This window comes from Mus caroli, unplaced genomic scaffold (assembly GCF_978045245.1).
Source record: "Mus caroli unplaced genomic scaffold, Mus_caroli_1 scaffold_10, whole genome shotgun sequence".
NCBI lineage: Eukaryota > Metazoa > Chordata > Mammalia > Rodentia > Muridae > Mus > Mus caroli.
Genome location: NW_028227265.1, coordinates 96,955,306 through 97,027,394, shown reverse-complemented (window position 1 = coordinate 97,027,394; position 72,089 = coordinate 96,955,306).

Here is a 72,089-nt window from a genome sequence, read left to right as displayed (position 1 = left end):
ACACTGACTTTCTTTTCTCCTGAGACACTGTCTCCATTCATTCTCAAACAACTCGCATTCCCAGCTACATTGTGTGCTACATGAATGTGTCTTGTAAATGAGTTCTTATTGTCCTCAGTTGGCTGAGCACAGTCAAGGATGTGTGGGGTCAGTTTTGAGAAGAAGCTTATGAGTGTTTCACATCTGGAATGGTGATGTATGGAACCCACGGGTGGGCACCAGCGAGCTGTAAGTGGGAAAGTCCACTCTTAAATACATGTGTAAACTCTTTGAAAATTATCCTAAGAGCATAAAGGAGCATGTTTCGTGTGTGTGTGTGTGTGTGTGTGTGTGTGTGTGTGTGTGTGTGTGTGTGTGTATGGAGGGACTGGGGAACAGAGATCCACCCTTTCTGGAGAGATACTGATACCTTAAGTGTGTGAGTGTGTGTATGTATATATGTATACATATGTGCATGTGTGTGTATATATGTGTGTGTGTGTGTGTGTGTGTGTGTGTGTGTGTGTGTATGGAGGGACTGGGGAACAGAGATCCACCCTTCTGGAGAAATACTGATACCTTAAGTGTGTGAGTGTGTGTATGCATATGTGTATACATATGTGCATGTGTGTGTGTGTGTGTGTGTGTGTGTGTGTGTGGTATATAGACACATAAATATATCCTTTTAAAACTCTATCATGCCTTAGTAAGAACTATGAGAGTCTGAAGCACTTGAACCTGGGCTCACTCCATCATTCCCTGTGCACTACTTTAGCTTAATAAAGTTTATTGGGGCAACTACAGCCAAAAGGACAAAGATCCATTCTCCCTGGGTGCTCAGCAAAGGAGCCCAATGTCCCTGGGAGGAGAGGCCACCAGCTTCCTTCCCATCATCTCCTGCCCTGAGTTATACTGCTTAAACTCCCAGAGAGTACACTAAAGAAGCCAGGGGCTCCCTCCCTTCACCCATCTCTAGCTCATACTCACAGAGATGGAAATTTGGAAATAGTTGGTCCCTGGTCACTCTCAGCCTTGATCTTTCATAGGGAGGAAGCAAGCAATACAGAACAGAGGCTCCCTCCCTTATGGGCACTCTTAAGGCATGGGTGTCTCTCCAGAAGGATGGTTCTCTATTCCCCAGTCCCATCTCAGCAACAGCTTGGAAAGACAATCTCCAGGAACAGAGATCTTGAATGCTGCCTCCTCTGTGGCTCACTTTATTGAAAGGGAAATGCCTATCAGAACTCTCAAAATCAGAAGAAATTTTAGTGGTAAACAATTCAGAGAAGACAAAAAGCTGCATGAGGGCAGAAAACAAAGCTTAGTTTGTCAGACATTACCAAAAGATTTGCAGCTAATGCAAAGCCACCAGGAAAACAGCATACTTCCAGATCTGGCCTCAAAAAGTCATCCCAATGGGGGGTGGGGCGGAGGAATGGAGACTTAGCTCAGTGATAGCATAACCCAGTGTGGAGCTCCATCCCCAGCAAGGGAAGAAAACTGAAACAACAAACCAAACCAACCAACCAAACAAACAAAACCACACACGCGTATCCCAACACAAATTTTAATTGAATCAGATTGTAAACCAAGTTATAGTCCCCCAGGGCGTTATCTAAAATGATAGAAAATCAGCCATCTACTAGAAGAGCTTAAATCTGGGTTTGATATTACCACAGGCAGACAAATTAATAGAAAAATCAGAATAAAAGGCAAAATTCCTTGAGCACTCTCCCCCCCCAAAAAATAGATTATGAAAAAAAAGGAAAATAAAAGAAAGCAGGAGTATAGGAAAAATAATGAGACAAAAGGAACAGAGAAAAAAGATATTCTTCTAATTAAAAAAAAAAAATGGACCAGTAGAGTAAGTAGGGGCAGGGCTGAGAAAACACCAAACCCTTTGTACACTGCAAAGAAAAATAGAGAAATGGATACTTTGGAGAGTACATTGTTAGCTCTCAAGCATAATTCTTCTACTGTAATATTTGTTCCACGGTGTTCAGAGGAGTTTTATTATTGTTGACTAAAAGCTGAAAACAATACACCAGCTACCGTTGCTGTCATCAACAAGTGACTGTTTCTGTAAACTATGATGTGTATGCACAGTAGGAGGCTACTAAACAATTTTTTAAGAAAGAATGATGAATGCAATAGATTGATAAACCACAAAATCATTGCCCTGAGTTACAGAAATCATGCCAAAGGTGTACACATATTATGGTTCAACTTATATAAAATTCTAATCACTCAAACAATTCTATACTGATAGAGATATGATAGTGGGAGGAGACATGTATTACAAAGGGTCAAGGACAGTCTGAGATATGATGCAATTGTTTTATTATTTTGGTGGTTTCTCTACATCATCCAATGTAATAGAGTTAAGTTGGAGATGCATCTACTGGGCTGTAGAAATCAGAGTGTGCTGGCAAATTTAAACACCATTGACCACAGGTTAGAGCAACCCTGATTTGTAGTGTTTTCCAGTTTCCATGCAGTTAACTGTTGGCAGGGTGGCCCATTTCAAGCTACCAATGCAGTTCTATCCTTTAACACAGAAGAGGAAGTGATGGTCCCAGTATTCTTTCTCTGCAAACTACATTTCCAAGCCAACTTGCAAGTAACATCTATGTGACTTATTTGTTTAATTCTTCCTTGAAATGGGAAGAATGTTGGTGTATGCAGGGATATACCTATACCTATACCTATACCTATACCTATACCTATACCTATACCTATACCTATACCTATACCTATACCTATACCTATACCTACTGGCTCAAATCCAATAGAAAGTCTTTATTAACTGGATGGCAACTACACTAGGTGTTCAAGGCCCGAGTACATTCCAAAACCTTCCTTGGGACCTTCCTTGGGATGGTTGGGGGGGGGGGGCATTTAAACAAAAGGAACTTGCTCCTCTTTTGTTCTTTTTTATTGCTTTTCATTGCTATTTTTGTTGTTACTTTTTGAAGTCCATACTAAATTAAATTATAAATGCCTTAACAAACTCATCTACTTCTTACTTATTTTATACTCCAACGGTAGCATAAAATGTATTGATCCATTAGTAGACATGAAGTCAGAAATTAAGAACCATACAAATCAACACAAACCTAACTTCAGAGACTCTTTTGTTGGGATGGGATTTTTAAGAACAAAAACCACATCCTGGGTTGACACCCCTCAAGTTAGCAAGAACAGTTAGCCAGAAGCAGAACTACAAAAGCCAGAAGCCAAGGTTAGTACATTTAGGGACTTGCCAGAACTTTGGACTTTGATGGATTAGGTCATTGTTCTTGTTTTTGGCATGTGTTGCTGCCTGTGTGCTGGGCTCCAAGGCCTGAATGGTATTTCCATCATGATATCACTTGTGCTAAGGTCTAGGGGCTGGTTACAAACTCGTTCTGTATAACTTCTTAGCTTCACTTCCTTTCTTGTTGTTGTTAGTGTTAGAGCCAAAATGGGCCCCTGAGATGACAGTTCTGTTCACACAATGTCCCAAATGACAATCTGGGCTTAGCTCAGACTAGACTCTGATGGGCTAAACAGAGGATTGCTAGTGGATTAACAAAAGCCTAACATCATCACTCCCCAGAGACCTTGAGAAGCAGGTTTCTGTATGTCCGAATGGGACATCTGACTTCTTGTTAACTCAAAGAAGCCCTGCAACTGCTCAAAGTCCTCCCATTAGCTCCCAGGCTGTCCTGTCCCATGTGCCCACTCCCACTGCACTAGCTCCAGGCTGTCCTGATGCACGCGCCCATGCCTGCTACACTACCATACTCCCAGGCTGTTGGAGCTTGACGGTTCTCTCACATCGCAACCTGTCTCTTCAAAACTAGGGACACAAGTGATGCCATTTTGATCTTGATCGCATCCATGTTTCTTTCATAATACCTTTGCCCATGTCTACCTATATACCTCAGTTTAAGTCAAATGCTTTCTTAGCTACAGAATGCACCATACACACGTGCATAGCTGGTTACTTCTGTCTTCTGAAGTCCCATAGCAGTTTCTGTTTCTCTTTGAACAGTTTTCGATGTTTTGCTTCATAGTTTAAGACTTAGTTTATGGTATCTGCTTTAGCGAAGCTGAAGTGAGTCTTGCTACAGTTGATACAGCCTGATGCCTTTTCTTGCAATAAGTACCCTTTATCTATCACTAACTTAAGGGGGGCGGGTCGTGTGGAATCACCTTCATCGTTGCCCAACTACAATTCTAGTTTTCTCTACTTGGGCAGGAGTCTGCTTGGTAAGTTGACACATTCCCACAAAAATTGGAATTTCAGAGATTCTGCCAGATTATTATAACATTAAAGGAACAGAACTTATATCAAATTGGAGACATTTGGCAAACACATTAGTGAGGTTTCAGATATGGAAATGATCTCCACTACTGAAAGAATTCTTACCAGAGGCTGAATTTTAATAGATCTTATCACTCCTAACATTCCTGATTTGTTTTCACTGACAGAGTAAAACCTTTCAACTCTCCTAAGTCTTTGATCTCTGGACTTTGTCCTTTTTTTTCTCTTAGTTTCCAAATCAGCCACTTTTCTTCCTAAACTCATCTGTCTTGCGGTATCTTACCAAGGACAACCAATAGCAGCCAACATGCACTCCCAACACGCTGCCTTCCAGCCTTGCATCCTGCACCTATGGACTCAATAAGCATAAAACTGAGTTCAATTTTCCTCAGGTTAGCGGCTCTACCAAAATGTTTGTCCCTGACCTGAATACCCTCTCCCTGAGACTTGCTGTCATTGTACCATGCAAGCATCCGAAGAAGAGAGGCAGGCAGAGTCCTATCCAGCTCTGACACCTAGGACACACAATGACCATAATGGAATGTCAACTAAGGGTGGTGAAGTGGTACTCTTACCTCAGTGGTAACTAATAGCTCTCTTCACAAGATGGAAATTATGCCTGGTATTGACACCGAGCCAGTTACCAGGAACTGGCTGGGTCATGGGTCTTAAAGAAGAATCTATAGCCAACACTTTACTAAGCAACATAACCCCGAATGACATTCTAAATCTGTATTCCTATATGCACAGATAAGCGAGGTCCTCACTCATCATAGAAGAGGTTTCTTTGGGACCCACCTCAGGTCCTTCAGGCTTCCTTTTATAAAGTTACTAATGCTGTCATGGGGGCTTCAACGTTATAGCTTCATCTAATCCTAATTACCTGTCAAAAGGCCTTTTTTCTCCAAATACGATTGACATATGAATTAGAATACAAAACCTTTCAGTGAGCATAATCACACCTTAACAAACAGCTACCATCACTTCTGAGGTATAAATTTCTGTGACATAATAAAGCATGTGACATTGCTTAAGCAGTGGAGTTGGGAGACAACTGATACTACAGGTGGGTGTCTTTGCAGTGGACAGAGGGCATTACAGATATCCACAACCAGTCAAAATGCAAGGGAAAAAGGCTGTGTGGTCTCTAGTCCAACCTGATAACACAATTCAATTCCTGCATGTGAGGCTCAGGCATCATTGTGGATGAGTGAGGGATAAGGGAGCAGAAAGATTGTAAGAGCCAGAGGAATGAGAGGGTTGCTGTGTGACTGTCTCCTAGAAATGGCAGAGATACTACATCCATGAAGTCTCAATAGCATAATTGCCTAGACAAGACCTGGCCAGAGATGATACCAACAGCCATAGACATGGCAGCATGGAAGAGGGAAGATCATAAGGCTTCAAGCCTAAACAAAGAGCTACAGGCAAGGAACAAAAGCTGACAGCTAGAGAAATAGCCATCATCCCCAGGGAGAGCACACCAGTTAGTCATCTAATATCAAGTGCTCAGCCCTGGAATTACATGTTCAAGGAACAGTACACAGATGGAGCAGTTGGTATTTATATACTTAGGAGTGTGTGGGGTGTGTGTGTGTGTGTGTGTCTGTGTCTGTATGTCTGTGTGTGTATGTGTGTCTGTGTGTATCTCTGTATGTGTGTCTCTGTGTGTCTGTGTGTGTGTATGTGTGTCTGTGTGTGTCTCTATATGTGTGTCTCTGTGTGTCTCTGTGTGTGTATGTGTGTGTGTCTGTGTGTATGTGTGTGTGTGTGTGTGTGTGTGTGTAAAGCATATACATGGTAATGTATATAAGGGTATAAACATATACATCCAAAAACACATGTGTAAAATGTGTGTGTGTGTGTGTGTGCAAAAACAAAAATAGAAGCTATGAAATTTTTTTTTTTTTAAATATTTTTATTACATATTTTCCTCAATTACATTTCCAATACTATCCCAAAAGTCCCCCATAGCGCCCCCCACTTCCCTACCCACCCATTCCCATTCTTTTGGCCCTGGCATTCCCCTATATTGGGGCATATAAAGTTTGCAAGTCCAATGGGCCTCTCTTTCCAGTGATGGCCGACTAGGCCATCTTTCGATACATATGCAGCTAGAGACAAGAGCTCCAGGGTTCTGGTTAGTACATCATGTTGTTCCAACAATAGGGTTGCAGATCCCTTTAGCTCCTTGGGTACTTTCTCTAGCTTCTCCATTGGGAGCCCTGTGATACATCCAATAGCTGACTGTGAACATCCACTCCTGTGTTTGCTAGGCCCCGGCATCGTCTCACAAGAGACAGCTATATTTGGGTCCTTTCAGCAAGATCTTACTAGTGTATGCAATGGTGCCAGCGTTTAGAAGCTGATTATGGGACGGATCCCTGGATACAGCAGTCTCTAAATGGTCCATCCTTTCATCACAGCTATGAACTTTGTCTCTGTAACTCCTTCCCTGGGTGTTTTGTTCCCAATTCTAAGAAGGTGCACAATGTCCACACTTTGGTCTTCATTCTTCTTGAGTTTCATGCGTTTATCAAATTGTATCTTATATCTTGGGTATCCTAAGTTTTGGGCTAATATCCACTTATCAATGAATACATATTGTGTGAGATCTTTTGTGATTGTGTTACTTCACTCAAGATGATGCCCTCCAGGTCCATCCATTTGGCTAGGAATTTCATAAATTCATTCTTTTTAATAGCTGAGTAGTACTCCATTGTGTAAATGTACCATAATTTCTGTATCCATTCCTCTGTTGAGGGACATCTGGGTTCTTTCCAGCTTCTGGCTATTATAAATAGGGCTGCTATGAACATAGTGGAGCATGTGTCCTTTTTACCGGTTGGGACATCTTCTGGATATATGCCCAGGAGAGGTATTGCTGGATCCTCCGGTAGTACTATGTCCAATTTTCTGAGGAACCGCCAGACTGATTTCCAGAGTGGTTGTACAAGCTTGCAATCCCACCAACAATGGAGGAGTGTTCCACTTTCTCCACATCCTCGCCAGCATCTGCTGTCACCTGAATTTTTGATCTTAGCCATTCTGACTGGTGTGAGGTGGAATCTCAGGGTTGTTTTGATTTGCATTTCCCTGATGATTAAGGATGTTGAACATTTTTTCAGGTGCTTCTCTGCCATTCGGTATTCCTCAGGTGAGAATTCTTTGTTCAGTTCTGAGCCCCATTTTTTAATGGGGTTATTTGACTTTCTGGAGTCCACCTTCTTGAGTTCTTTATATATATTGGATATTAGTCCCTTATCTGATTTAGGATAGGTGAAGATCCTTTCCCAATCTGTTGGTGGTTTTTTTGTCTTATTGATGGTGTCTTTAGCCTTGCAGAAGCTTTGTAGTTTCATGAGGTCCCACTTGTCAATTCTCGATCTTACAGCACAAGCCATTACTGTTCTATTCAGAAATTTTTCCCCTGTGCCCATATCTTCAAGGCTTTTCCCCACTTTCTCCTCTATAAGTTTCAGTGTCTCTGGTTTTATGTGAAGTTCCTTGATCCACTTAGACTTGACCTTAGTACAAGGAGATAGGAATGGATTGATTCGCATTCTTCTACATGTTAACAACCAGTTGTGCCAGCACCATTTGTTGAAAATGCTGTCTTTCTTCCACTGGATGTTTTTAGCTCCCTTGTCGAAGATCAAGTGACCATAGGTGTGTGGATTCATTTCTGGGTCTTCAATTCTATTCCATTGGTCTATTTGTCTGTCACTATACCAGTACCATGCAGTTTTTATCACAATTGCTCTGTAGTAGAGCTTTAGGTCCGGCATGGTGATTCCACCAGAGGTTCTTTTATCCTTGAGGAGAGTTTTTGCTATCCTAGGTTTTTTGTTATTCCAGATGAATTTGCAGATTGCACTTTCTAATTCGTTGAAGAATTGATTTGGAATTTTGATGGGGATTGCATTGAATCTGTAGATTGCTTTTGGCAAGATAGCCATTTTTACAATGTTGATCCTGCCAATCCATGAGCATGGGAGATCTTTCCATCTTCTGAGATCTTCTATAATTTCTTTCTTCAGAGACTTGAAGTTTTTATTATACAGATCTTTCACTTCCTTAGTTAGAGTCACGCCAAGATATTTTATATTATTTGTGACTATTGAGAAGGGTGTTGTTTCCCTAATTTCTTTCTCAGCCTGTTTATTCTTTGTGTAGAGAAAGGCCATTGATTTGTTTGAGTTAATTTTATATCCAGCTACTTCACCGAAGTTGTTTATCAGGCTTAGGAGTTCTCTGGTGGAATTTTTAGGGTCACTTATATATACTATCATATCATCTGCAAAAAGTGATATTTTGACTTCATCTTTTCCAATTTGTATCCCTTTGATCTCCTTTTGTTGTCGAACTGCTCTGGCTAGGACTTCAAGTACAATGTTGAATAGGTATGGAGAAAGTGGACAGCCTTGTCTAGTCCCTGATTTTAGAGGGATTGCTTCAAGCTTCTCACCATTTACTTTGATGTTGGCTACTGGTTTGCTGTAGATTGCTTTTATCATGTTTAGGTATGGGCCTTGAATTCCTGATCTTTCCAAGACTTTTATCATGAATGGGTGTTGGATCTTGTCAAATGCTTTTTCCGCATCTAAGGAGATGACCATGTGGTTTTTGTCTTTGAGTTTGTTTATATACTGGATTACGTTGATGGATTTCCGTATATTGAACCATCCCTGCATCCCTGGGATGAAACCTACTTGGTCAGGATGGATGATTGTTTTGATGTGTTCTTGGATTCGGTTAGCAAGAACTTTATTGAGGATTTTTGCATCAATATTCATAAGGGATATTGGTCTGAAGTTTTCTATCTTTGTTGGGTCTTTTTGTGGTTTAGGTATCAGAGTAATTGTGGCTTCATAGAATGAGTTGGGTAGAGTACCTTCTGTTTCTATTTTGTGGAATAGTTTGTGAATAACTGGGATTAGATCTTCTTTGAAGGTCTGATAGAACTCTGCACTAAACCCATCTGGTCCTGGGCTTTTTTTAGTTGGGAGACTATTAATGACTGCTTCTATTTCTTTGGGGGATATAGGGCTATTTAGATCATTAACCTGATCTTGATTCAGCTTTGGTACCTGGTATCTGTCTAGGAACTTGTCCATTTCATCCAGGTTCTCCAGTTTTGTTGAGTATAGCCTTTGGTAGAAGGATCTGATGGTGTTTTGGATGTCTTCAGGATCTGTTGTTATGTCTCCTTTTTCATTTCTGATTTTGTTAATTAGGATGCTTTCCCTGTGCCCTCTAGTGAGTCTGGCTAAGGGTTTATCTATCTTGTTGATTTTCTCAAAGAACCAGCTCCTTGATTGGTTGATTCTTTGAATAGTTTTTCTTGTTTCCACTTGGTTGATTTCACCCCTGAGTTTGATTATTTCCTGCCATCTACTCCTCTTGGGTGAATTTGCTTCCTTTTGTTCTAGTGCTTTTAGGTGTGTTGTCAAGCTGCTAATGTGTGCTCTCTCTAGTTTCCTTTTGGAGGCACTCAGAGCTATGAGTTTTCCTCTTAAAAATGCTTTCATTGCGTCCCATAAGTTTGGGTATGTTGTGGCTTCATTTTCATTGAACTCTAAAAAGTCCTTAATTTCTTTCTTTATTCCTTCCTTGACCAAGGTATCATTGAGAAGAGTGTTGTTCAGTTTCCACGTGAAGGTTGGCTTTCTATTATTTATTTTGTTATTGAAGATCAGCCTTAGTCCATGGTGATCTGATAGGATGCATGGGACAATTTCAATATTTTTATATCTGTTGAGGCCTGTTTTGTGACCAATTATGTGGTCAATTTTGGAGAAGGTACCATGAGGTGCTGAGAAGAAGGTATATCCTTTTGTTTTAGGATAGAATGTTCTGTAGATATCTGCCAGATCCATTTGATTCATAATTTCTGTTAGTTTCATTGTGTCCCTGTTTAGTTTCTGTTTCCATGATCTGTCCATTGGTGAAAGTGGTGTGTTGAAGTCTCCCACTATTATTGTATGAGGTGCAATGTGTGCTTTGAGATTTACTAAAGTTTCTTTAATGAATGTGGCTGCCTTTGTATTTGGAGCATAGATATTCAGGATTGATAGTTCCTCTTGGAGGATTTTACCTTTGATGAGTATGAAGTGTCCCTCCCTGTCTTTTTTAATGACTTTGGGTTGGAAGTCAATCTTATCAGATATTAGAATGGCTACTCCAGCTTGTTTCTTCATGCCATTTGCTTGGAAAATTGTTTTCCAGCCTTTCATTCTGAGGTAGTGTCTATCTTTTTCTCTGAGATGAGTTTCCTGTAAGCAGCAAAATGTTGGGTCTTGTTTGTGTAGCCAGTTTGTTAGTCTATGTCTTTTTATCGGGGAGTTGAGTCCATTGATATTAAGAGATATTAAGGAAAAGTAATTGTTGTTTCCTGTTATTTTTGATGTTAAAGTTGGCATTTTGTTCTTGTGGCTGTCTTCTTTTAGGTTTGTTGAGGGATTACCTTCTTGTTGTTTCTAGGGCGTGGTTCCTGTCCTTGTATTGGTTTTTTTCTGTTATTATCCTTTGAAGGGCTGGATTCGTGGAGAGATAATGTGTGAATTTGGTTTTGTCGTGGAATACTTTGGTTTCTCCATCTATGTTAATTGAGAGTTTGGCTGGGTATAGTAGCCTGGGCTGGAATTTGTGTTCTTTTAGTGTCTGTATAACATCCGTCCAGGATCTTCTGGCTTTCATAGTCTCTGGTGAAAAGTCTGGTGTAATTCTGATAGGCTTTCCTTTATATGTTACTTGGCCTTTTTCTCTTACTGCTTTTAGTATTCTATCTTTATTTAGAGCATTTGTTGCTCTGATTATTATGTGTCGGGAGGTATTTCTTTTCTGGTCCAGTCTATTTGGAGTTCTGTAGGCTTCTTGTATGTTCATGGGCATCTCTTTCTTTAGATTTGGGAAGTTTTCTTCTATAATTTTGTTGAAGATGTTTGCTGGTCCTTTGAGTTGAAAATCTTCATTCTCATCCACTCCTATTATCCGTAGGTTTGGTCTTCTCATTATGTCCTGTATTTCTTGGATGTTTTGAGTTAGGATCTTTTTGCATTTTACATTTTCCTTGATTGTTGTGCCGATGTTCTCTATGGAATCTTCTGCACCTGAGATTCTCTCTTCCATCTCTTGTATTCTGTTGCTGATGCTCGTATCTATGGTTCCAGATTTCTTTCCTAGGGTTTCTATCTCCAGTGTTGCCTCATTTTGGGTTTTCTTTATTGTGTCTACTTCCCTTTTTAGGTCTAGTATGGTTTTGTTCATTTCCATCATCTGTTTGGATGTGTTTTCCTGTTTTTCTGTAAGGACTTCTACCTGTTTGATTATGTTATCATGTTTTTCTTTAAGGATTTGTAACTCTTTAGCAGTGTTCTCCTGCAATTCTTTAAGGGATTTTTGTGCTTCCTCTTTATTGTCTTCTGCCTTTTTATCAGTGTTCTCCTGCATTTCTTTAAGTGTGTTATTAAAGTCCTTCTTGAAGTCCTCTATCATCATCAGGAGATATGCTTTTAAATCCGTGTCTAGCTTTTCCGGTGTGTTGGGGTGCCCTGGACTGGGCGAAGTGGGGGTGCTGGGTTCTGATGATGGTGAGTGGTCTTGGTTCCTGTTAGTAAGATTATTACGTTTACCTTTCGCCATCTGGTAATCTCTGGGGTTAGTTGTTATCGTTGTCACTATTTAAAGATTGGAGCAGAAGCTGTGTTCCACTCACCAGCAGTCTCTAAATCCTGCGGCGGGGGTGGTGGGTAGCTGATGGTACCCCGGTGCTGGTCCAGCCGGAAGAGGCCTGTGGTCCTACTCAGGCCGTTTTTCTGCTTCCCTAACTAATGTAGTCTCTGGTCCCGCGTGCAATTGGATTGGAGCAGAAGCTGTGTTCCACTCTCCAGAAGTCTTAAGATCCTGTGGTGGGTGTTGTGGGTAGCTGGTGAGTGTCAGCTGACCCTGCGCCCCATCTGCCCAGGTGCTTTTCTGACCGGAAGAGGATTGTGGCCCTATGTAGACCGGATTTCTCTCTCCCAAACCAGAGCAGTCTCAGGTCCCGCGTGATTGGTCTGGAGCAGAAGCTGTGTTGCACTCACCAGCAGTCCCAAAATCCTGCGGCGGGGGTCTTGGGTAGCTGGCGGGTGTCAGGCAACCCTGTGCTCCCGCTACCCTGGTGCTGATCCGGCCGGGTGAGGCCTGTGGCCCTACTCAGGCCGGTTTCTGCTTCCCTAACTAATGCAGTCTCAGGTCCCGCGCAATTGGACTGGAGCAGAAGCTGTGTTCCACTCACCAGCAGTCCCAAAATCCTGCGGCGGGGGTCGTGGGTAGCTGGCGGGTGTCAGGCAACCCTGCGCTCCCGCTACCCTGGCTCTGATCCGGCCGGGTGAGGCCTGTGGCCCTACTCAGGCCGGTTTCTGCTTCCCTAACTAATGCAGTCTCAGGTCCCGCGCAATTGGACTGGAGCAGAAGCTGTGTTCCACTCACCAGCAGTCCCAAAATCCTGTGGCGGGGGTCGTGGGTAGCTGGCGGGTGTCAGGCAACCCTGCGCTCCCGCTACCCAGGCGCTGATCCAGCCGGATGAGGCCTGTGGTCCTACTCAGGCCGGTTTCTGCTTCCCTAACTAATGCAGTCTCAGGTCCCGCGCAATTGGATTGGAGCAGAAGCTGTGTTCCACTCAGCAGCAGTCCCAAAATCCTGCGGCGGGGGTCGTGGGTAGCTGGCGGGTGTCAGGCAACCCTGCGCTCCCGCTACCCTGGCTCTGATCCGGCCGGGTGAGGCCTGTGGCCCTACTCAGGCCGGTTTCTGCTTCCCTAACTAATGCAGTCTCAGGTCCCGCGCAATTGGACTGGAGCAGAAGCTGTGTTCCACTCACCAGCAGTCCCAAAATCCTGCGGCGGGGGTCGTGGGTAGCTGGCGGGTGTCAGGCAACCCTGCGCTCCCGCTACCCTGGCGCTGATCCGGCCGGGTGAGGCCTGTGGCCCTACTCAGGCCGGTTTCTGCTTCCCTAACTAATGCAGTCTCAGGTCCCGCGCAATTGGATTGGAGCAGAAGCTGTGCTCCACTCACCAGAAGTCTTAAGATCCTGTGGCGGGTGTTGTGGGTAGCTGGCGAGTGTCAGCAGACCCTGCGCCCCAGCTGCCCAGGTGCTTTTCTGAAGCTATGAAATTTGAGAGAGAATAAGAGAATACCTGGGAAGGGTGGGAGAGAGGCAAAGGAAGGGGGAAATTATGTCATTTTATTATCATTTTAAAAACTTTAAAAAATTATTATTTAAAAAAAAGAATAAGCCAAACTAGCATACCTACTCTGTCTCACCACGTAACACTCTCTGTCATGCTACAGTGAATAGAGAGGCCAAAGGAGGCTCTGGCTCATCATTGTCTTGGACTTCTCTGTCAGCACAACCTTGAGAAAAAAACAAACATTTGTACCTTACAAACAGCAACAGAAAAACAAACTAAGACAATTTTCTAACCTATTGTCTTAGTCAGGGTTTCTATTCCTGCACAAACATCATGACCAAGAAGCAAGTTGGGGAGGAAAAGATTTATTCAGCTTACACTTCCACATTGCTGTTCATCAACAAAGGAAGTCAGGACTGGAACTCAAGCAGGTCACGAAGTAGGAGCTGATACAGAGGCCATGGAGGGATGTTCTTTACTGGCTTGCCTCCCCTGGCTTGCTCAACCTGCTCTCTTATAGACTCCAAGACTACCAGCCCAGAGATGGCACCACCCACAAGGGTCCCTCCCCCTTGATCACTAATTGAGAAAATGCCTTATAGCTGGATCTCATGGAGGCATTTCCTCAACTGAAGCTCCTTTCTCTGTGATAACTGCAGTCTGTGTCAAGTTGACACAAAACCAGCCAGTACACCTATACATTCCAAAACTCACTACACAAAGCTTACTTGTAAACTCACTACACAAAGCTTACTTGTCACAAAAGATGTTGCCAACACAGAATGCTATTCCATTTGATCATTCAGACCTAAGGTGGGCAAATGCTATGCTATCATCTACACACGGCTTACACAACTTCCAAGACTACTTTGAATATTGTCATTCCCTGGAATATGGGTAAGAAAATATAAAAGAAAAAGAAGTTATGAAAAAGAATTTGTGACTCACACCTGATGACCGTATGCTCATTTTCTCTTGTATAGTGTATCAGCCAGCACTTAATTGCCAAGCTGTAAATAACTGCTACCAAGGCTTAGAAACGTAGACTGGCTGTGGTTCAGAAGGAGAAAGAGCCAAATTACAGAATCTTTCACCTTTGTCATTGATATGGTGACTCATAGACTTGTAATAAAATTTATAACTTAGAGATGCAACATCTATTGGAAAGAGTGCAGCCACTGACATCAGCCATCTCCAGGCTTAAGATTTGCTCAGACACTTAGTATAATTTGACCTTGATTAATATTGTTAACCTCTCTTGAAACTAGATTTCCTCATCTGTAAAATGCAGTGGCCACTCCTAGTTCACAGGGGTCTGATGAAAAGTGGAATTATATAGTTAGAGATTTAACAAAGCATCTGACATAATAGAATGCTCCAAAATGCATCTGTTTGTGTCAGGCCTTGTTCCTAAGCCTAAAGACCTCACACGAGGAAACTTAAGGGAGAAAGTGTAATTTGCTTGCAGTTTAAAGAGACAGAGCCTATCATGGCCTGGGGCAGAAGTATGATACCCAGGGTCACGTGATATCCATGGTCATGAATTAGAGGGTGAACATGACATGACACTGGACAGTGCTACCTCAGGTCTTACTACAGTGACTCTTCTTTTAGCAATACCTCACCTTCTCAAGGTTCTACAACCTTCCAGAATAATGACACTAACTAGAGACCAAGGGGTTTTTGTTTGGTTAGTTGGTTTTGGTTTTGGTTTTGTTTTTACTTGTTTACTTATCTCACTCACTGCCTCCATCCCAGTCACCCCCTCCCACAATCCTTCTGTCCATCCACCCCTCCCCTTCTCCTCTGAGCAGGTGGGAACCCCCTAAAAATCCCCCCATTCTGGCACTTCAAATCTCTGCAAAGCTAGGCACTTCCTCTCCCACTGAGACCAGACAAGGTAGCCCAGCTACAGGAACATATGTCAAGTACAGGTAACAGCTTTTGGGATAGACCCTGCTCCAGTTGTTCTGGACCCACATGAAGGCCAAGCTGCATATCCACTACTTATGTGCAGGGAGACCTAGGTCCAGCCCATGTATTTCTTTGGTTGGTGCTTCAGTCTCTGAGAGCCCCAAGGGTCCAGGTTAGTTGACTCTGTTGGTCTACCTGTCAAATTCTTATCCCCTTTGGGGCCACAATTCTTTCTCCTGTTCTTCCATAAGAGTCCCCAAGCTCCATCCACTGTTGGCTGTGGGTGTCTGTATCTGTCTGAGTCAGCTGCTGATGGAGCCTCTCAGAGGACAACTTGTTCCTGTCTGCAAGCATAACAGAGTATCATTAATAGTGTTAGGCACTGGTGCTTGACATGGGATGGGTCTCAAGTTGGGCCGGTTGGTTATTGGTTGGCCATTGTCTCAGTATCTGCTCCATCCCCCGTGCCTGACTTTCTAAGTAGACAGAATAAATTTGGAGTTGAAAGTTTCTGACTGGGTTGGTATAGAGACCAAATTTTTAAATCTCATACCTCTTAAAGATTCTATAACCTTCTAGAAATTGTAGAATACCAAGTGTTTAAACATATGAACCTCTGGGTGACATTTCACATTTAAACTACAGAACAGCAGTGCAACAATGGATCAGGACAACTTACTATCTGTTTCACATATTTAAACAAAAAGGTTTAACTAATATTTGAATATTCCATCATCAGACATTTCCATCTTACTACCAAGAAATGATTAGCCCTTTTAATAAAATCAGTGGAAGATAATTTGAAAAAAAAGTCATATAAATGCAAAACTTGCTTTACAGATGTTCTAAAAATAAAGTGATAAACCCTTAACACAATTCTTGAGAGTTGGATCTTGTAACTTTATAGTGGGTACTACTTAGGCAGGGTTCTCAGTTTCTAGGGCTTAAAACTAAAACCCTCTATCTTCTATTTGCAAATAGAAGAACCATTGCCTATAAGCCAGACAGACCCTAAACATAACACATTCATTGTGACTAAAGTCTCAGGAGTCTTTGTAAATCACAAGGTTCATAGCACAAACAAGGCCATGATGACATACTAATGTGTTCAATCTCTGCATCAATACAATAAGCCAGGAATATCTTACACCTCCATTTGCTTTATCCAATTCAAATCCTTCAGCTGGTTAGAAATAGCTCTGAAAAACTCAAATCCAACAAAACTAGAGTGGGGTATTGGGGTGTCCCAAATAATCAATAGAATATAATATGAATAGTGTGTTGGTATGTTTAAAATTCTTTTGTGTGTTTGTATGTGTTCTTATATATAAGTGTTTGTATATGTGTGTATATTCTGTGTGTTTGTTTCTATTTGTGTGTTTGTATGTATTTATGTATGCTGTCAGGGGTGGGGTGGGTGTAGTAATAAGAAAAGGGCAGTAAGAAAGCTTCTTCCGAAATCCATCCCAATGATTGACTTAGAAGGAAACTCCTTTGAACTATAGAATTATACCCTTGTGTGCATTGGCATTGCTGCTGCATGAATGTTTTGTTCATCTGAGGTTCCAGGAAGCTCATTCTGCAGCTCCCATATTTCTCTTCCCTGCCTGTGGCTCTGGGTCCACACTTAGTTCTTGGTTGTTGCTACATCCTCTCCAGTAGTGACATGTGTGACAGGACTAGAAACCTGGACACAGTCCCAAGGCAAAGAGTTTCACAGAAACTTAGTCTCCTGGAACCGTGGCATCCCGTATAACAAATGCTCCAAACTTGTCCTTGCCAATGGATCTGTGTGCTTTCTTTCAGTATTGTTTTATTATAGGTGCCTCCAAGCAATGACTTGCCAAGTACCTAAGCAAAATCGAACTTTGCTTCCTGGGCTTCACCAATGCCCTAGGTAGTTCTTGAGCCTAGAATTCAGTAAGAATGTTGTCTATTCAGTGACATTCATGATTGCCTCTAGTATTGTTAGAGAGATAGTGAAAGAAATCAGGCATTACTATCTACTACATAGAGTTAGAAATCTCAGGGCAAGCTTAGCAAAGTAAGTTTAGAATTCTTATTATAGTTATGTATGGCAGACTACATTACTTATTAGTAGAAAGTCCCCCCACACTATCACTTAGGATAAAAGCCAAATCGCTCCCATATACAGGAATTTACAATGGTTTAGGAAGTAGATCAGGCTATGGTTTTAGAGTATTGCATTATTCATGAGAAGGTTAGCTACAGCAGAACTCCCTAACTAGAACCATGACTTGGGCCTGAAAGCCCTTGCCCTGGGAGTGTAAAGACCTCATACCTGGCTTCTAAGAATATAGCTGACCTTAGATAGAGCTGACTTTGTCTCAGTTGTTTTACTGCCCAGTTTCTGCCAGTCTTTGTGTTTGCATTCCTCTGTTTTGTGTAAGAGTCATTAAGCATCCGGTAACTTCATTGTACCTTGCTGATGTGTCACCTAACGTCCCTATTTTCTTCTGTATTAAAAGTTTGATGCTCAATTTGACAAATTACATTCAGATACCACACTCCCTTGTGTTTGTGTCTGTTTGTCACCCTTTTTGTTGCCAACTCCTTGCCTGCCTGTAACCACCAGAACCCCGTTTTCCTGCAGATCGAGGCCCCAATTGAGGTCCATCTGCAGTAGGTTGTCTACCCATCTCAGATTCTGGCTTTAGTCCATATGTCTGAAGAAGTCGAGGATACCACCAGGGCCAAGAGGGCAGGCAGTGGGAGGCAGACAACACAATGGATTGCTCTCTCTGTGCTCACAGGTGTTACAGAATCCATGGGTTGCTCTAACAACCAATGAAGATTTAGGTTTCTCATGCCTCCTGGTTCCTTCTCATGGCTGTAAGAAGCACAGTGAAAGAGTTACTCATGAGACTCTACTGACAATGTCTTTGAAATAACCTTAAAACTATGTTATAGTAGAGTAGTGTTGTTCAGGCAACACCAAGCCACAGCATGAAAAGTTTCAAAGGGAACCAAACTGTAAGTAGGAAAATTTGGGCCCACAGTGAAGTGAGCCTCCTTCAGTGCAGAGTCCACATGGCTTAATCTAGTTTTCATAATGAGAATGTCAAGCAAGCTAATGTCTCACTATGGAGATGTGCATGGGAATAGGATTGTGGGGTCTCAGACTTCACATGAGGAGTCCCAGCAAGGAGTTTGAATCAGTCAATGAGTTTGAATGCTGGATTATAGATCTCTGACCTATATAGATCATGACTGGAGAGACAGTCATGATTCCTGTGAGTCTTAACAAAAACCTAGAAATGGAGGTGGAAACTGGGTCTAGGTTATGGGTTGTGGATTACAGATCTCACACAGAGTCAGGCAGAGGACCCAGAAGCCCTGGTAGGATCCTAAATGTGAGTACATGAGTAGGTAACCAAGTTGTAGATTTCTAACCTCACCTCACTCTGGATCAATCAGAGCTTCTGTGGATCGCAGCAGAAGTCTGCACAAAAATGAGGGCCATAAAGAACTGGGAGTAGACATGGGGAATCTCTGACTTCACATTGGATCAGAGTGTCTGTAGGTGCTAGCAATATTTTGAAGACGAGCCAGAAGATAAAGGAACAAATATGTATTTCTGACCTGACCAAGAGTCGATCAGGATCCCTAAGAGTTTTGACAGGAATCTAGAAATGAGTGAGGGACAGGAAACAAGGTCTCGTGCCCAGCTCCAGTGTGGGTGAGTTAGTTTCTGCAGGTCTCAACGGGAGTCTGAAAATGAGCGAAGAGATGGGGAACTGGGTCACAGTCCAACTTCAGTCCAGATCTTTCAGAATTCCCTCAGGTTCTGATAGGAGTCTGGAGATGAGCAAGGGCATCCTCACATTCAGTAAGTACTCAACAGATCGGCAGTAAACTTTTCCCATGGGCACGATGCTTATTTTTATATTTTGCTCCCTCTGGGCCAAGGATAGAGATTTCAGGTTGTGCCAAAGTCAGAGGCCTCCATTTTGCCTTACTCTTTCATAATATATCTTGCCTCACAGATCAGGAAGCCAGTGTGAGTGTTTTACCAAGTACTAAGTCCCACTGCGTACTGGCAGGACCAAGGAACCATCACCCATGTAGGTTCACAGGGTAGATTCATAGTAAGGCAGTTAGTTCGTAGCCAAGGCTTTTACTGAGGTCTTGGAGGCAGCATTGAATCCCCAGGTACCAATGCACAGCAGGCTCTTCATCCAACCATCTTCAACATCTAGCAATTCCCCTCTCCCTGGTGTTTGATCTTTATCCTAGTAACTGTCTATAGTCTGTTTGGAAAAGGATATGGTGGAGTGCTACAGATTATAAAGGATATAAAGAATTACTTCATGACTTGCAAGGCTCTTCCTCGTAGGTCTCATGTTTCTCCTTGAGTCTATAGATGAGGAATCTGAGACCTGACCCCAGATCCAAGAATTGAACAATGAATAAGGACTTTCATTGAGGAGATTGCCCTTAGCATTCTAACCATTCACCTTTAGTTTATTTTGGCTATATGACTTAAGCAGTATCCTTATTAACTGCTTGTCCATCTAGCCCCTAAAAAGATGGTATCTTTTAGTATCTTCATTGCTTTGTAGGTTATAGTCCTGACTACCTCTCTCATTTGGCATTTATCAAAGTAAGTGTTTACCTCCTTCTGATGGTGAAACTGCCTGCTGTGGTCTAATATTTCAGACTCAGACCAGTTCCACGGCTCTATTTCTGACCATCAGTCTGACTGAGAGCATCTAGATTCTATACAGTTGCAGCCCACCATCTACATCCACCTTCCTCATCACCCCATGATTAAACGGTGTGTCTTCTGGAGTCTGCCACAGAACCAGCAATAGCTAATGGGAACCCATGATTACGTTCTGCTTTCCTGAATCATTAAAGCCTTCCTTTATTTTTATTACCATTAGGCAACTGTCTCAATGAAATCAACCTATTCTGACTTCCTTCAGGAATCCTAAAGGCGGGACAGAAGAATAAAGGCACATGCTTGAAAGATAACTTCCTAGAATAAAGGTAAATAGAGTTGAAATCAGAGGGTCTCAACCTTCCTAATGCTGAGACCCTTGAACAGCTCCTCGCCATTGTGGTGACACCCAAACCATAAAATTATTTTGTTGTTACATCATAATTATAATTTTGTTACTTTTACAAATTGTAATGTGAATTTCTGGTAGGCAGGATATTTGATATGTGACCAGGCAGGGGTTGAGACCCATAGGTTGAGACCACCAGTTTAAGATTTCATCTTGTGTTGTCTCTGTAAGCAGAATTCCAGGAAGATGGTTTCAAAACAAACAAGTTGGGGCAAATAAATTGCAAATCTTCAAAACATGGTTGTGCTAGAAATTTTACTAAATAAACTTGTCTTTATTAAAAAATTGTGTCATTACTTATTGAAGGCCACAATGATGACAGAATTCATCTGCCATACAGAAGACAATTATACTCTAATGATCAGGGAATTTATAGACATTCAGCTAATGTTGGAAATTGTCTGGAAACTAAGAAGACTGTAGAATGCCACTTTCAGTCAGCAAAATTCAATAAAACAAGTGGTTTTTTTTAATCCAGAAAACAAAATTCAAGTAATTTATCTCCTTGTCTCTGCTGCTAAAACAAGATCTGGTTTTATTGTCACGATCAGCCTGCTCCACTCTGATGTTTGGCTAGATATTGTCAAGTCAATTTCATTTTTGAACCTACACAAGCTGCCAGTCTGCAATCTGCATAGAGTAATTACCCCGCCGTCAGAGAATGTCCCCGAATTGTAAATGCTTTATTCTACTTTAACAGAGTAGAAAAATAGATTCTCGTGGGAATTCACTTCTGAAAACAGCTTTGGAAACTCTTCCTAAAAACAAGGGTCAACTTTCTGGAAAGTGAGCTAAGAGAAACCTCGGACTCATTGAGCATCCTTGTCCCTGACGAGATCCAAAAACCTTCCAGGTCCATCTTATAGAATGAACTTCAAAGAAAACTATGCCTTCATCCAGGGAATTAATCCGCACATTGAAATGAAAGTGCTCTCCACAAAATTCAGGACTACCTATCTTCAAGCCCATGTACTTTCGTGTTAAAATGGGAACAGGTCTCCAAGGACCTAGTTTGGGGGTGCCTGCCTAGAGTGCTTGCACAAGGCTTGGATTCAATCCCCAGTACCACAGGAAAAAAAAGTGATAAAAATATAAGTTCTGTCTATTTGGTTGGCTTACCAACAATTCAAGCTAGAACTCAGAGATGAACCCTGGAATAATTTCAACATGATTTTGACGAGTCACGTCAGACTAATAAGCCCAAATTTAGGGGAAACATTGGAGAGTCCATCTCAAGTTCTCAGTGTGGATTAAGGAAGGTAACCAGGAAAAGACAGGGCAAACCTTTTTCTCTTGAATTGCCCATTGCTAGACTCTAAGGCTTTGAACCTCAGGAAGGCAAACTACCACACTGCAGAGGACTTCTTTGGCTCCCAAATTACTTATCCCTCCCTTCAGTCTTCAAGAAAATGACATTTCTTACTGCAACTTGATAGGCTAAGGCTGATTGATATCCACGGGAGGCTTCCCCTTTTCTGAAGAAAAATGTAGGAGGAGTGGATGGGGGTGGGAGGGGAGATGGGTGGGAAGGACTGGCAACGTGGGGAGAGGAGAGATGGGCGACTGTGGTCAGGATGTAAAGTTAATTAATTAATTTTTAAACTTTTTAAAAGAAAATGACATTCTTGATTTTGGCAAAGTCTAAGTGGATTCTATTTGGGGTTAGTTTGCAACACTTAAAATGTTTCAGTGCTCACAATGATTGGAAACTATTTCCTCAGTGATGCTACAAGAATATTGTATTCACATGAATACAGTAGTTATCAGATTTGCCAGCACCATGGGGAGACTATAGAAGCTTCTTAGCTTTCTCATATCACTTTCCTTATGGAATAATGATTTGGGGTCTTTCAACTCCTAGGAAAGGAAGTTGTGTCATCACTTTTCTTCCTGAAGTAGAACAACAAAATGAGTCTCTGGAAAGCACAATGTTAAGTAACCGAAGTCCTCAGCTCCATCTGCATCCTAATGACACTCAGATTTATCTTGCCCTCCCTTAAGAAATTAACACAAAAGATGAAAAATGAACATCCCTTGCCAAATGCACAGCCCTTAGAGTTCGCAGAAAATGAGTGTTGGATCTCTGAAATAAGAACTAACCAGAGAAGGAAAACTTGCAAGTTCCCTCTGTTGCCCTCATGCTCACTCAGCTTCTCCTTGGTCCTTTAATCATTTATAGTTTGATACTTGTGCATAGTACCCATGAATGGGAGGTAGGAAGAGAGTTGGTTTCAGGTGACAAAGGGCATTGTCAATCACGCCATGATAACCCAGACCAAGGACAATGATTAAATAAAAGTAAACCAAGGAAAGAAAAAAAATGTCAAATGGAATTATTTCAGCTTTTGGACCAAGAGAAACTTAACAGACATAATCTGTTTTCAGATAACTAACTGCTGATGCATGACCAGCAGCTCAATATCCTGAGCACTGGGGTCCTTAAGGCCATTTTGAACTCCTTAGAGGTTCTAGGTGGCTGTGACAAGTCTAAGCAGTCAAACAGAAAGACAAATCAGTTCTAACATATTTGTAAACTTCGCCAGAAAATACTCTATGTCTAAAATTTCATAGCACAATCGATTATAGCTGCAAGAGAAGCTTCAAAACATGAATATTTCCTTCCTGGCCTTTGTCACAGAAGAGCATAAAAGATGCTATGGCTGGGTGATTGTTTTGTCAGTTAACAGTCTGACGTGTCATTTCCTCTATAGATCAGCCAAGATAAGTATATAAAGTCATTCATACTTCCCAATAATTTTGAGAGGGAAGGAAAAGCCTACTAAGATGATAATAATAGCAAAGAAAAGCTAGTCTAATGAAATCAAGATATACAGTTGTTCTGTGTTTCTATTGTTGTGACAAATGACACAACCAAAAGCTAGAGTATGATTAATGATTGATGTGGGAGGGCCCAGCCCACAGTGGGTGGTTCTAGCCCTGGGCAAGCACTGCTAGTGTATATAGTGCGTTTCTGAATTCAATCTCCAGAACTTCCCATCCTGAAATAACCAAGGTTTTTGTTTTGTTTTATTTTGTTTGTTTGTTTGTTGTTTTGTTTGCCTTGTGAATTTTAACTGCATGAGCTTCTTCATGAGATCAATTTTCCTCCATATCTCAACTATCCATTCAGGTTTGTTGTTTGGTTGTTTACTCTTAGACTTAAGCCTTCTCAGAATTTAGAGCATTTGCCCTTGACTGCACTGTGATTATCTACTTGCTCTAATAGTTCACATTTTCTAGAAAGGTTTCATAGTGCAAAATTACACTTTGGGTACTTCTGCTGTCAGTTCTTCCCAGCCCTAACAGCATAAGCTGAATGGATCTGAAGTGTGTGCTTGGAGCTTGAGCTCTAGCTTCCATTGGAAGATGATCTAGCTCTTCAGTTGATGATGTCTTACTCCCAGCCATTAAGCACCTGACATGATATTGACTTACAATTACACAGCAGAGTTTAGGGAGATCAAGACATACAATTCTGAAGCAATCAATTTGGGCTCAGAATGCTCTTTTAACTGATCAATAGATGTTGGTTTTGTGAAAACTCTGGATTTACTTCCAAATCCTTTCACAGGTGCCATCCAATTGCCAGTAATTGAAAAATGTGATGCAGACCCAAAAGTTTATAGATCTGTTGCTATGAAAACCTATACTTACCCTTAAGAGTGGCAGTTCCCAGAATGTGGTTCCCAGAGCATCAAGAAGCCAATGAACTCTAAGAGGCTTTATGAAAGCACTTTAGAAGAGTTCAAAGGTCAAAACTTGTCTTCTAACACTAAGATATTATTTTCCTATAAAACTGGATTGGCATCTATAGTGAGGGTACAAGAGCAATGGTGGATAAAACCATCAGTGTCTAAGAAAACCAAGTCACCAAGTGTCATCAGACTCCTCCATGTCACATGCTCTTTACCAGCAGGTATGAGTCAGAATGTGGCACCACATGCTTCGCTCTCACTGTATTCTCTACCAGTATGCATTTGTCGGAAACAGAGTTTCAGTTTCACATAGGAATGTCCTTGATGATGCAATGCTTTTAATCTTATTAATTCTCAGCACTTGAGCCCAACTGCGTACAATGTATGCCAAGAGTGGAAGTACACTCAGCACTCTTGGACAGTAATATGTGCCTGGAGAAAAAGCATTGTGCAATGAAGTTGTGACCCCCCAGTAGCTAATTCTTCTTGGACCACTATTTTTAAAACTGGACAAAAATGACTAATGGGCAAACAGTAATTGTTAAGATGAATTCTACAAGGTATTTTCTATAAAAAAGAATAATAAAGTCTTTTCTTTGAACGGACCATTTGTTGATTCAAAAATTTGTTATTTTTAACAAAATGATTATGCAAAACACGCACCCACTAAGATGAGTTTAAACAGTTGCCAATATGTGAAGTTTTTAAAAGAGCAGTGTTTATAATAAATGTGACTTTCTACTACCTTAGAACAAAATGTCATTAAATCAGTATTTCTAAATGATCAAGACATAGTTTTGTAAAGTTCTGTAGTGTTAAAAGAATTACTTAGAGTAAGACAAATTTAGAGTCTACTTTGCAGTTAATCTCTAATAAATATAATTTATCAAATAATTAGATAACATCAAAGAGAAATAGCTACAAGTATGTGAAAAGTATAAACTCTTTTTTGACTTGCAGGCAAAATGATATGTGTCTGTAGTCCCTGTAGAAGGCTGGAACAGAAATATCACTTAACCCTAAAAACTGAGGTCCAAGCCAGACAGGATAGTGAGACACTGTCTCTGAGGGGATGGGTGGAGGCAGAGACAGATAAAGAGAAATAAAACATAAATATGTCAAGTAGTACATATATACATTTGGTCTTTGGTAGTGTCCTGAATTTCTTGAAAGCCACACATTAACTATATAAAGTCACCTTCTTATTAATTTATCTTGTCCTTTTTGGTATGTTCCAGTTCTTTTGCCTTGTCTTCAAACTCGGATATTCAGTCGTCTTCTTGAGGAAGAGTGAAGAGGCATCCTAAAGAATGCTAGAGCTTCCGGTCAGAAAAGCACCGGGGCAGCTGGGGCGCAGGGTCGGCTGACACTCGCCAGCTACCCACAACACCCGCCACAGGATCTTAAGACTTCTGGTGAGTAGAGCACAGCTTCTGCTCCAATCCAATTGCGCAGGACCTGAGACTGCATTAGTTAGGGAAGCAGAAACCAGCCTGAGTAGGGCCACAGGCCTCATCCGGCCGGATCAGCGCCGGGGTAGCGGGAGCACAGGGTTGCCTGACACCCGCCAGCTACCCACGACCCCCACCGCAGGATTTTGGGACTGCTGGTGAGTGGAACACAGCTTCTGCTCCAGTCCAATCACGCGGGACCTGAGACTGCTCTGGCTGGGGAGAGAGAAATCCAGCCTACATAGGGCCACAACCCTCTTCTGGTCAGAAAAGCACCCGGGCAGCTGGGGTGCAGGGTCCGCTGACACTCGCCAGCTACCCACAACACCCGCCACAGGATCTTAAGACTTCTGGTGAGTGGAGCACAGCTTCTGCTCCAATCCAATTGCGCAGGACCTGAGACTGCATTAGTTAGGGAAGCAGAAACCGGCCTGAGTAGGGCCACAGGCCTCATCCGGCCGGATCAGCGCCGGGGTAGCGGGAGCGCAGGGTTGCCTGACACCCGCCAGCTACCCACGACCCCCACCGCAGGATTTTGGGACTGCTGGTGAGTGGAACACAGCTTCTGCTCCAGTCCAATCACGCGGGACCTGAGACTGCTCTGGCTGGGGAGAGAGAAATCCAGCCTACATAGGGCCACAACCCTCTTCTGGTCAGAAAAGCACCCGGGCAGCTGGGGTGCAGGGTCCGCTGACACTCGCCAGCTACCCACAACACCCGCCACAGGATCTTAAGACTTCTGGTGAGTGGAGCACAGCTTCTGCTCCAATCCAATTGAGCGGGACCTGAGACTGCATTAGTTAGGGAAGCAGAAACCGGCCTGAGTAGGGCCACAGGCCTCATCCAGCCCCGGATCAGCGCCGGGGTAGCGAGAGAGCAGGGTTGCCTGACACCCGCCAGCTACCCACGACCCCCGCCATAGGATTTTGGGACTGCTGGTGAGTGGAACACAGCTTCTGCTCCAATCTTTAAACAGTGACAACGATAACAACTAACCCCAGAGATTACCAGATGGCGAAAGGTAAACGTAATAATCTTACTAACAGAAACCAAGACCACTCACCATCATCAGAATCCAGCACCCCGACTTCGCCCAGTCCAGGGCACCCCAACACACTGGAAAAGCTAGACACGGATTTAAAAGCATATCTCCTGATGATGATAGAGGACTTCAAGAAGGACTTTAATAACACACTTAAAGAAATGCAGGAGAACACTGCTAAACAGGCAGAAGACAATAAAGAGGAAGCACAAAAATCCCTTAAAGAATTGCAGGAGAACACTGCTAAAGAGTTACAAATCCTTAAAGAAAAACAGGATAACATAATCAAACAGGTAGAAGTCCTTACAGAAAAACAGGAAAACACATCCAAACAGATGATGGAAATGAACAAAACCATACTAGACCTAAAAAGGGAAGTAGACACAATAAAGAAAACCCAAAATGAGGCAACACTGGAGATAGAAACCCTAGGAAAGAAATCTGGAACCATAGATACGAGCATCAGCAACAGAATACAAGAGATGGAAGAGAGAATCTCAGGTGCAGAAGATTCCATAGAGAACATCGGCACAACAATCAAGGAAAATGTAAAATGCAAAAAGATCCTAACTCAAAACATCCAAGAAATACAGGACACAATGAGAAGACCAAACCTACGGATAATAGGAGTGGATGAGAATGAAGATTTTCAACTCAAAGGACCAGCAAACATCTTCAACAAAATTATAGAAGAAAACTTCCCAAATCTAAAGAAAGAGATGCCCATGAACATACAAGAAGCCTACAGAACTCCAAATAGACTGGACCAGAAAAGAAATACCTCCCGACACATTATAATCAGAACAACAAATGCTCTAAATAAAGATAGAATACTAAAAGCAGTAAGAGAAAAAGGCCAAGTAACATATAAAGGCAAGCCTATCAGAATTACACCAGACTTTTCACCAGAGACTATGAAAGCCAGAAGATCCTGGACGGATGTTATACAGACACTAAAAGAACACAAATTCCAGCCCAGGCTACTATACCCAGCCAAACTCTCAATTAACATAGATGGAGAAACCAAAGTATTCCACGACAAAACCAAATTCACACATTATCTCTCCACGAATCCAGCCCTTCAAAGGATAATAACAGAAAAAAACCAATACAAGGACAGGAACCACGCCCTAGAAACAACAAGAAGGTAATCCCTCAACAAACCTAAAAGAAGACAGCCACAAGAACAAAATGCCAACTTTAACAACAAAAATAACAGGAAACAACAATTACTTTTCCTTAATATCTCTTAATATCAATGGACTCAACTCCCCGATAAAAAGACATAGACTAACAAACTGGCTACACAAACAAGACCCAACATTTTGCTGCTTACAGGAAACTCATCTCAGAGAAAAGGATAGACACTACCTCAGAATGAAAGGCTGGAAAACAATTTTCCAAGCAAATGGCATGAAGAAACAAGCTGGAGTAGCCATGCTAATATCTGATGAGATTGACTTCCAACCCAAAGTCATTAAAAAAGACAGGGAGGGACACTTCATACTCATCAAAGGTAAAATCCTCCAAGAGGAACTATCAATCCTGAATATCTATGCTCCAAATACAAAGGCAGCCACATTCATTAAAGAAACTTTAGTAAATCTCAAAGCACACATTGCACCTCATACAATAATAGTGGGAGACTTCAACACACCACTTTCACCAATGGACAGATCATGGAAACAGAAACTAAACAGGGACACAGTGAAACTAACAGAAATTATGAATCAAATGGATCTGGCAGATATCTACAGAACATTCTATCCTAAAACAAAAGGATATACCTTCTTCTCAGCACCTCATGGTACCTTCTCCAAAATTGACCACATAATTGGTCACAAAGCAGGCCTCAACAGATACAAAAATATTGAAATTGTCCCATGCATCCTATCAGATCACCATGGACTAAGGCTGATCTTCAATAACAAAATAAATAATAGAAAGCCAACCTTCACGTGGAAACTGAACAACACTCTTCTCCATGATACCTTGGTCAAGGAAGGAATAAAGAAAGAAATTAAGGACTTTTTAGAGTTCAATGAAAATGAAGCCACAACATACCCAAACTTATGGGACGCAATGAAAGCATTTCTAAGAGGAAAACTCATAGCTCTGAGTGCCTCCAAAAGGAAACTAGAGAGAGCACACATTAGCAGCTTGACAACACACCTAAAAGCACTAGAACAAAAGGAAGCAAATTCACCCAAGAGGAGTAGATGGCAGGAAATAATCAAACTCAGGGGTGAAATCAACCAAGTGGAAACAAGAAAAACTATTCAAAGAATCAACCAATCAAGGAGCTGGTTCTTTGAGAAAATCAACAAGATAGATAAACCCTTAGCCAGACTCACTAGAGTGCACAGGGAAAGCATCCTAATTAACAAAATCAGAAATGAAAAAGGAGACATAACAACAGATCCTGAAGACATCCAAAACACCATCAGATCCTTCTACCAAAGGCTATACTCAACAAAACTGGAGAACCTGGATGAAATGGAGAAGTTCCTAGACAGATACCAGGTACCAAAGTTGAATCAAGATCAGGTTAATGATCTAAACAGCCCTATATCCCCCAAAGAAATAGAAGCAGTCATTAATAGTCTCCCAACTAAAAAAAGCCCAGGACCAGATGGGTTTAGTGCAGAGTTCTATCAGACCTTCAAAGAAGATCTAATCCCAGTTCTTCACAAACTATTCCACAAAATAGAAACAGAAGGTACTCTACCCAACTCATTCTATGAAGCCACAATTACTCTGATACCTAAACCACAAAAAGACCCAACAAAGATAGAAAACTTCAGACCAATATCCCTTATGAATATTGATGCAAAAATCCTCAATAAAGTTCTTGCTAACCGAATCCAAGAACACATCAAAACAATCATCCATCCTGACCAAGTAGGTTTCATCCCAGGGATGCAGGGATGGTTCAATATACGGAAATCCATCAACGTAATCCAATATATAAACAAACTCAAAGACAAAAACCACATGGTCATCTCCTTAGATGCGGAAAAAGCATTTGACAAGATCCAACACCCATTCATGATAAAAGTCTTGGAAAGATCAGGAATTCAAGGCCCATACCTAAACATGATAAAAGCAATCTACAGCAAACCAGTAGCCAACATCAAAGTAAATGGTGAGAAGCTTGAAGCAATCCCTCTAAAATCAGGGACTAGACAAGGCTGTCCACTTTCTCCATACCTATTCAACATTGTACTTGAAGTCCTAGCCAGAGCAATTCGACAACAAAAGGAGATCAAAGGGATACAAATTGGAAAAGATGAAGTCAAAATATCACTTTTTGCAGATGATATGATAGTATATATAAGTGACCCTAAAAATTCCACCAGAGAACTCCTAAACCTGATAAACAGCTTCGGTGAAGTAGCTGGATATAAAATTAACTCAAACAAATCAATGGCCTTTCTCTACACAAAGAATAAACAGGCTGACAAAGAAATTAGGGAAACAACACCCTTCTCAATAGTCACAAATAATATAAAATATCTTGGCGTGACTCTAACTAAGGAAGTGAAAGATCTGTATAATAAAAACTTCAAGTCTCTGAAGAAAGAAATTATAGAAGATCTCAGAAGATGGAAAGATCTCCCATGCTCATGGATTGGCAGGATCAACATTGTAAAAATGGCTATCTTGCCAAAAGCAATCTACAGATTCAATGCAATCCCCATCAAAATTCCAAATCAATTCTTCAACGAATTAGAAAGTGCAATCTGCAAATTCATCTGGAATAACAAAAAACCTAGGATAGCAAAAACTCTCCTCAAGGATAAAAGAACCTCTGGTGGAATCACCATGCCGGACCTAAAGTTTTACTACAGAGCAATTGTGATAAAAACTGCATGGTACTGGTATAGTGACAGACAAATAGACCAATGGAATAGAATTGAAGACCCAGAAATGAACCCACACACCTACCGTCACTTGATCTTCGACAAGGGAGCTAAAAACATCCAGTGGAAGAAAGACAGCATTTTCAACAAATGGTGCTGGCACAACTGGTTGTTAACATGTAGAAGAATGCGAATCGATCCATTCCTATCTCCTTGTACTAAGGTCAAGTCTAAGTGGATCAAGGAACTTCACATAAAACCAGAGACACTGAAACTTATAGAGGAGAAAGTGGGGAAAAGCCTTGAAGATATGGGCACAGGGGAAAAATTCTTGAATAGAACAGTAATGGCTTGTGCTGTAAGATCGAGAATTGATAAGTGGGACCTCATGAAACTACAAAGCTTCTGCAAGGCTAAAGACACCATCAATAAGACAAAAAAACCACCAACAGATTGGGAAAGGATCTTCACCTATCCTAAATCAGATAAGGGACTAATATCCAATATATATAAAGAACTCAAGAAGGTGGACTCTAGAAAGTCAAATAACCCCATTAAAAAATGGGGCTCAGAACTGAACAAAGAATTCTCACCTGAGGAATACCGAATGGCAGAGAAACACCTGAAAAAATGTTCAACATCCTTAATCATCAGGGAAATGCAAATCAAAACAACCCTGAGATTCCACCTCACACCAGTCAGAATGGCTAAGATCAAAAATTCAGGTGACAGCAGATGCTGGCGAGGATGTGGAGAAAGAGGAACACTCCTCCATTGTTGGTGGGATTGCAAGCTTGTACAACCACTCTGGAAATCAGTCTGGCGGTTCCTCAGAAAATTGGACATAGTACTACCGGAGGATCCAGCAATACCTCTCCTGGGCATATATCCAGAAGATGTCCCAACCGGTAAAAAGGACACATGCTCCACCATGTTCATAGCAGCCCTATTTATAATAGCCAGAAGCTGGAAAGAACCCAGATGTCCCTCAACAGAGGAATGGATACAGAAATTATGGTACATTTACACAATGGAGTACTACTCAGCTATTAAAAAGAATGAATTTATGAAATTCCTAGCCAAATGGATGGACCTGGAGGGCATCATCTTGAGTGAAGTAACACAATCACAAAAGAACTCACACAATATGTATTCATTGATAAGTGGATATTAGCCCAAAACTTAGGATACCCAAGATATAAGATACAATTTGATAAACGCATGAAACTCAAGAAGAATGAAGACCAAAGTGTGGACACTGTGCCCCTTCTTAGAATTGGGAACAAAACACCCAGGGAAGGAGTTACAGAGACAAAGTTCGTAGCTGTGATGAAAGGATGGACCATTTAGAGACTGCCGTATCCAGGGATCCATCCCATAATCAGCTTCTAAACGCTGACACCATTGCATACACTAGCAAGATTTTGCTGAAAGGACCCAAATATAGCTGTCTCTTGTGAGACGATGCCGGGGCCTAGCAAACACAGGAGTGGATGTTCACAGTCAGCTATTGGATGTATCACAGGGCTCCCAATGGAGAAGCTAGAGAAAGTACCCAAGGAGCTAAAGGGATCTGCAACCCTATTGTTGGAACAACATGATGTACTAACCAGAACCCCGGAGCTCTTGTCTCTAGCTGCATATGTATCGAAAGATGGCCTAGTCGGCCATCAATGGAAAGAGAGGCCCATTGGACTTGCAAACTTTATATGCCCCAATATAGGGGAATGCCAGGGCCAAAAGAATGGGAATGGGTGGGTAGGGAAGTGGGGGGTGCTATGGGGGACTTTTGGGATAACATTGGAAATGTAATAGAGGAAAATATGTAATAAAAATCAAAAAAAAAAAAAGAATGCTAGAAAATCTTTGTCAACTGTACATCTGACTGAGAACTAATATCAAGATTATACTAAAAAATGAAAAACCTAAACAAGAAAATAACTCAATCAAAAAAACAAACAAACAAACCCAAGCTGTCTTAGGGTTTTACTACTGTGAGCAGACTCCACAACCAAAGCAACTCTTATAAGAACAACATTTAATCGGGGCTGGCTTACAGGGTCAGGGTTCTATCCAATATCATCAAGGTGGGAGCATGGCAGTGTCCAAGCAGACTTGGGGCTGAAGAAGCTGAGATTCACTTCTTGTTCCAAGGGCAGACCAGAGAAGACTGGCTTCAAGGCAGCTAGGATGAGGGTCTTAAAGCCCATGCCCACACAATGACACACTTCCTCCAACAAGGCCACACCTACTCCAACAAGGCCACACCTTTAAATAGTGCCACTCCCTGGACCATGTACATTCAAACCACCACACAAGCAAAGAGTCCTCAAAAAGGGAAATCCTAGACAATAAAAATGTTTAAAGTGTTCAACATCCTCATCCAAAAGGAAAATGAAAATTAAAGCTGCTTTGAGGTTTTTATCTTGCCATTGTCCAATGGCTATCATCAAGTAAACAAGTGATAGATAACAATGCAAGCCAAGGAGTAAAGAAAGGTGAATCTTCTATTCCCTGTAGTTATAAACTGGTATAGCCACAGTATAAACCAGTATAGAGGTTTTTCAGAAAAAATAAACAACTAAAAATAGAACTACCACATGACCTAACTATCCCAATCTTGGCGAGAGATAGAAATATAGCCATATAGCCTAAGGACTCTCCTGTCTACTACATACATACCTGTTTATCAATATTCATTGCTGCTCCATTCACCCAGCATGAAAATGGAGTAATCCTAAGACACCCACTGGCTGATGAGTGAATAATGAAATTTTTCCTTAACCATAAAAACATAAAAATATAGCTTTTGTAGGAAAATAGAATGGGAAAATGCACTCATGGAGGTAACTCAGGCTCAGAAAGACAAACACCATATACTTTCTCATAAAAGTTTCTAATTTCCATGTGTGCATCTATGTAGGAATGAGTGGTAGTGAATGCCAAGGAACTAGAAAGGGGCCAACAAAAAGGAAAGAAAATGCTTTAAGAAGCAACAGAAGGGAGGGTAACAGAATTCTTGTGGAATTCCTAAAGTGAAAGAGAGAATATTGATGTTAAGCAGTGAGAGGCACAGGGAGATGGGGTAGGGAAGCAGATCTCCGATGCTGTGTCATCTTTGAAGGTTTTGCTTTTTAATTTTCTGACGTCATGTGGGTCTTCCCTGAACAGAATTTACTATACCTTGTACCAACTGTATTCTCCTTGATGTTTGCTCATCCCACTGAAGCCTTCTCTAAACATGTGTACACATACTTGTGTGCATAGACACACTCTGATGGAAGGACCACAGTTTTTATGTCATTTGTTCATTCACTTCCGGAGTCATGCACACCCTTACTCCTAATGTTATGGATGCATCATTTGAAATGGAAAGGCAGTCTTTTAACCCAGATCTTTTGAGGTGGGAATATCCACCTTTAATCTGGGCTACACCTTCTACTGGAAGCCTATATAAAGAACATGGAAAAGGGAATCTTGTTCTCTTTGCCTGCTTGTCCTTGTTTTCACTAGCAAGTCCATTCCTTCCCTGGCATTAGAGCCTCTTCTTCAGGATCCAGCCTATACTGAAGACCAGCTGAGATGTCCAGTAGACTGAACAACTACTGGGCCTTCCATTGGTAGACAGTCATTGCTGGACTACCTGGAGTACAACTTGTAAGCCACCCTAAAAAGAAAAATCCCCTTACATATATATTTTTTCATTCTATCAGTTCTGCCCCTCCAGAGGACCCTGGCTAATAGACACACCAATATTCATATTGTACTCTGTGTCCACCTGGTATATCTAGCATGTATTAGGCCCCCAGTGAATATCAATCAACATATCTAATATGTCTGGAATAAGCAATCATTTTGCTAAATATGATATTGTATTTATAAAACCATATTAATAAGATGTATTTGTATCTACCAAATTATTGTTTATTTGGATTATCAAATTTCATATGTTTTATATGTCCTTAATTTATAGTCTTAGATAATACCATATATGAATAAAAATATAGGTTAATGATATTTAACAATATCTCTTCTATACTAGGCAACTAATCTATTCTGGGAAGAAAATTGTGTCAGAAGATAATATAATTTTTATATGAGATTTATTTGTTAAAGTTAATCATAATAAAATTTGTGATTGGATAGCAAGAGAAAAATAAAACAGAAAGATCTTTTTTTGCCCTTAAGCTATATGACCCTGGAGTTTCTTCTTATAATTATGTCAGAATTTGCAGTAAAAGAAGCCACATAGCTAGTACTTACTGAGAAATTTAGAAGACTTGAAAAAATAATTTATAAATAATAAATATATAAATGACTTAATGAGAAAATATTTTCTTTATGAATATTAATTTTAGCATAGTAAATCTTGATAGTATGACCTCTACAAACAAAATGTCTTGGGAACATCAGCAATCTTTAAGACTATAAAGAGGTTTTAAGATTTTAAATGTTGAAAAATATTACCTTAGTAAAAGTGTCCACAAATGGCAAAAGATGGACAAACATTTTCACTTTTTAAATATAATCAAGCATTTTTGTGTCTTTTCTTATTTTTAGTGTCAGCTGATATTAAATAGTTGTACAAGTTTATCAGGAACACACCATGTGTTGAGTCGTGAATACTTTGCTCCGTGAACGAATCAGTGTGAAGAGCAAATTCCTTACCTTAAAGCTCTATCTTTTCGTGTGACATCTTTATGTGACTTACTCTAGAGGCAGCTCTTTTCATTGCAAACAACTACACAGCCATGACTGCTGTTTCTGCTCCAGCAACCATCAACTAATAACTCCCCAGTGGATTTATTAAATTTCTGAGAGTTCAGAACTACTTTTCTCAGCAAATAATTACCATGTCTGGGGAGGTGCTTCCATCTGCAAACTTGCCTCCATTTCCTGGCTAATCTAGGGACAGATAATCCCGTGTGGTTCAATCAGCGACCACACTAGAGGAGAGACCAACCTACCACTCTTGTAGAGAGCAGAGAACTGTGGGTGATGCCAATTAAAGCCAGAACAAAAATCTATTCAAGAAAATAGGCAACATGTCATCTTCATCTCCCAGTGCCCCAGACAAGTGACTTAGACCCAACTCATTAATGCTAGGACCTAGAACAGGATTCATGGCTCAACCTGTCTTCCAGAAGCCTTGAAATTGCTTCATATTTGAATACATTTTCCAGAATCTATTGCACAAAGGTTTGTCCAGACACTGTCCTCAGCTAACATCCTCTTGTCTTGCCACTGAATCCTTCCTAACGCTGCCATCCTTTAATACAGTTGCTCATGTTGTGGAATGGTGACCCCCAACCATAAAACTATTTTGTTGCTGCTTCCTAACTGCAATTTTGCTACTGTTATAAATTCTAGTGTAGACATCTGATGTGCAGGATATCTGATATTCAACCCCCGTGAAAGAGTTATTCCATATTCATCTTGACCCACAGGTTGAGAACCACTGCCCCACACCATCCATCCACTTAATGCATGTTGGAACTTACTTTCTGTAGAAACCAGGCAGTAGGCTGCATCCCTCTCTCCATTCTGACCACAGCATACTAGCTCCCTGAGGCTACACATACTGAGGTTGTACAGGACAAACACCTAGCTCTTTATTTTCACCAGCCTTTGGATAGGTGCTCTTTTCTATCATTGCCCCTGCCTTCACGAAAATAACTTTTGCTCTCCCTGGGGAATGCTGTAAAGTGGGCATGTAGCTATATTGACCAATCAGTATCAGCAAAGGAAACCATATCTGTTAGCAGAATTGTAAGTTTCTCTTTTTCAAGAAAAAAAAATCCTAACAGTATGTAGCTCAGAGAAAGCTATGCTGAAGCAAATCTCTGGGATGGTCAGTAATTGATAGCTGGTGCTTCAATGCTTGGAGGGGCTTAACGGGGAAGGAGGGGTGTTAACCTTGCTTGGAGACATTGTTTCCATTTCATTCCCACCTTTGCAAATCACAAATTGCATTAATTTAATTCTAAAGCAGAACCAGAATGGGAGGGGGGGAAGTTCTTTTAGGACCGAACATGACACCAGAGCATACCAACAATATTTTCAAATAAAGGCCAGCCTTTGTTGAGAGAACTAGCCCCTCTCCAGATCCCCACTCTTACTCCCTCTCAGCAGCAGAAACCACTAGGATAAAGCATGAATCACTCTCCCTTGTTGCCCTATAGTCTAACTGAAGGGCATTTCTTCCTCTGAATGGATTTTAGCCCAGTGTCTGGCAGATAGTGGATGTAGCAGTCTTGTATTATTGTAGAAAGAATTCATTGTGTCCTTCACTCAAGTTCACTCTAGATCTAACTCAGACAGCCAGATTGTATACAATAACAAAGAAGAGAAACCAAGAGGAAGACTTGAGCTTTGTGATTTTGTTTTGTTTCTTTCGGTAAAGTGGGTCCCAAAAGCGAACAATATTTTAACTGAAAAATAACTCACCAGGGCTGAAGAGATGGCTCAGAGGTGAAGAGCACTGAGTGCTCTTCTAGAGGTCATGAGTTCAATTCCCAGCGACCAAATGGTGGCTCACAGAATATCAATAATGGGATCTAATGCCCTCTTCTGGTGTGTCTGAAGACAGCTACAATGTATTATAAAAATAAATAGATATTTTGAAACAAAGAGAGAGAGAAAGAAAGAGAGAGAGAGTAAGAGAAAGAAAGAAAGAAAGAAAGAAAGAAAGAAAGAAAGAAAGACAGACAGACAGACAGACAGACAGAAAGAAAGAAAGAAAGAAAGAAAGAAAGAAAGAAAGAAAGAAAGAAAGAGAAAGATGGCTCAGCGGTTAAGAGCACTGACTGCTTTTCCAGAGGTCCTGAGTTCAATTCCCAGCAACCACATGGTGGCTCACAACCATCTGTAATGAGATCTGATGCCCTCTTCTGGTGTGTCTGAAGATAGAGCTTCAGTGTACTTACATACATAAAATAAATAAATCTTTAAAAATTAACTTACCTTAACCTACTAAAACTCAGTTTACTCTTCAGTGACTAGATCACATTGCTGTATATGTTTCATTTCATCTGCTGACACATGAGCTCCCATATTATCCCATTGTACACAGCACCCATGTGTCAATCATCCTACAACTGTCCAAATTATATGATGTTATGTCCATAACATCCAAGTAACATATAGGCCACTGCTATTTAATATTTACCTTCCTTGGAATTTAATTTTAATTCAAAAATGGGTATTCTGTAAGCTATCTTTCTATGGCAGTTTTCCCTTGTAGAATGATTGGCACTACATAAAACAAATGTTCATCTTGTTTATTTGTTTGTTTGTGATAGTGTTACTTGGTCTAGACTATCCCCAAACTCATGGCTATACTCCTGTCTCAGCCTCCCTGTTATGTGATTATTGGTGTGAGCCACTACACTAGCCTTTACCATGTTTCTTGCTATGTAATAAACTAAGCGTTTAGTGCATGAATTCATAACAAGCCAACTTTCCTAACAGTGATTTTTATTATTAAAAAACTTTCATTTTGAAGTATCCCAAGGAAGATAATACTGCATAAAGGCAAAAAGGGAACCTCTGAAGTTGGCATTTCTAAAGTACTTCTTCTCTATGCAGTTTCTTGGCCATCTGCCTAAGTAAACCCAACATTCACTTACCTGTAGTGAGGTTGAACACATTCTTGTATGTCTTTTACCCGTTTATGACTTGAGACCTGTACATTGGCTCCATGGGTGCGTCTATCATTGGCATTGCTTGAGTTCATGTTGTTCAGTTTCATGAGTTTCTGTATCTTTTAGATATTAATCTCCTGCTAGATATATAGCTAGAAAATATGCTCTTCCATTCTGTAGGCTGTCTCGCCACTCAAGTAGGTGTTTCCTATACAACTCAACATCTTTTTAATTTCATGGGGTCTCATCTTCAGAAGTACCCACAATTAAAATATACAGGTCTTAGGTGGAACTGGTTTATTGTATGTTAAGAAAAGCTAGTGAGAACAGACCTACATCCCAATGATATATGGTTACTAGTTGATAGATGGTTTCAAATGTCCAGTTTCATAAACAATAAGTAATATAAAAATAAATGAAAACCAAGCTGGCCTCGAACTTTGAAATATAGACCGGATTTCAACAGAGCAATGCCAATCTTGTTTTGACAGGAAAATATTTTATCTGAGGGCCTTTTTTCTAATCATGTTACTATTCACGGACAATGAAGGTGAAAACAAAATAAACTTCCCATATTTTTGCTTTTAAAACTTTTTTAAATAGCTAGCGGTCAGAGAAATGATAAAACAGAAAACAATACACATCTGTCTACCTCCTAGACAACAGCAGCAGAAACATCGCCCGAGGCAACGACTGTGCAGCGTTGGAGTCTGCTGATGCTGTGAAAATTCTAGAAAACTTGAACTGCGAAATAAGGTACGGTTTGATCAAGGTCAGGTCTAAGAATAGAAGCTGCTACTCAGCCTCAGCTCAGCCCCAGAACACCTTTCATGAAGAAAACCAGGAAGCCACTTCTGCTGTATTTTTGCAAACTATCCCCACTTCATAAAGCTCCACTCCTTGTTGCAAGCTCCTCCCCCTTGTTGCAAGCTCCTCCCCTGATGCAAGCTCCTCCCCTTGTTGTAAGCTCCTCCCAGTCTGGCTAAAATGACTTCCAGACTGAATAAAAAACCTAAGCAGACAATAAGCAACCTTCACATAACTAAGCAAAGGTCAGAAGGATGGTAAGAAAATGATGTGGAAAAGTGGAAATAATAAGAGATTTTTTTTAAATCTTTAAAAAAAAAAAAATCTGACAGTAGAAAGAATCTCAAAGGCAGATTTGTCCAGGCAGAAAAATGAATCAGTAAACTTGACCAGACCAAGCCAGAAATTATTGTGTAGGAAGAACAGAAGAAAAGGGTGAAGTGACAGATCAGGAAGGGCATTCGCACACCACCAAAGAAACCAGCATAAATGCTATGAGGACTCCAGAAAGAGAAGCTCACATAAATGTGATTGAAAGTCTCAGAAACTTGAAAGACAGGAATATATCAGCCCAAGAAATTCCCCCCACTCCAAGAGAGATAGCCTCACAGTGAACCATAGGAGGCCTCATTAGCCAGGATTCTGACATCAGTAAGAAAGAAATGACCCAGAATGCACAGGGTCCTGAAAATAAGAAGGAATCAAACCATATTTCTCCTCAGAAAGTTAATAGGGCCAGCAAGTAAAGCTTTACAGAGGCAAGGCCTTTGCTGCCGGACAGCTGAGTTTATCCCAGGGATGCCTGCTTTGTAGGCAGGGAGAACTGTCTACAACTTGTCCCTGGCCCTACACGAGACACAAAATAAGATACAATTAAAAAATATATTCTAAAAGCAAAAGAAGTTTGCTTAGGGGATAAAAAGCCAATATATTTAAAGTGCTCAAAGAAAAATAAAATGTCAACCAAAAATTATATGTCTAACTCTGTTCTTTAAAGCCACAGGGGAAATCAAATCATCTCTAAATAAACAAAAGGTAAGATAATTTATTACCACTCTGTATGCCTTCTTTAAAAATACATTAGAGGGTTAAACTATAAGCTAAAAGAAAGGGGTATTAGACAGTAACTCAAAGATATGTATAATAATAAAGATTTCAATAATAATTGAATAGTCAGCAAAATAATGATCTAAAGCTGCTTTTATTTTTTGCATGCTTTGGGGAAGTAATCTATTTGAAGAGAACAAATACTAATCAAAAAGTATTAGTGTACTGAGATAGGTGACAGAGACAATTTATTTTGAAATATTATCATCTCGTTAGATGCGGAAAAAGCATTTGACAAGATCGAACACCCATTCATGATAAAAGTCTTGGAAAGATCAGGAATTCAAGGCCCATACCTAAACATGATAAAAGCAATCTACAGCAAACCAGTAGCCAACATCAAAGTAAATGGTCAGAAGCTTGAAGCAATCCCTCTAAAATCAGGGACTAGACAAGGCTGTCCACTTTCTCCATACCTATTCAACATTGTACTTGAAGTCCTAGCCAGAGCAATTCGACAACAAAAGGAGATCAAAGGGATACAAATTGGAAAAGATGAAGTCAAAATATCACTTTTTGCAGATGATATGATAGTATATATAAGTGACCCTAAAAATTCCACCAGAGAACTCCTAAGCCTGATAAACAGCTTCGGTGAAGTAGCTGGATATAAAATTAACTCAAACAAATCAATGGCCTTTCTCTACACAAAGAATAAACAGGCTGAGAAAGAAATTAGGGAAACAACACCCTTCTCAATAGTCACAAATAATATAAAATATCTTGGCGTGACTCTAACTAAGGAAGTGAAAGATCTGTATAATAAAAACTTCAAGTCTCTGAAGAAAGAAATTATAGAAGATCTCAGAAGATGGAAAGATCTCCCATGCTCATAGATTGGCAGGATCAACATTGTAAAAATGGCTATCTTGCCAAAAGCAATCTACAGATTCAATGCAATCCCCATCAAAATTCCAAATCAATTCTTCAACGAATTAGAAAGTGCAATCTGCAAATTCATCTGGAATAACAAAAAACCTAGGATAGCAAAAACTCTTCTCAAGGATAAAAGAACCTCTGGTGGAATCACCATGCCGGACCTAAAGCTTTACTACAGAGCAATTGTGATAAAAACTGCATGGTACTGGTATAGTGACAGACAAATAGACCAATGGAATAGAATTGAAGACCCAGAAATGAACCCACACACCTACGGTCACTTGATCTTCAACAAGGGAGCTAAAACCATCCAGTGGAAGAAAGACAGCATTTTCAACAAATGGTGCTGGCACAACTGGTTGTTAACATGTAGAAGAATGCGAATCGATCCATTCCTATCTCCTTGTACTAAGGTCAAGTCTAAGTGGATCAAGGAACTTCACATAAAACCAGAGACACTGAAACTTATAGAGGAGAAAGTGGGGAAAAGCCTTGAAGATATGGGCACAGGGGAAAAATTCTTGAATAGAACAGCAATGGCTTGTGCTGTAAGATCGAGAATTGATAAGTGGGACCTCATGAAACTGCAAAGCTTCTGCAAGGCAAAAGACACCATCAATAAGACAAAAAAACCACCAACAGATTGGGAAAGGATCTTCACCTATCCTAAATCAGATAAGGGACTAATATCCAATATATATAAAGAACTCAAGAAGGTGGACTCTAGAAAGTCAAATAACCCCATTAAAAAATGGGGCTCAGAACTGAACAAAGAATTCTCACCTGAGGAATACCGAATGGCAGAGAAGCACCTGAAAAAATGTTCAACATCCTTAATCATCAGGGAAATGCAAATCAAAACAACCCTGAGATTCCACCTCACACCAGTCAGAATGGCTAAGATCAAAAATTCAGGTGACAGCAGATGCTGGCGAGGATGTGGAGAAAGAGGAACACTCCTCCATTGTTGGTGGGATTGCAAGCTTGTACAACCACTCTGGAAATCAGTCTGGCGGTTCCTCAGAAAATTGGACATAGTACTACCGGAGGATCCAGCAATACCTCTCCTGGGCATATATCCAGAAGATGTCCCAACCGGTAAAAAGGACACATGCTCCACTATGTTCATAGCAGCCCTATTTATAATAGCCAGAAGCTGGAAAGAACCCAGATGTCCCTCAACAGAGGAATGGATACAGAAATTATGGTACATTTACACAATGGAGTACTACTCAGCTATTAAAAAGAATGAATTTATGAAATTCCTAGCCAAATGGATGGACCTGGAGGGCATCATCTTGAGTGAGGTAACACAATCACAAAAGAACTCACACAATATGTATTCACTGATAAGTGGATATTAGACCAAAACTTAGGATACCCAAGATATAAGATACAATTTGATAAATGCATGAAACTCAAGAAGAATGAAGACCAAAGTGTGGACACTGTGCACCTTCTTAGAATTGGGAACAAAACACCCAGGGAAGGAGTTACAGAGACAAAGTTCATAGCTGTGATGAAAGGATGGACCATTTAGAGACTGCTGTATCCAGGGATCCGTCCCATAATCAGCTTCTAAACGCTGACACCATTGCATACACTAGCAAGATTTTGCTGAAAGGACCCAAATATAGCTGTCTCTTGTGAGACGATGCCGGGGCCTAGCAAACACAGGAGTGGATGCTCACAGTCAGCTATTGGATGTATCACAGGGCTCCCAATGGAGAAGCTAGTGAAAGTACCCAAGGAGCTAAAGGGTCTGCAACCCTATTGTTGGAACAACATGATGTACTAACCAGTACCCTGGAGCTCTTATCTCTAGCTGCATATGTATCGAAAGATGGCCTAGTCGGCCATCACTGGAAAGAGAGGCCCATTGGACTTGCAAACTTTATATGCCCCAATATAGGGGAATGCCAGGGCCAAAAGAATGGGAATGGGTGGGTAGGGAAGTGGGGGGCTTTTGGGATAGCATTGGAAATGTAATTGAGGAAAATATGTAATAAAAAATATTAAAAATTAAAAAAAAAGTATTAGTGTACTGAGATAGGTGACAGAGATAATTTATTTTGAAATATTATCATTTCATGTTTTATGGCACCCAATAAAGATACTAATTTTTTACATTAACAATTGAAAGGGGATCTGCAGACACGTAAAGGAGCAGAGATTCTGTATGTTACTGAAGTTAACGTGTATGCAGAATCAAATGTTATGAATCAGGAAGTATAATTCCCATAATAACGACAAAGAAAATAGCTATAGAAAATACATAAAAAAACAAAAAGCATTTTAACCGTTTCACTAACTATAGGTGTGGGCATGTGTTTGCATGTGGGCATGTATGCATGTCTGTATGCCTGAAGATGATACTGTAAGAAGTAAGGGATAAGACGCTAAAAAGATATATATAGAAAATGAGCAACAATGACAAAAATTAATTCCTTCCAGACTATAATTGCCTTAAATGGCAGCAGATTAATTCTCTTATTCAAACAGAGCCTAAGGCTGTCAGAATAGTTTAGTATTAGAGTTTACCTAGCCTGGGATATGTTAGGCCTTGAGTTCTATCCACAACACAGAAAAAAGAACAAAGAGTAATAGAAACCATAAAACTATCTCCAACTAAATTTTATCAACCAGAGACTCACTTGAGATCCAAAGACAAAAACAGATTGACAGTGAAAAAATGAAAAAAAAAATATTTCATGTATATAGTATACAAAATCATTATAGAGGCATCTATACTAAGATTAAAAAAACATAATAATACAATAGATTGTATTGACCCACAAGATCCAGGAGCCATGTGCAGAACACTATACCTAACAATGCAGCATGCAAAATCTTCACACATACACGCAGGATATTGTCATTGTGATTAATGTGATTAATTAAAAGACAAAACAACTTTCTTGGCAGAAAGGGCTAGTTTAGTTCCTGGTTTCAGTGATCCAGGGCCGCTTGGCCCTATTGCTTTGGGGCCTGCAACAAGCAACACCATCATGATAGGCCCATGGAAAAGCAAAGCTGTTTACTTACCTGCAGGTAGGAGAGGAGAGATAAGACAGGTCAAGATCCCAGTATCTCATACATGATAGATGCAAGACACCCAAATCCATGTCTCCCATTGTCTAACCATCCACTAACTCCTTTCGAGCTTATTCTAAACCAAAAGTAATATGCATCCTTAAATATTTTTCATTTACCATGTCACCAAGGAAAAAGTAAGTTACAGTTCTGGGTAGAGATGTGAGGTTGACCTGTTTAGAAACTGTACTGATAAAACATTTGCTGGTACAATTTCTCTAGAAAATAACTGGGCATTTCATATAAGGAGCCTTAAAATGTCATGCCCTTTAACCTGCTGGCCCAATTCCTACCCCAGGATTCTAGTCTGAAACAATCATGCTACATACTGTAAAATTTCAAAAGTTTCTTTTATCTCAGATGGAAAAAAAAAACTGTTTCTAACAAGATAAGAGAATAAAAATGCAATGCTATTCATCCATTTTAAAAAAATGGTTTTCTAAGAAGTTAAAAAAAAAGAAATCTCTTGCCACACAGAGCAACATCAAAGTAGATAATTTTAAAAGGCATGCAGAAGCTGGAGAAATATATAGGTGGAACAACAATATGAACTAATCAGTACCCCGGAGCTCGTGTCTCTAGCTGCATATGTAGCAGAAGATGGCCTCGTCGGCCATCAATGGAAAGAGAGGCCCCTTGGTCTTGCAAACTTTATATGCCCCAGTACAGGGGAACGCCAGGGCCAAGAAGTGGGAGTGGGTGGGTAGGGGAGCAGGGGGAGGGGGGAGGGTATAGGGAACTTTCGGGATAGCATTTGAAATGTAAATAAAGAAAATATCTAATAAAATGAAATTAAAAAAAAAATGTTATCCTCTCCCACAGAGGACCTGGTTCTCATAGCTACTCTACTTCCAGGGGATCTGACACTGTCTTCTGGCCTCCACTGGCCGGAACACACACGACACACATAAACTCATGCAGGCACACACACATACAAAAACAAAAAGAAAGAGATATTGTTTTTTAAAGAAAGCATGATAAACATAAGATGTGAATAAATTTTAAATATTGATGATGGTTACCTCTAAAAACTAGTCACGTACTCAAGACGATTTAAAATAAATATTAGTTTGCTCATATCTTTCTACAGTTCATCTACATCACTTTGAAAGTCGGGGAAAAATATGTAAATACTTTTTATCTTATGAAAAACTCTAATTATGGATTCAGCCCCGATGGCTTAACTCTGTGACTGAGTCCATGTGAAATTCATTACCTCAGTATGACAGCTAATTTGTCATCAAGCCAACTCATGAATAAGCCCCTGTGACTTCCTCCTTGGTGTTCCACACAATTGAGCACTTGATCACACACTATCTCGTGTGCTCGCCGGGCTTCTCTACTGTTTGCGCATCTGCGTGTATCCCTGGATCCCGAGAACATAGGGAAGCTCCCATCCTGTTGCAGGCTCCGCATCATGCTACTGTCTCTTTGTTTTTTATTTCATCCCCCACAGCAACTTTAACATACTTGGAGTCACAACCAATTTTCGGAGGTCTCGAAAGGTTAAGTGGCTGGCTCCAACTCAGAGTGGCAGAACTGAAATCTAATCACAGCTCTCATATTTCCAGACTTGCATGGTTGTTTCACTAAATAGCTTTTGTACTCTGAGAGAATAAATGTTACATCCTTCACATATTACCCTCACCTAAGATGACCAGGGCACTTAGCACAGTGGTCTGTAGGTTATTTAATTTCTTAATGGAGGTTACCATATGGAAGTAGGGTCATGATCTTTCAGCTTCCCCATGTGTGCATAAAACTGAGCAATGCTTTTCGAATTCTAGCTTTTTTTAACTGCTTTCCTAATATAAATAATAACTCAAGAGTTTCATCTTGAGAAATCGCCAGTGTACTGGGTGCCTGGCAGATGCAGGTGGATGTGTGGTGTGATAAACGGAAGCCATAACACCGTGCACGAGGAAACTAGGAGACAATTCGGTTAAGGACATACATGCAGTGAGAATCAGATAGTGCATGCAGTTCTCTGTGTTGTCAACCACTCAAAGAAAGGGATGAGGAAGCCATGGCACATGTCATGTGCTACAGGACTAGAATCCCCGTTGTTCAGATAGAAAAATAAAGTAATGCAGAGAACAGATATAATGTGAGCTTGCATGCCAGCCAGCCCTGGGGTTTACCTGGGCATGTTAATACAGCATCAGGAGGCCTTGGAGAGAGATGAAGCTGTCAAGGTGGAACAAGATGTTGGAGACACTTAGGCATATCTAGAGCTTGGCCGGGTTTTGCTTCCTAAGGTCTTAGGTCATCCAGGGGACAGTGGCAAGCAAGCAGGATTACAGACAGCTGCCAAGAACTATTTTAAATGGGCTGAGAGGTTTGTTTCATAAGCCACAATAAACCTGTCGAATCAGAATGTGGCATAATGAATGAAGCTTGACATAGTGAATAATTTACTTAACCTTTCTGTTCTTCACCCATAGCATGAGATGGTCCTAGCAGCTGGAAGTCCCGTGTGACATCCCCCTGGAGATTAAACGGGGCTCCTTTCCAACCCACTGAATCCCCATGACAGACAGCTTCAAGTGTTTGTGTACTTGTCTGACAGTGCATTCAAGGAAAGTCTCTCTTCTGTTTGCTTTTCATTTTCCTGTTCACTACTGAATCCTCCACATCCAGAGCAGGCACATCATAGAGAAAAACCAATGAATATTTATTTGTTAAAAATAAATATGTGGATGAACGGATCCCCTGCAGTTCTCATACCAGGCTTCAATCACATCCTGAGGCGACAAGGTTTACTGTGGCTTAGGCAACCTCTCAGCCCCTTTAAAACAGTTCTTGGCAGCTGTCTGCAATCCTCCTTGCTTGCCTGCTTCTTCCTCAGCAACTCAAAATCCTTCCAGCCTGAAGCCTTATTCCATACTAGTGTCTAGACAAACTGTATGTATGCGTGGAAGCTTGACCGGCTACCAGTCTGCAACATTAATCTTTTCTCTTTGCCCGTTATATACCCGGTCTTTCCGTGCCCCCACGAAGTCCCATGGCACCAGTGAGAAAGACTGCGAGGTGGAGCCTGTTGGCCTTTGTGTCGCTGAGGATTTGTCTTTGAAGGAGACCTGGAGGGCTGGTAGGACATCCTGTTGCGTTTCCTCTCTTTCCTTCTTAGGGATGAGGTGTTCTACACCATAATATGCTTTTCCACCACAAGCCCCGAAGCAATGAGGAAAATGGATCCTGGGCTGAAACTTCCAAAACTGGGAGCCGAAGTAAAAGTCTTTACAAGTTAATTTCTGTTGCGGGAAATATTAAAAATATGAACTGTCAAGTTCCCATGCTTGTGTTGGCAACTCTCTTCCACCGAGCTTGCTAGGTTCCCATTGGTGGGTCGTTACCATGCCAACCCCATGTTTCACATTCCCCCCCCCCCCCCACCGCCTTTGTGTTGCGCATCTAGCAAACCCACTCTTTGCTGCTGTGAACCCAGACGAGCCACCACATGAAGGAAGACACAACACAAACTTAGTTCCAAAACAATGCTAACTCAATCACTGGTCACAACAACTAAAATTGTAATCTAATAAGCCTTATTAAATATAAACCCTCTGGTGGCAAATCCTGACAGATCTGCCATTGAAACCGGGAAACACTCATAGCTACGTCTTGTCCTCACGTTATCCCCATCCAAAAAGACCTCTTTCTTGCTTCCTCTCTTCCCCTCTCCAGCCCAGAAGTCCCGCCTACTCGCCCAGTGATTGGCTCCTTTATTCATTAGGGAATTGGTTCACAAGAACATCACTACGCCCATCCACAACAAATTTCCTCTGGTGTTTTGCTATATTCATAGAAAGCTGACTAATAACACAATATGTCCACATGTGCTCCTATCTGACCCCATGTCAGTGATCTGCCCAGAAGCTTACTAGATTCTCAAATGGTCTCTCACTTGTCACTTTTTAAACCATGTTCATTCCAGGGTCAAAGTTCTTCCAAGGTTGTTAGCATTTCGTCGAGGCTTTGCCCCACAGTTACCTGGCAACTGCTAGGTATGCCTGACTCTATAAAAGGGGCTGCTTGCCCCCTCCTCTCTCTCTCTCTCTTGCCTTCTTACTCTTCCTCTGTCCCCTTGCTCCTCCCCCTCTCTCCCCATTCTCCTCCCCCTCTCTCCACATGCTCATGGCCCACCTCTATGCCTCAACTCTCTCTGCCTTTCTCCGTCTTGACTCCCTCAACTCCCTCCCTATCCCCTGAATAAACTCTATTCTACACTATACCATCCTGTGGCTGGTCCTGTCCTGTGGCTAGGGAAGGGATGCCTCAGCATGGGCTCACTCTCGGAGGCACCCCCCTCCCCCACACCTGACTGCGCATTCACCAAATGTATTCCTCCTCTCTTTAATTTTATAAAATACAACAGAGGTACCTATTTCATTTTGCCCCTACAATCCCTTCCTGTTTGGAACCCTGCCCTCTTACCTAAGCCCCGTTTCTTTAATACGGAATCCCTGACCACCTGCTCAGTCATCTGCCCCTCAGTATCCATGTCCTCTCACCTGGGCTCCATCCTCCCCGACCTGTTGGGATGCAACGACCTTCTGTTAGGATGTTCAAAGCTGACTATTGCCAGATATATCAATGGGCTTGGCCAAGCCTTCAAGATTTAGGCAGACCTGAAATGCTAGTCTATCCTGTCTGCAATTCACTCCCTATAGCATCCTCCTAGGCCAGCCACAAGGCTGTCTGCCCTTAGTAACTCAAAGAGCAATCCTATCTATGCCCAGGATAAGCAGCCTGACCAATATTAGGCTTCACAAAGCCAGTGATGGTTTTGAGTATCTGGCAGCAGCTTTCATTTCTTTCCTCATCTTACAATTCTATTCCAAACACTATTGCAATGTGTTACAATACTTAGCAGATATTGTTTTGTGGGTCACTATGTAAATTTGTAGGTTGACATTTGAGACTTGACCTAAAATTCCATTTCAAAGCCGTGTTTCCATTAAATAGTACCTTAAATGACTCGCGTTGCTATTGTTCGAACTTGTGAATTTGATTGGCATTCTGGACTAAACACTTCTATAATAAGAGGGACGTTGACACAAACGTGGCCACCATTTTATTTTCAGCAGATCACTCTTCCCTTCCTAATTCTTCCACAGTGTGGCAGCTCCTTTCCAACAAGCTAGTTGCTAGGTATCACAGGAACAAGCTCTGTGCTATTATTTCTATAGTGAAGAAAAATATTTTCCAGCTGAGAACTTTTTCATGTGATTTCTTCCTAGGTAATCTATTTTTTCTTCCTCTGAAGTACTTAGGCCAGTAATACCCAGGTATGATCTGCTTGTGTTTCCATGGGCTGCTGCATAGAGCTCTCAGAGAACAATTATTCTGTCTGTCGAGGTTCCTGTCTACAAGTATAACAGGGTATCATTAATAATTTCAGGCATTGGTTCTTGGAATAGTCTATTCAAGCCTTGGATTGACAAAACTATGTTGACATTTCTGTCCCAATGCAGCTGATGCACATCAGCCCAGAATATTCCTAAAAGCGTATGACCTCTCAAGGAGCCAACTGGAAAGGAGAGTCAAGTTACTCTAAATCCTCTCTTAGCTACTGTCCTATTGCTATGAAGACACACCATAACCAAGGCAGCTTATAAAAGAAGGTATTTAACTGAAGAATTGCTTGGAGTTCCAGAAAATTAGTCCATGATCATCATGGCAAGAAGTTTGCCATCAGGCAGGCTGGTGGGTATGGCCATAGAGCACTAACTGAAATCTTTCATGTCATCCACAATCATCCTATAGAAAGAGAACTAACTGTGCCTGGCATAGGTTTTTGAAACCTCAAAGCCCAACCCTGGGACATTCCTCCTTTAACAAGGCCACACCTCCTAATCCTTCTTAAACAACCTACCAACCAGGACACAAATATTCAAATATTTGAATATTTGAATGGCCTATGGGAGCCATTCTCATTCAAACCACTTGATGTCAGGGACCAAAGTTAGGGGCTGGGAAGAGAATTTGGATAAGAATGTTGCTCTAAACACACAGAGAGAGGAGAGCTCTAACTGTGTCGAATGAAGAGAGCTCTAGAAAAGAAGAACCATGGTCTCTTCACTAGAATATTAAGGCGTGATGCCAAAATTTAGAACTGAGCCATGGCTTACAAAGAAGGAGGGATCAGCACTTGTACCAACACTTGTAACACAAGTGGTGAGGTTTCTCCATCACTGAAAGAGAGCAGGAGGGAGACTATTTAGAGAAGGGAAACAGGCCTGGTAAGGAAATTGGCAGTCTTATAATACAATTGACTGGAGGCCATGTTACATTTAGAAATAGGTATTGGTCCTCCCCCCCCCCCTAACAGAAAAATGAATAATTCTAAATTCCTTTTCCCTCCGTTTAGAATAAATAAGAGAATTTATTTATCATGTATGCCTGAGCAATGGAAGAACTTGAACCCTGTCATATTTCCATGGTGTTCAATTCTACCCCCTGCACCACACATGTTTTCAAAACTAGTTCCAAATACATCCTTCAAATAAGAATGAATTCTGTTTTCCAACTCTGAATTGTGGAGACTGGAAAGATCATACCATAAAAATAGTAACACCAAAGACCTTGAACATCAGTCATCATGAAATTGGGAGTCTTGGCCTTTCAAAAAAGTAATCTTGGCATCTCTCTTGCAACTGACATGCTCCACAAGTAACTATAGCTTTATTTCTGTTCTCAGCAAAAGCTAGATTTTTGTTTTCCTATACTCTTGCATAATTTTTAATAGAGTCCTTTAGAAAGTTCTAATTTGGGAAAGTGCATGCCTTTAGTACATTTTAGAAGATATGCTTCTCAATAGCTGAAGCTACCTGTCACAAATCTTGAAACATGGGAAGGTATTGGTTTGGCTCCTACTTAGACTAGAATGTAGGATAGCATTGGCAAGAAAGTAGAATTTCCTTTTAACCAGGAATGGATTAAAATGTCCTATCTGGAAAGTTCACTCACAATGACACTCTGCTCAGAGTCAGGCCTGTGCAGGTGTGATTTGGCTGCATCTGAAAGGCAGAATAATAGAAGACATTATTAGAATTGAAATAGTTTTATTCTTATTTTAGAGTTTCTAACATACTCAAGCGATAAAGGCTAGATCCAATGTAAACATCTTTGTCTAAAGTCACTGATTTCTTAGCAAAATATTGAAGCCCGTAAATATCCCAGAATTAATTTCCTTCATCCTGCCTCAGCTTAGCCATACCATGAGACTCAGGCTGCTTCTCTTATTTTATGCTCTGACAATTTCCCAGAAGTTTGTTTCCAACGTAGACCTATACAGCCACATTTCAGGTTCTGAGATGTGTGTCCTTTGATGAAATGTTAGCTTTTACCTGGCCGTGACCTTCTTCCTTCTGCAGCATTTCCCCAGGGGTATGTGTGTTATCTGTCAAACCCTGTTGGATAAAGCATCATGGATTCTATACTGTATGAACTGCCTACATGGGATTTAAAGGAAATGCCATTTGCATCACTGTATCAGCAGAAAGTGAGTGACTCTGAGTTGGGTAGCATTAGGTTAACAGTAGATCAGAGGTTGTAGCATTAGGCTTCTTAATCCAATCCATCCAGATCCCTGGTTTTTGTTTTTGTGTTTTTGTTTTTGTTTTTTGTAAATAAAGCTTTATTGGAACACAGTCACTCTCATGGTTCCTAATGAGAGTCGGTTTTTATTGCCTGTGACTCCTATCATACTCCGTGGTTCCGTGGGGTAGTTGCAGGAATTAGTAAAAAATCCTATAAAGCTCAAAACATTGACTTTCTGGCCATTAACAAAAGTTTGATCGTCACCGGGTGGGGCCCACCCAGAATGCCACTGCCCTGTCTTCCCATCGAATCCATCTCAATATTTATCCCATGTTGGTCCCCTCATTCTGGACTAAGAAGCAGAGTCATGCAGAACCCCAGAAAGGAGATAAATTTCTAATAAGCTAAATAATGTAAAGTCTAAATCCAGATTGTCTTTTTTTTTTAACATCTCTATTGAGTTAGATGTACCATCTACATGTGTCTTGTTTTCTAAACTAGATCTCAGGATTATTTTGTTCTCCCTTTCTTATGCTCTTCACGCTGCTTTAACAAAACACTATTGACTGGGTGCCTCGTGGGAAACAGAGATTTACTGCTCACATGTAAGGAAGTTAGAAAAATCCAAAACCAAACCTCTAGTACAATTGATATCCAGCGAGGGCCTGGCTCATAACACTTTTCTGCTGTGCCTTCTTATGGTTGAAAAAGGGGTGCCTCCTTCATAAGGGTACTGATCTCATCAGTGAAGCTCCACCCCCATGACCTAACCCCCTCCCAATGGCACCTCTTTTTACCTGTGCGGTGATGACTGGGTTTGGATACCTCAAGACACAAACATTGACTTCTCGATACCTTCTACCTTCCAAGTTTCCCTAGAACTTGGAAACCATTCTATTAATCACTGAACTGAAAGATTTCTAGGAATTGCTAAGAACTTTTTAATCATTAGTGAAGGAAGGAGTCACCTTCTATAGCAACCTCAGCCTGTCTAATGAATCTCATTATTTATTTTTTCTTTCCTCTTTTTCAACTTCAGACCAATTTTGTCTTCATCTTTCTCTGTCATTGTAGAAAGGTCATCACTCCCACTATCCTGACTCCTAATTAATTGCCTTGCTGCAAAGACTTCTCACAGAGAAGGTTTTGAATCCTGATGCTTCCTAGCCAATGAGGGGAAAAGCGTATCGTTGTATTTTTTTCTTACTACCTCTTTTCCTCTTAGCACATCAAAAATAATTTTTTTCAGGAGACACAATTTACAGTCAAGTCTTAAAGTCAGGCTTCTTTGGCAGTTATTTATTCTTCTCTAGCCAAACAAGAAATCACTTAACAAAGGCACTTTAAAACACCATGAAATACCCACAATACAAAAGGAATTATTTATCCACCACTTAAGTACTGCATAATGACATATTATTAATAAATGAAAATTGATCTACCTTGGACTGACAAAGCTCAAATCTCTCTCCTACCAATGATGAGGTCTTTCCCTCTATGCCAGCCCACAATGGGAAGGCAATTTCACTTCAGATAGCTCCGACAGTGTAAATCAAAGGTTTTATGGCTTTGCTGCTGGGTCCTCTAGTGATGCATTTTGCTGGTATCAAATTATAAGCATCTGAATTAGAGAGTGGTGGAGGTTATTAGAAAGTCCCCAGAGAGAGTTCCCAGCATCCCTGAATGTGCAATAACCACTAATTCCGCTTCATAAAGCCTTTGTTCACAAATAGTGTGGTGACAGCAGTGCCATGGAATGATAGCAATAGTTCAGACGGTAGCAATGGTTAACTTACACAAGTTACTCCTGTTCCTTCATATTGACACCCTCAATCCTCAAGCTTAAGAATGCAAGACAAATTCCTAACATGCAACAAATGGCACCAGGAAACAGCTAAAATTTTTTGAAATGTTTAAGCTTAAAGCAATATAGAAACTGGAATTTGTTTTCTAAAGCACCCAAATACTTCTTTCAAAGACACCTACTATGTACACTCATGCATCCAGTAGGAGCTCTGATACAACTGGCTTATCCACTGGAGTCATCTTCACTTTACTTAACAGGAACAGAAAAAGAAGAATCCACCATGCCCAGGCAAAAGTGCTTTAAAAATGTCTGAGAGCAGGTCTCATTGTTGAGGACAAGAGTGTCCTGTTATTATGAGAAGGACAGTTCATTGTCATTGGATGTTGCTGGTGAGAGTGTTCTTGTTGATTTTAGGGGATAGGTTGTTGGTTTGAGGTATTTTTTGTTACTGTTGAGAGGGATTTTGTTTTGTTCTCTTTTTTTAATCAGATAATACAAACATTCTTGAACCTAAAATCCTTTTATGTTTATACAGCAATGGTATCCCAAGAAAGACAGCATTAACGTTAGAGGTAAAACCACACAGTGGGTTTGATGGAACTATACAGCCTGAGGGTTGAGTGGCTTGTTGAAGGTCAAATAAAAGGTTACAAAGCAAGAAAGGTATTCCAACTCCTGGTCGTTTCTGTCTCCAAGCTTTGAGAGTCAATCCTCTGTTTAATGTCTGGTAACTAATGAGCACAGAGGCACACACTCTAGCAAGTTGCCCATCCACTGGTAGAGGTATGGATCTGAGACTCGGGGTCCTACCAAAGTAACCAGCTTCTATGCCCTACCTGGGGAGAAATAGAAATTTAGGGGAAAGACCAACAGCCTTGTACCATGTACCCCATGACCCTTTGTAAGTCTATTTTAAATGTGTAGGCCATGAGCTTTGCTTGAGCATTCTCCATTAGTTATGGGAAGAAGGCATGGGGGAGGGGCCTCTAATCTTCCAACTGGACACCTTGTTGTTCTTGTTCTTGATGATGATGATGATGGTAATGATGGTGATGATGGTGACGACAATGATGAAGATGACATTCTGATGTCTCTCTTTGATCCCTGCTCTCCTGCCACAATATCTTAGACAAAAGAAGGTGAATTCTTCCAGCCTCTTCCATCCCTAAAAGCCTGGCATGGCTATAGGAGCAGGGAGAAGACCGGGCACACTTAACACTGAACGCAGAAAGTGGAAAGAACAGGAATTGGGGCAAGGCTATAAACTCAAAGCCAGTCCCAGTGATGTACTTCCAACAGCAATGCTGTCCTTCCCAAAAGTTCCATCACAGTCCACATCAGTACCACCAACTGGATACCAGGTATTCAAACACATGAGCCCGTAAGGGACATTTCTCACTCAAACTGCTGCACTTACACAGGTTATGATGGGTCACATGGTCATTATTTGGGAGGGTTGTGGGACGTTTCACAATTCCTGGCTAGCTGAAAGACCTATTCTCGGGGAAGATTCTGAGGAGTACTTTATCTCTGGATACTTCCTAGCTCTCTGTTTCCTGCTCAGTTGTCTCCACCACATGTTCTTTGTCCTAAGCAGGTGGGATAAGAGGAAAATGGACCTAACCTTCTAAAGCCATGAACCAAACAAATTCCCCCTCCTTTAAGTTCCCCAAGTCAGGGGATTTGGTCAGAGCAACAGAAAGGTAACTACCAGTGTGTGGGGATGAGGAATTGCCAGAAAGGCAGAGAACTTTATATGTATCCCAAGGGCTTAGATCATATAAGAGAAGTCTCCATGGTGAACATGAACTCTCTGGATATTCAAAAGTTAAAATTTTATATTTTTTTTTCACTAAGTCAGAACATTTTATCCTTGACAATAAAAGTGCAGTGTCTCCACAGTGTCGGGTTTGTGTCAAAACTTCAAGTATTTATAAGTGAGTTGATCACTCCACACATAGAAAAAGACAAATGGCACAACAGGAAAGTCATTTCTGGGAACAATAATGTAACTGTGCAGTCAAAGGCCTGGGGCATGGATCAATAGACAAAGCCACGTTATTCTCTTAACCTAAGTCACTCTTCCTATTGTTAAAAACCAGATACCTCAAAAGGTGCAATTAAACCTGACTTTTTTTTTTTTTTTTTGGTTGTGAGCCTAGCCTTTAATAGCTAAGACATCTCTCTAACTGTAAACCTGATGATTCTTTCAACAAAGGAAACTGATCAATTTCCTCTTTTTCTGTTCTATGATCAAACTGGCACGAATGACTCATTCAACTGAGATAAAGGTAAAATTAGAAAATTGGCCTGAATGGTGTCTGAGGCAGTTCTATGGGCACCTGAGATTTTAGAGATCACATTTCACTCACTGGATTGCAATGCCAAGCAGTGTATAAGGAAGGTGGAAATGTTAATGAAGGAGAATGGAAGGAGGGTCTGTGATATTTGCAGGGAGGGGAGGAGAGAAGAAGAAAGCTTAAACATTTTGAGTCCTCACTGTTGATACAAATGTCTCACCAGATGCTTTCTGTACACAGTTCCTCTTATATAAATTGTCCGTGTAGATATTTTGGCCATTTTTTCTCAGATCACTTATCTTTTCTTACATAACGATATCTAGTATCTATACATTATTAATATCATATACATAAGAGGTTTCTTCTTCTAGTTTATCACTTTCCATCTTTATTCCACGTTCAGCTCCACTAGGTATCTTTCAATGAACACAAACTTCGTTTTAATATCAGTGTTATTCAGCTTACACAGAACGCTTCAGTCTTTTTCTCTGCTGTATTATTGCATCCTTTTTTTATTATTATTCAGAGACCACAATGAAAGTCTATTCAATTAGCTTCTAATTATTTTAAATATTGGCTTTCAGAATTCTGCCTTAGATTCCTGTCTGGGTCTGGCTCTGGCTCTAAGGAGTTATTTCCAAGTTTGCATCATGTTTTTCCCTCCCAGCAGACTCTTCCAGCAATGTGTATAGAACAGTTTAATACCCAGTGGTGGTTCTGTCATAAATCAGTTTTCTGAACACACTTGGATCTGGTTTTGAACTTGGAGTCCATTCTATCATTGTGGTATATACCCTGTACCCCCCACTTTTGTCAGTGAGGCATTAACTAAGCCTTGCTTATAGCCTGGCCCCATTACCCCCACCACCACCACCATCTAATTCATCTTTTTACAGGGGTCTTGACTTTCATTCTTCTTTGATCTTTCATTCAAATTTCAAAGTCAGTTTGTCGAATATACAGAAATCCCAGTAGGGATTATTTTAGCTTCTGTTGCTCCAAACCTACAGATCATTTGAGGGAGAAGTAATATTTCTATAACCATAATGTATCTTTTTTCTATATGTATAATTTTTATAAGTCTTCCAAGGAAACCACTTATCTTTTGTTAAGATTATTTCTGGCACACACACACCCCACTCTCATTGCTATTATATGGGATACCATCATTTTCATTTAGTTTCATAACTCTTTTAATGTTCTACACAAAAATAAAATTTGCCTATTTAAAATGTTGATCTTATGCCTAGACAGGCTGGAGTTTCTCAGCCTTCCTTGCGATTGGTGGTAGCCATATGTTTGAGCTCTGGCAAATGAATCTAGACAAGAGTGATATAAGCCACCTTCAACCTATCTCATATAAACTCCATGAGATCTCTCATGGTTTCTCCCCTTGTCTGCTGGCCAGCCTTTGATGCTCAGTATGGTCTTGGAAATTGTGTGTTGAGACCATCTGTTGTCCTGGGCCTCTGTGTAACGATATTGTGCAGAGGTTGCACATGCCAGCCTCCCAATTAGGAGCACCTGTGTTAGACTATTTATTTAAATGGAAAGTAAACTTAAATTGTCTGGAGCCATTGATATTTTAAAGGTTATAACAATTACATAGTTCAAGTCATCTACACTTTCACTAATGTGTGTTTAACATTTACAAAGAGAAATGTGCTCAAAACTCATGATGACTGCACATTTTTTTCAGTTTTTCATTACAATGCATAAATTTTGTTTCATGGATTTCAAAGTTATGGTGTTAGGAGCATTGAAGTAGAGTGTTATGTCTATCTAATGGTCTGAAGCTTTATCAGTGAAGATTCTCTTTGTCTCTAGAAATGCTTTACCTCTCTAAAAAAATAAAAATAAAAAGTACTTAGTCAATGTTTTTGGTTTGCTTTCTGTTGTTGTGATAAAGACACCATGACTCAGAACTACTTGGGGAGGAAAGAGATTATTGGGCTTCTGCATCAGAACAGAGTCCATCATAGAGAGAAGCCAAGGCAGGAACTGAAGCAGCAGAGTCCGTAGAGGAACACTTCTTACTGGCTCATTCTCCACAGCTTGACCAGTCTGCTTCTTTATGCAACTCAGACTATCTGCCCAGGGGTGGTCTTCCCCTGACAATCATTAATCAAGAAATAGACTCAAAGGCCAATGGTATGGGAGGTTTCCTTAATCCAGCATCACAGTTGACTTACCAATTCCTTCTCTCCGTTTATTTTTTATTTTTTGATTAAGTGAGGGCATTAATATTGTTTTCCCACATTTTTCCTTCTATAACTTTGGGAAATATTTCACCCTATTTCTTTTTTGTTCACTAATTACTCTAAAGATTTTAATATTCTTGATTAGATCGGCAAAGTCCAAATGTAATCAATATTAAATAATATTAGAGCCTTAGAACAATTTACACTCTAACTACCACCTTCTCAGTTGTTGCCTAAGATTTTAGTCATATTTTCTAGCCCTATAAATTCTTTGTCCCAATAATTGTAATTATTTTATGCATTCTTTATAAGGATTTATCATCTCCATTGTTCAGCCCTAGTGTAACTCTTTAATAAATGTTTTTTTTTTCTGTTTAACCAAAGAAGAACAAAAAAGAACTAAAGAGAGAGAGAAAGAGTTCACAGTCCTGGTGGCTGTTGAGGTAGACAGTGGCAGAGCTTATGAAACAAGCCTAGTTTGGGAAACTCGAGGAGATGGATAAGACCTATGTAACAGAGATGAACAGATAAAAACATGTCATATACACAATGGTATTTTACTCAGCCATAGAGAAAAAGAAAATTATGTCCTTTGCTACCAAATAGATGCAACTTGAGATCATCTAAGTGAAGTAAGTCAAATTCATAAAGATAAACATTGCATGTTTTCCCATACTTTTGGATTTGATATTTTATATAAATCCAAAAGATAGAGATAGATAAATGATATATAGGTAGATAGATGATAGATAGATAGATAGATAGATAGATAGATAGATAGATAGATAGATAGATTTCCTATAGAACATGAGCAATGGAGATGATAACACACACACACACACACACACACATATATATATATATATATATATATATATATATATATATATATATATATATATATATGAGGAGGTTTGGTGTATTTATATCCAATATATAAAGCCAATACTTATGACATAAAAGCAGAAGGGATATTGGATAATGGAAGGAGATTATAAGGAAGCAAGGGATTGGAGCATATACTCCAATTACATGATATGCTTGAAAGAAAATGTCTTTATGACACTCAGCACTGTGTACAATGAATATCCACAACTAACTAAATAATCAAATAGTAATAATATAGTCATTTTTGACAATGAGGATGAACCTGAAGGGTATTGTGTTAAGTGAAATAAGTCAGTCAGGGAAAGACATATATTGCTTGATCCCATTCGTATGTGCAATCTAAAATGTGTAACCATCTGTGAAAGCTGGTAGTAGCATAGTAGTTATCATTGATGAGATGTTGGTCAGACACACACACACACACGCTATTCACCTTAAGTACATGGTATTCCTCTGCCAATGATTCAAAAAAAAAAAAAAAGGAAGCAAAGATTTAAAAAATAAAAGGAAAGCACCCAGTGATGGGTAGAACCCTAGCCTACTCTAAATGCACACTCATTATGAATGGATACATTAACAGACAACCACTGTGACTTTTCTCAGATAGCAGGACTGCTAGTTACCTGGCCTTTCTCTCAAGCTCACATCAGCTCCGTGTTACTGACTCAGAGGCTCTTGTTCACACCGAGTGCACCTCTTTTTTTTTTCTTCAAGTTGAGCCTTTGACACAGACGGAAGGCAATCGCACTGGTAACTTCCATTCTGACGCCGCTCTAACCCTCCCGGCTCCCACTGTTTCTGAGCTTGTGAAATCACGGTGTTAAACAAAATTGTGTTCTCTGCGATTTAAACAGGTTTTTTGTCCAAATGAGCTCATTCAACTAGCTGACTTTCTGAATATGGACTAATGCTAGCCATCTCTCTTTCCAAGTGGAGACCGTCTTTGCTCTTTGACGCTGTGGTTTCATGCTATTTCTAGATCACCTTGTATGTGCTACAACTCTTACCATGTCTACGTTCATTTAATTCTAAGCATTTAAGTATTCAAACCATTCCAGAGCAAACTGTAGATGTCAGAAACAGACGGGATAAGGGATGTGTGGTTCAGTAATAGAGCTTGTACCTTGTACACATAAGGCCCTAAGAACAACATCTGGTACCACAAAGTAAATAAATTAACAAGTAAGTACCTAAAAACAGGTCTTTGCCCATAACAAACTGTGCAATGTAGCTGTGTATCCAAACATATTTTTAATTATTCTTACTCTATGTGTATGAATATTTTGTCTGCACACATGTATGTGCATTGCTAGTAACCATCACTGGATCTCATGGAATGAGAGTTACAGACAGTTGTGAGCTGCTGTGTGGGTCCTGGAACTGTAACCCAGGTGTTCTGCCAGCTCTGAAACACTATGTCATCTCTCCAGCACCTAAATGTATTTATTTTTCCTAATTTACAAAATAAAGTACAAAGCTCTTAAACAGCGTGCTTCAAAACTAGAATTTTATAATAGCTTGCCTTTTTATGATTCCCACTATAGTCATTCTGTAAAATCTAATGTTAACATAATCTAAGTATTTGGACATTTCTATTCACGTAGTCTGAGTTTCAAGATTTATTAGGAACAAAATGTATGGGTTGTGATATTTATATTTTTGTAAATTGATGAATGTATAATTACTTTTTCTAAGCAATTATTAACCTAACTAGTAGAACAAATTATAAAGAGTAACTTAACTCTATTTTGGTCAAATGATGTCACACACAGACTCATCTCTCTGTGTTCACTTGCTCCTCATGACCTCTAATAAATAATAAATGGTATTTTGGGCATTCCAAACTTTTTTTATCTGAGGGAGGTAACAATAGCCCACTCTGTCAGTGAGGTAGTCTTGCTTATGCTATGGTGACCAGTAATCCCAAAGTCACATGGATGAAAGGAAAGAGGCTGACTTTTCAACATACCTTGTTAACCATTCCTGACAGCTGCAGGCTGATAGAATTCCCACCAGGACAAGTGGTCAGGCAACATGGAAATTGACCCTTGGAAATTTTCACTCTAGTTCAAAAAGCTTTCTGTCTATAAAACCCCTCTGTTTGTATTCTTTTTTCTGGCCAAGCCAAATTACATAGCCATGCCTAAGTTAAGGTCCTAGGATTGTTCCTAGAAGGTGAATAGAATAATTGATGAACATCATTAAGGACTAGAATGCAAATTAGCTTTCATACATACTATCTCAGACACTCCATATTTTTCTTGCAAATATTGGCACCCCTCAGTATCCTTGTTTTAGATCCATCTCTTTACTACATGAAAGACTTATTTTCTTAACTACTAACCTCTACATCAGTAGTTCTCACTCTTCCTAAGTCTGTGATCCTTTAATACCATTTCATATGATGACTCACTACCATAAAATTAGTTTGTTGCCAGTTCATCACTGTAATTTTGCTACTGTCATTAATCATAACATAAATATCTGATATGTACAATATCTGCTATGAGACCCCTGTTGTAGGTGTCATTCAATCCCCAAAGGAGTTGTGATCCCTGGGGTAAGAAGCACTGCTCTGGAGTGTTCTGCACCTCCTTAGATATCATAATCTACAGCACAGTCTAATGTCTTGTGCATAGTGTTGAGTTTTCATTCAGAAAAAATAAAATTCAAACAACATCGACATTCAATTATAAACCTCCCCTTATGTTAAGGAAAGAATTCACTGACAGTTTAGCAGACACTGATACTTTAATATCTAACCAGTTAAAAATCCAGAAGAGTTGTGGAACAAGGGTATCCATCCATGTTGAAAATCAGAATTCAAATTGAGCCAAAATGGACTTCTTGATATCACAGAGTGAATCATCAACATAGCCTCCCAAGCACAATGTGTTAAAATTATTTTTACAGGAGAGGATATGCCTAGCCCTGCGGAGACTTGATGTGCCAGGGTGGGGGGATACCCAGATGTGACTCCACCCTTGCAGAGGAGAGGAGAGGGGTAGCGGGGGAGGGGCTGTGTGAGGGGGAGACTGGAGGACAGTGATGGGGATGTACGGTGAATACATAAACTAGCAGGAAAATATTTTCATTTTTTTTCTAAAGAGAAGGTCCAAGTATTATCCTAGGAAGGTAAATTCTATTTCACTTCTGAAAGGCTTGGTTTTTTAATTGGTATAAGAATAATGCACTTAGAGATGAAAATAGCACAAATATACAGATTCAGCTACTGGAATCCAGTGTTATACAGAGACAGAGATTGCCCCTCAGCCTCTTTGCAAATATTGAGGAGCATAATCAAAGATGTTGTGTAGACTAGTCACAGAGGGTGAGCTCAGCCATGCACTCTGCCTTCTTCATTTTCATTTCTTATCGATTCCATTTGTTTTCCTATTATTGTTTGTGTGGCTCCATTCAGCTGTAAACCAGCATAAGCTGTGAAAAACCCAAGCTATGAATGAAAGTCTTCGGTTCAGTAGACAGTGAATCCTCCCCGCACAATATAAATAGAGACAACACATCACAGAGAAAATAATGTTTCTAACGGTTTGGGGTTTTTCTGTTTTGAAAATGCCGATTTTATTTGGAAATTTAAATGGCTTTCCTGGAACACCTGAGAACTAAACATTTAAAATAAGATAAAAAAGATGCACATGCAGACCGGGAAGAGGCAGAAGCTGAAGAAGAGATGGGTATGTCTGCCAGAAAGCTTGGGGACAAGCAAACACACACACACACACACACACACACACACACACGCGTGCGGGGGAGGGGGAAAGAACAATATCAATTTAATATAGTTGTGTCTAAACTATACCAACCTTAATTAAGATAAATTGACTTTCTGGGCTCATGTGAAATCATCTGTCGCTGGCCTTGTCGGGCATCAAAGGGAGGAGAGGCCCTTGGTCCTATGAAGGCTGATGCCCCAGTGTAGGGGATGCCAGGGCCAGGAAGGCAGGAGTGGGCGGGTGGGAGAGCACACCCTTATAGAAGTAGGGGTAGGGAGAATGGGATAGGGAGTTTCCCGAGGGAGCAGAAACTGGGAAATGGGATAACATTTGGAGTGAGGGTGGGGCACAGATACAGAAGGAACTTGCTGGCCAGCTAGTCTAAATAATGGTGAACTCCAGGCCTGGTGAGAAACTCTGGCTCAAAAATAATAAGGCAGAGAATAATAGAGGGAGATATCTAATTTGACCTCTGGCCTCCTTTCATGCACATATATATCCTCTCCCAACCACCCCCTGATGAATAAGTATACTTGAACATATTGCTTGTATATACATACAACACACACACACACAAACACAAACACACATACTCATGCCTCCAAGAATTGCCAAATGTCCTATGGTTTCTGAGAACTACTGACCTGAAACAGAGGTCTAAAGGGCTAAGTACCTCTTGAAGGTCACACAGTAAATAGCAAGGGGCAGAATGAAAGCAAATCTATGCATGCACAGCCTGCTTACTTAACTACAACACTATATGGCTGAAATGTGGTGAGCTTTAAAACAGAAAGTTATCATTTAAGTCTTGACTGCCTAATTCAGGGTACTCATGTGGTTTCTTTTATGCAATAGTATATCTCACATTAAAGATAATTATTCATTTATTAAGAAGAAAAATACAAATCTCTGATTTTGATATTAGTTTCCCAGATATAAGTAAATTTCCCTATGTAAATTACCCTAAGTAAACTTCCCTTCAATGGGAAAAAAGAGGTATTTATTTACATACTTCGCTACTTGTATAGCTGATTTATCATATACTTTTGCTTTTGTTCAAGCTCCATGGGCCACCTTCTCCAATGATAGCAAGTTGTAAATTCCCGAGATATTCCACAATGGCCATCAATACATGTCACACTGGTGTTCACAGGTCCAAAGAGCTTTGTCTTGATAATAACCACAATCATAAGCTTTAATTTTAATTTACAAAACCAGGAAATGGGATAACATTTGAAATGTAAATAAAGAAAATATCCAATAAAAACAATGTTATCAAAAAACTTTGTTATTGACGGCATCTTCAACAAAAGCCCTGGTCAATCTGGATGTCTACTTGCAAAAAATTGCAAACAGAGTCATTCTGGTCACACTGCACAAAACTCAACTCCAAATCAAAGCAAAGATCTCAACATAAGGCCAGATCTATTGAACCTGATAGAAGAGAAAGTGGGGGATAACCTTGAACTCATTGCACAGGAAAAGAATTTCCGAATAGAATATCAAAAGCACAAGCACTAAGATCAACGATTAATAAGTGGGACCTCAAGATGCTGAAATGCTTCTGTACAGCCACAGATACCATCATGTGGACAAAACAGTAACCTACAGGATGAGAAAAGATTTTAACAACATCCAATGGAGGGATAATATCCCAAATATATAAAGAACTCAAAAAAACTAGATATAGTAATATATAACTAGATATAGTAACATATAACATTATATAATAAATAGACCAATTAAAAAGTAGGATAGAGATCAAGCAAAGAATTCTCAAAAGAGGACACTCAATTTGCTAAAAGCACTGTGAAGAAACTGTTCAACATCCACACTCATCGGGGAAACACAAATCAAAACAACTTTGAGATTTCATCTTTTTTTGAGGCAGGGTTTCTCTGTGTAGCTCTGGCTGTCCTGGCACTCACTTTGTAGACCAGGCTGGCCTCAAACTCAGAAATCTGCCTGCCTCTGCCTCCCAAGTGCTGGGATTAAAGGCATGTACCACCACTGCCCAGCATCTCACACACAGAATGGCCAAGATCAATGAAATAAATGACATCTCATGATGTGAAGTAAGAGGAACTCTCATCTATTGCTGGTGGTAGTGCAAACTTGTATGGCTACTAAGGGAATCAATATGACAGGTCTTCAGAAATTTTGCAATACAATATTACTCAGCCACTTTTTTAAAAAAGGGAAATCATGAAATTTGTATGTAAGTGGATGGAACGAGAAGAATTATCTTTTGTTTCTTCCCGGCCCCACTTGCTCCTGCCCTGCTCGCTCTGGCCATATTTTATTTCATATATGTAGGTACACTGTCATTGTCTTCAGACTCAGCAGAAAACAGCATCAGATGCCCAGTACAGATGGTTGTGAGCCACCTTGTGATTTCTGGGAATTGAACGCAGGACCTCTGGAAGAGCAGTCAGTGCTCTTAACTGCTGAGCCATCTCTCTAGCCCTAGAAGAATTATCTTGAGTGAGGTAACAGGCCCAGAAAGACAAATATGGTATGTACTTACTTAGATGTGGAGTTAGCTGTTATATTATTGATAAGCAAACTACAAATAACCATAGAGGTGAGGTACAAAGCAAGGGACTAGGGGAAGGGGTTGGATCTCCTTAGGAAGTGAAAGAAGAATAGGTAGTTATATATAAATGGATGAGAAGGAGAATCAAACAGGAATGGAGAGGAAAAGAGGGGAGTAGGGGGTGTATTGGCAGGGACAGTTAAAATTAATGGCCATTTGAAGGGTACTATGAAAACCTAATACACTTCATCTATATATGGAGTTGATCTAAATGAAATCGTCAAATAACAGGGGAGACGGAACCCCAACTGGCCATCTCTTATCACCAAATGAAGCTTCCAGTACCAGGAATGGGTTTAACATACCTAATGGTGTTCTTGGGCAAAGGGGACCCATCAGAACCCCCAAACAACAGAGGCTGTTGCCAAGGCTATCTGGTGGCTCTCCACAAAGTGACAGTAAGCCCCTATTGCTGAAGACAACACCTCCTCAACTCATTGAATATGGAGAAGTTGAGCTCATTCAAACCACTACAGCAGATGTTAGCCACAAATGTTTAGCATTTAACACTGAAGGCTGGTAAAGATCAGAAAGCTTTCTAGGGGCCATTAGAGGGAGGGAGGGAAGAAGCCTTAAGGGAGAGGGGAGAGAAAGCACATGCTGGGAGGTGAAGAAAGGTTTAAGCAGAGAGGGTGTGGGAGAATAGGGAAGAGGAGCGGGGCGGGGGGGGGGGGTAACCAAAACTAATGATCTATGGAAAAGTCATATGGAAACCCACTGATTACTTAAAAATATAAGACAGAGGAAGAGTATGTGAATGCAGGTGCCCCCACATGGATGAATAATGCTCATCCCAGAAGCCATGGGTATTAAACAACAATACCAATGCCAGATATGGGATACCTCCCTACAAGTCATTACCTAAGGAAGTCCCCAAAGCCCTACCCACCCAGACTATACAAGATATTGGCCACCCACCAAAGCTTGATGGTAAGAGTTGATTGCTTAAGAGAGTGCACACTTGTAAAAAGACATAAAGAAATCAAACAGGAACTGAGCTGGAAGCTGGAAGCCTATTGGTTAGGCTTTCTAGTCCCATAAGGTGCTATTCAAGATGCTAATGGACCATAATGACCAGCAGTGTCATGCAGCTCTGAGTCCTGCAAGTTACCAGTGACCTCCCAGACTACGTGTTCTCTCTGGAACATCAGTGGTATGACTGTTGTGGGGACAACCAGCAACTTTTTTTTTATTGAACTTGAAACATGCTCCACAAAAGGAAACACATGCCTATTTCTGTAAACCTGACCAAGAACCCATGGTTGTGGAGGTCCTGGTCCCTGAGGGAGGCCACTACTAATATTTTGCCAAATAGTCATACTGTTAAACTGCCTTCTAACGACTCATGTTCATAACCACAAATTATTGCTATGTCCAGCCTTCATCAAAGAAGCTTCAGGAAGCAGGAGCTGATGGGAAAAATGGGAACTGTTAATGTGTTGCCAATAACTGATGGTAGACTCATAAGTCCTGAGTGGCCCAGCCATATCATCCCCGCCATGGGATAGTATAGAAGAGTATGAAATGATAGTATAAAGACCAGAGGATGGGGAGAGACACAACAAAGATGTCTTCTGGATATGACCTAGCCACTGCATTCCATGCAGCTGTGATTATCTGCACAAGATTGAGCCCTGCAATGTCTCCTCACAGATGCGAGAGGGGCCCACGACCTCCCCACCATGGATCATTGGCAATTAAGGATTACTTGGGAAGAGGTGTCATTTTCTTCCGTGTGTAGCCATTGATAAATTACCCTTGCTCCAATAAACAACCTGCCATCCACACATAAGTAGGAGACTCCAATTAAACTCAGCAAACCACACACAAAAAGAAGACATGAAAGTAGAAGATGACTCATTGAGAGGGGCTCCAATGGAAAAGGAGGAGGAGGAAGAGGAGGACCAGGAAGAGAACAGGAAGGGGGGGATGAAAATGACTAGATTCATTAAATTGTCAAACAATAAAAACTGTTTTAAAAGAAAAAATATTTTAAACTTACTTCCATTGATCTCTTAGCCTTAGGCCATTCACTGAAATTCACAAACCTCCATCTTGTATTCTGTAAAGCCAGAAAATATACAAAACTCCCCCATAACTTTGGGCTAATAGATAAGATATTAAAGATTGGTGAAGGACAATACTTACACACCTGATAGGGACACATATTAGAACATAAAGCTGGCTTTTATTGATTGTTAAGGTCCCGGGTAATGAGATAGAGGTATGTTTTGTAAATATAGTATTGCAACTTCAAAAAGTATTTGACCATTATTTTGATGATGCTGATGGGGAATTGAGACTTTAGACAGGTTTTTTAAAATTACCGATGAAGTGAGGAAATATGGATTTTAATCCAGATTGTGCCATTCTACAGCAATGCTTTAAACACTGTTCCTTGGATAATTCATTTTGCTGTCAGAGCTCTTAACTAGTCACTCTTCTAGAATTTTTTTTTTCTTCTTCCTTGAGAACAAACACACTTCTCTGTGGCTCCTGATAAAATTCAATTCCTGACTCTGTGGGCAGCCATTCACTCCATTTCCGTTCCCGCTGGCATCTGTAAATTAGCCTCTGGTAATTATCTATGTAGAAAGCAGCAGGCAGTATACAGAACAATGTAACTGCTGGTCAGATTCCAGGGTGGGAACTTAGCATTCCTGAGTCATAAATCAACCAACCATGGCCCAACTTAAAGGCTGTGTTTGCTCAGGCTTGAAAAATAGGCTGAACATCCCCAGCTATCAGCAAATGCACTCCCTACACCTCAAGGAGCAAAAACTTCCTCTGTAGGAAAGAGGAGGCTGTCCACACCTTGTCCTGAGAGGCAATCGATTCTCATCCAACGAGATGGTAAGTATAGTTTGGGGGCATCTGTCTTACCTGGAGGATGTCTTGTCTCCATTTCTAGCACATATTCACAGGCTGGAAATGTCATCCTTGGAGCACTTGTAAGTGATTCGGAAGCCAGGATTTAAATATGAGAATAGCTTCCTAAAGGGCTTCAAACCTTACACCAATTCTGCGCTGAGAAACAGCCCAGCCTCTTCTGTTTCTGTTGTCTTGCTGTATTGCATTCTCAAACCCAGAGACAATGAAAGACACAAAACTAAAATGATCCAAGAATCATAGGCAAAGGTCCGGTGAAATGTAAACCCTAAAATGTGTATGATGTGGCCCTCCACATAAAAATCCTGACCTGCAGCTTACCACACCATAATTGGAAATCATGTTGTATTTAATTCCTGGAAGTTTCTAATAAGACTACACCTTTAAGGGAGAACGCCAGAAGCACACAGACCACTGCGCCCATCCATGGCACCCACCCACAGCACCCATTTATCTCATTGAAGACACTGAGGCATAGAAATCCAGGAGCCAAAGGTTAGATAGGCCCAAAGAGAGGAAAGAAAATAGAACTCCTCTAAACAACTGCAGTCAATTCTACTGACAGATGGAATTGGGCCTATTTCCATAGAACACAAAGCTTTAAATATCAGCATTGAAATGGCTCAGTTCTCCTGGGAGAGGTGTCTCATAATACCCCAGATTTATTGGGATATGGAGGGAAAAGAAAGGATAGGTGACAGTCACATTGGAAACTATGTGACATTAGAGACACACTTCATTGATTTCACCACTGTCCCTGGGCCACTGTCTTGGTTTGAGTTTTGCTGTTGTAATAAAATATGCCAATAAAAACCAGCTTAAGGAAGAAGGGGTTTGGTTTAGCTCACAATTTCATTTTACTGTCCATCACTGTGGGGAAGTCACAGCAGCTAGAGTTGAGACAGCTGGTCACATCACATCTTTGGTAAGGAACAAAAAGAAATGATTGCATACATGCATGCCTAACACTCAGCCAGCTTTCTCTCGTCTTATACAACCCACAATGCCAAACCAGGATTGTGACCCCCCACTTTCACTTCCGGATCTTCCCTCACCAATTAAGGCAATCCATTCAACCCCACAGGCCAACCTGGTATAGATAATGGCTCATTGACACTTTCTCCCCAGGTATCTGAGTTAGGGTTTTATTGCTGTGAAGATTCACCATGACCATGGCAATTCTTATAAAGGAAACCATTTAACTGTAGCTGGCTTACAGTTTTAGAGGTTTAGTCCATTGTCATCATGGCAGAAAGCATGGCGGCATGCAGGCAGACATGGTGCTGGAGAAGGAGCTGAGAGTTATCTTGATCTGAAGGTAGCAGAAGGAGATGGTGAGACTATGAGCCATACTGGGCATAGCTAGAGAATTTGAGCTCTCAGAGCTTTCATCCACAGTGACACACATCCTCCAACAAGGCCACACCTCCTAATGGTGCCACTCCCTATGGGCCTAGTATTTCAAACACTTGAGTATATGAGGGCCATTCTTATTCAAACCACCATAGCAGGTGATTTGGGGTTGTGTCAAGTTGACAGTTAAACTAGCAGTCATATCTGCTCATGATTGTCTCTTTAAAGAGTGTGGATAATAGGAGACCGTATACAACAAACCTCCTCTGAGGCCTAAAATCAGACCCTAAAAGTGGTGAACAGAAATTACACAGACTTAAATGAAACAGAATTTAAGTGGATCATCTTCTGGGAGTAGGCACAGTTACAATTTTCTACTGAAGAACCTTCATGCATATTTCAAATTATGTAAGTCTCTTATAGTCCCAAACAATCTTGGGATTATTATTACAGTGACATATAATTAAGGAAAAACAGAATTAACATTTTTGTCTCAAAATGATACTCTCAATTTTTCTGAATTTAAATATCTACCTAACCATGAGATGGCATTCCACACACTGTGAAGTGCGTGAGCTGAAACCAGTCATTCCAGCAATACACACAGCCAACAACCCACATTTTCCTGTCCTTTACACACTTATGACACCTGTCCTTTACACACTTATGTCACATGTCCTCTACACACTTATGTCACCTGTCCTTTACACATCTATGTTCACCTGTCCTTTACACAAATGTGTTTTCCTAACCTTTTATGTGTTTACCTATCCATTTATATGCCTCTATGGAAAAACATGTTTTGCCACATGCAGTTTGTCCTTGTGATTGTATGCAGCTTGAACTCATGGAGAACCTTACGCAGCTGACCTTTCTTAATCCTCAGTATAAAGTGTCTGATACTCTGAATAAAGTTGGCAATTGCATGAGACTTTAGTCCACCTCGTTTATGGGCTCCATCCTCCCAGGTCCCACCACCTCTAGAGTAGTAAGGTTATGTGCAGTAGAGCGTATCATGACTGCAAGGGCATCAGTGTTCCACTTCCTAGTTGTGCTCGGTGTGCATGTCACAGGATGACTGAGCAGAAAGTCTAGACATCCCGCTGTGCAGCTGCCCCCTCCTAGATTGCAGGGTGCTCTGTCTATATGTCCAAGGTATCAAAGGTCTGTGGTGACTCTTGGAAGAAAACCAAATATGTAAGTATTAGTTCTTAGGGGGATTTAACCATAAACTAAGGGCAGAGTGAAGGCAGGGTCCATTTTTGAATACTATCTATCATGTTGCCATACAATCGATTTGAAGGACTTAGGAAGATTTGACAGACAATAAAAGAGATCACAGCAAAGGGGATGTTGGGGAAAGTAAAGCAAGGTTCTCCCAAAACATTTTCCTTCTGAATGGGCCAAGGAAGAGCAGGTACTGGAAAGTCACCTATGACACGATTCAGAAGGCAACTTCAGTAAATGTTTGGATTCTCAATTTAAAGTTTTTTATTTCTACGGTGAGGCCAGAAACATGGCAGAACTCTCTGAAAGGACAGATCCAAAAAAGGGATATTTTAAAGTGTAGTGAAAAACAGCAAAAAAAAAAAAAAAAAAATGTATGAAGTTTGGGAATGACCGTGGAAAAAGAGACTCAAATATAAGAGATGAGTGTGCAGAGCTGGAGTAGCCCACTCAGAATCCAGACCTGTTATCTACTCACTCATTTCCCATGATTGTTGTTATTTTCCTGTCTTTAGAGGAGCATCTGTGTGCATTGGGGTATATACCAATTACTGTCATCGAACAAATACATATTCAGTGTAAGTAAATACTTTCAAACAATTTCCAAAGTGGAGGCACCAATTACATTCCCATTAGCATTGTACAAGAATTCTGGTACCCCTATCCTGACAACACTTGACCTAAATGGATTTTTTTCAATTTGGCAATTCTAATATGTGTGTGAGTATCATTTGACATTTCCATCTGCATTTTTCTGATGGCTAGTGTGGGTTGCAATAAATTTCACCCATATTAAAGCTCTCTCTTTTTTTTTTAATTTCCCCTCTCCCATTATGAGAATCTTTCACATTTTTCTAAAAACATTGTTTTCCCTTGAATGTCATGCTCTGGGATTTATCTGGAGCCTATTTTTATATCTCATATTAAGCAACAATCAAAATCTATTTTTCTACATTTCTAACTGGACCAACACTATTTATTGACTAAAACGAACTTTTGAATAGCAAAATGGCCACCAATCAAGAAGCCACATATATGTGAGTTATAATGGACATTTCATAATATTGCATCTTCTTACACTGGTTCCCACATAAGGCTACATGGACCTAAACACACTTACCCAATCCTCTTATCCAACCAAAGTGAGAGTTTAGGGAAATGAGGTGCCAGGTGAAGTCATGATCTAATAATGTGCTCAGTCTACTAGGATGCTGAATGTGTCATAGAGACACCTTATTGATTTCTGTGTGTTTGACTGGAATACACAGGGATCTACCACATCTCTCCTGGTTTGGATCTGGAAACTCAACTAGAAGAGTGACAGAATGATGAAAGGACAGACCCACAGACATTCACACAGAAAACCTGGGGTCAAGTGGGTCATGCACACTTTAATGGAACAGAATCGGCTACTTGGTAACCCAGAACCTCACCACATTTATGTACAGCATAGAATAGAGGAATCTCAGTAGAGTATCTATATTTGAGCTATCTCAAGCTGTAA